We start from the raw sequence: 72089 nt of genomic DNA, 5'->3' as shown, positions 1-72089 counted from the left end.
TGTTGTGTATTTTTTTGTAGAGATGGGGTTTCAACACATTGCCCAGGCTGGTCTCGAATTCAAGGGCTCAAGCAATCCACCTGCCTTGGCCTTCCAAAGTGCTGCAATTGCAGGCATGAATCACCGCACCTGGGTAGGGTGAGATTTGTAATAGGAACTTTTGTTGTAATGAACAAAGCCATTTGCACGCCACTGGAACCCCTGATCTCTTTCCTTCCATCAGCTACAGAACAGACCTACTTTCACTGCTTCTCCAGAATCCCCCTCAATCTCAACAGGGTGAAACTTGAGGTGATTGAGTTACTTGGCTTAACTTCCTACCTCCTTGCCAAGACATTCATCAGTTCCACATCCTCACCTTGCTCCTTCCCTCCCAGCTCAGGAGAATAAACGTCTGCTCCTCTCCAAGGCCAGTCCCTGACCCCGGCTTCAGCCTCCCCAAGCCTGACTCTGCCCCACCCACCCCATCTTTCCTCAACCTTCAGTCTTTCCCCCTCTGCTGCTGCTTTTGTCTCCAATGCAGCCCTTAATGGGACTGGTTTAAAAAATTATCCACAACTTAGACACATTCAGCTGTTTGCCCTTTTAATGTATTTTTAGCGATCAACTCTGAACTGTGAAGTTGATCTCCAATCCAACAGACAGGGAGGGGCCCTAAGAGGAAAGAAAGAGGTGAGGGAGATATTTTAAGTAAAAAAAAAAAATTTATATATATAATGTCTATTATAGTATATATATTAGATATCATATATGTGATATATAGTATTTAACTGTGTGTGTATATGTGTGTGTGTGTGTGTATATATGGGTTTTTTTTTTTTTACAGCCTATTTTTTTTTTTGTCTTTTTTTTGAGTTTAAGACTGAGTCTTGCTCTGTCACCCAAGCCAGAGTGCAGTGGTGCAATCTTGGCTCACTGCAATCTCTGCCTCCTGGGTTCAATAAATTCTTGTGCCTCAGCCTCCCAAGAAGCTGGGATTACAGGCATGTGCCACCACACCTGGCTAATTTTTGTATTTTTAGTAAAGACAGGGTTTTGCCATGTTGCCCAGTCTTGTCTTGTACTCCTGGCTTCAAGCAATCCACCCACCTCAGCCTCCCAAAGAGCTGGGATTACAGGCATGAGCCACTGCACCCAACCTACAACCTATTTTCTTCCAAAAGGTCTTAAAAAAGAGAAACTTTTAAAAAAAATTTATCAAAATATGAGTCCTAGTACTTTTTATTATTGTAACCATAAAGAAAAGGGCTGTCAGTGATGAACAAGTCTAGTGGTTTACAGGTTTTTAGAACACATTCCTAGATATTCTAACATTAGCGAGATAGGATCGAGAAGAATCTCCAGAAATCTTGTTGGCTGTATTCCTACGTTTGGATAATCTTCTGGAAACTCAGATGATTTATCCTCAAAGGAAAACTGTATTTATTGCTTCTGGGGAAATGTCCTTATTGTCCATCTCAGTGACAAAAAATCCGGGAGTCATTCCAAAATGGAACAGAAGAAGCAAAAGAAATGGGAGAGAGTCTCATGGAAAACAAAGCCCTCCAGCTCCAGTTCTCGCCCATCCAGGCTGCTGGCAGTGTCCAGCCACAGGAAACCCCTTAATGTCTGCACTTACTGTTGGGCTGGGCCAAGGCTGAGCAGGCACTAAGGTTAGGTGTGCCCCAGCTGGCTCTAGGCAGAATGACAAATCGGGTGAACAGCAACAAGATGCGTGGGTCAAAAAGGGTTACGTGCTGCCAGGCAACTTGCACCTCCTAACCATACCCACCCTCCATCATCCCTTGAGGACTCTCTGACAGACAATTAGAGCTTTTGATGTATTGGTGACCACAGTCATGGATCAGGTCCCTAAAGGAAAATGATGACAGGCCCTCCTGGTGGACAAGCTTCTGTTTCTCAGCAGTGAGCAGAGCACACGGAGCTTTGCACCCCAAGGCTCTGACATCTGCAAAGTCCCCGAACCTTAGGGTAAACACCTACCTTATCAGGGCCTGGAGCAAATTTGCACGCAGCGCAGTGACTGGTGCCTATCACTTGCTGCAAGACTGTCCGCCGGAAGAACTGCCGTGGGACTCTGTGGAGTGAAAGCATGCCGAAGGAATGTAAGCCATTCCTGTTTACGAATCCTTGCTTTCCATATCACATTGTGGCTCAAAGCACCAGAGAAGGTACACTAGTGGCCGCTCTCATTTGGTTCCCCCTCCTTGAGCTGACAGCAACTAGCTGTGGGACCTCAGCCAATCCTTAACTCCTCCGAGCTTCATTTTCTCCGTCTGAGAAAATTGGAATGGACCCGAAAGATCCTGCTTGACATCCAAATTCTATTTTATTTCAACTTGAATAGGATGCATGGAATGAGTCCTAGATATTATTATGTGCTAGGTGCTGTGCAAAAGTCATCCACTGTATTCTAGACTCTTTCCAATAACCCTCTGGGGTGGGTTTGAGGTGCTACTGTCATCCCTGACTTTACATACAAGGAAACTGAGCCACAGAGAAGTTAAAGCCTTTTCCTAATGTTACACAGCCCATAAGTAGTAGAACCAGAATTCAGACAGCAGCTGCCTGCAGAGGCTTAACTTTCAGCCACGCTGCTATATACCATGAGACCCAGGAGGGTCGATGTCAGTCTTGTTTTTCCCCCGAGGACCTGTCTAGGGCTACACAGCTGACAAGTGGTGTGGCCCCAGACAAAAAAAGCTGGTTTCTGTCTGAATGTAAAGTCAATCCTCTTCACCACTGTAGTATCACTGATGTCAGACTCCCAGAAGCATAAATGGAAATGTTCAATAGCAAGACATTTGTTAAACAGCAGCACAGCCGTACAAAAGAATGTGCCTTCAGATTATAGGGAAGGAATCTGATTATAGTGGCTCACGCCTGTAATCCCAGCACTTTGGGAGGCCAAGATGAGTGGATCACCTGAGGTCAAGAGTTTGAGACCAGCCTGGCCAACGTGGCGAAATACCATCTCTACTAAAAATACAAAAATTAGTCTGGTGTGGTGGCACGCACCTATAGTCCCAGCCACTTGGGAGGCTGAGGCAGGAGAATCGCTTGAACCTGGGAGGTGGAGGTTGCAGTGAACTGAGATCATGCCACTGTACTCCAGCCTGGGCAACAGAGTGAGACTCTGTCTTAAAAAAAAATTATAGGGAAGAATATTTATTTGTGTGAGAAGACATCCAAAACACACTGTGGAAAGAAGTTACAAAACAGTGTGGCTTAAACCCATATGTAACCATGGAAAAGGTAATGAAAAAGAAGTGAAATACAATTTCTTACCTATTTGGTTGATAAACGTGAGCAGTCCAACAATACCAAGGGATGATGAAGATATGTGGAAGTGGGAATCTTTTCTTTTTCTTTCTTTCTTTCTTTTTTTTTTTTTTTTTTTTGAGATGGAGTCTCACTCTATCACCAGGCTGGAGTGCAGTGGCACAATCTCAGCTCACTGCAACCTCTGCCTCCCAAGTTGAAGCAATTCTTCTGCCTCAGCCTCCCGGGTAGCTGAGATTACAGGCACATGCCACCATGCCCTGCTAATTTTTGTGTTTTTAGTAGAGACAGGGTTTCACCATATTGGCCAGGTTGGTCTCGATCTTTTGACCTTGTGATCCACCTGCCTTGGCCTCCCAAAGTGCTGAGATTACAGGCGTGAGCCACTGGGCCCGGCCGGAAATGGGAACTTTTAGATGCTGCTGGAGTGAGTGTATATGGGCAAAAACCACTTCAGAAGTCAACTTGTCAGTCTTGAAATGTGTATACCCTGCCACCCAGCAATTCCAGTTCTAAATACATATCTTGAAAAGCCCTCAAGTGCATAAGGAAACTGGTAGAGGAGTTTCTTTGCAGCATTGCTTATAATAGTAAAATATTGGAAACTATCAACATTTTAACAATAGAAGAAGAAATCAAATTGTATATATTGGCACAACAGAATGCCACACAGCTATTTAAACCAGTCAGTCCGTGCTACATATATCAACATGAAGAGATCACAGACATGTAGAGTAGAAGTAAAATCAGTGGGCCCAGCGTGGTGGCTCATGCCTGTAATCCCAGCACTTTGGGAGACCAAAGTGGGTGGATCACCTAAGGTCAGGAGTTTGAGACCAGCCTGACCAATATGGTGAAATCCATCTCTACTCAAAATACAAAAATTAGCCAGGCGTGGTTGTGTTCGACTGTAATCCCAGCTACTGGGGAGGCAGAGGCAGGAAAATCACTTGAATCTGGGAGGCGGAGGTTGCAGTGAGCAGAAATCACACCACGGCACTCTAGCCTGGGCAACAGGGTGAGACTTCATCTCAAAAAAAACAAAAAACCAAGAAGTAAAATCAGCGGCTGCAAATCAGTATGCATAGTAATTACCATTGTGTCAATTATATAAACATGCACACTGCACATGTGCACACGCACGCACACATGCACGCATACAGGGCCTGGAAGGATATATATCAATTCATGTTATTGGTTGCTCCTGGCGAAGGAGGAAGGAGACTGGAACGTCAGAGAGAGGAACCAAGGAGATGCCAACTTCCCCTGCAGCATTTCATTCACACACATACAGAAGAACACATACACACCCACGTATTTTTACCAGATGCTCACATTGATTCATTCTGCTGGTGAATAGTACAGATGTGTTTGCTAGATTACTCTGTACTAATTTTCTTCAACTCTGCCAAGTATTTCATTTTTATATAATAAAAAGTATGTATTTACCTGGGAGGAAATGATCTCCAAAGACTCACAGTGGCTATTTTTAGAGGTTGGAATTATGTTAATGTAGATTTTCCCCTCTCCAAGTATCGGTATTTTCCACATTTTTCACTTTTGTAATAAGACAAAAAGTGAGTTATATGCAAATTTTTGTTGAATCTAGGAGCAAAGTGGGGAAGGAATTTAGACCCCTGAGTGAGGTATTTTCATCACCGCCCTCTGTGGTGTTCAGTGTTCCCACTCAGGACTTAAGGGAAGAAAATGGAATTGTGACGAAGTCTCTTCTTCTGCAAAAAGAGAAGTTGAGTCAGTACTGACCTTCATAAAATGCATGGGGCAGCGGCAGGCTGGTGACAGACAACTTTCTGCAGACAAGAGAAAAAAAATTATATTTTTGTTTCTAGCTTAGAGCATAGGTCTAAAACACCTGCTGCCTGGACAGTATAAAAATTGGTTAAAAATATGGATACCTTGAAGTGATTTTAATTTCTTCATTAAGATGTTTTTATTTAATAGGAAGAAGAATTGGAATTGGCAGATACTTCTACTAGCGCATCCAAATCACTTGTCATCTAAGCTAGGACATTCTCGAGAGAGAAAGGATAGCTAAAATGGATCAGGACTCTCCTAGGCATGGGACATAAGGTCATCCAAACTATGACAGTCAGAAGTACTTTGTGCAGTAGAGCACCAAGGCTGCCATGCATCCAACATGCATTCAATCATCCAATGAGCGTCTAGTGAGTGTCTACCATGAACCTGGCACTATGCACGTCCTGGGAAAGCAGCAGTGACCAAGACAGACTTGGGTGGCCTCCACTGAGCTCATCACCTCCACGGAGAGGACCAGCCCTGCTTTCAGAGACTTCGGAGCCCAATCACTCTGAGGCAGAGCCAGGTCAGACCTGGGCTTTTGAAGTTACACCTGAGACATGCTATTCAAACCTGCACTGATTCCTGCATAGGTGGTGGCAGGAGCCGAGCGGCGGGGAGCGTCACTAAGGAGAAGCTGGGAAACTGTATTGGGACACTTGCAGCCCATCATCTAGTGGGGAATAATGCTGTTAAGCAAGTAACTACATAATTCACGAATTGCACGTGTACTGCGTGATTTGAGAGCCCAGAGTGTGTAACAGGAATATCTGACCTGGTTTAGGAGCTCAGAGTTTTTCCCAAGGAAGTGGTGTCAAGCCAAAACCTAAAGAGTGATAGGATTTAACTGGATAAGAGGGAAGGGGCTTTGTGTAGAGTCCCTGCATACTTAAAAGCAAGAGAGAACACAGTGCATTTATGGATCCAAAAGAGGCCAATGTGGCTAGAGAACAAAGAAGAGAAGTTCATATGCTTGGTTTATTTCTCTAGTTTCGTGTGTGTGTGTGTGTGCGTATGTGTGTGTGTGTATGTTTATATATTTAAAATATATCCTGTTCTGAAAAACCACACTTCACTCTGAGCATTTTACCCAGCAATGAAAGCCTTTCTGGAGGTTTCGAGTGAAGCTATGTACAGACACACTTTGTTTCCTGGGAAGTGCACAGGAAGTGGTATGGCTGACGGGAGTAACAGAAGCCCTTCCCAGTGCTGGTGCAGAGGTGAGAACCCACTTCTGCCCCAGCCAGGTAAGACCTGGCACAGTTCCACAGTAGCCCAGGCCAAGGAGCTGCGTGCGGTCAGGGACCCTCTGTGCACTCTTAGGAGCTTGCTGGTCTTTACGTCCCAAACTCCCTCTTCCTGCTTCCTGGGTTACGGTTTTATCTTTCAAGTGGCCTAGAAATCCTGCGTCCCTGGGCCAGCACAGCGATAGCTGCCAGCTCAGGAGAAAAACGGCTGATCACAGTGACAGAGGCAAATCTGGTGCTGAGAAAGGCAGGCTTCTTGCCTTGGTGTGGCTGGCTCTGTCATTTTTTTCTGAGACAGCAGTTTCCCTCCATTGAGTAGGTACGGCTGGAACTGAAGCAGTATCAACCTGGGATGTTTGATTCCATGACATATAACTGGATGGGGGCAAAGGGTCCATCAGAACAATGAGTGGAGCTCTGGGAGCTGGGACCAGCATCCTGGGGTCAGCACAATGGCTGACACCCATGTTCTTGCAGAGTGCGCTGAAACCAGGCTCTATCAGCAGCCGCTTCCCACCAAGCCGCTCGGCAAAAGGACTGGTTACAGGATGGGTGTGGCTGCCAACTTCATCAGGCTGTCTCTCTAATGGTCTCTCTGTGGCTTCCATAGGGGAAAATTACAATAGTAGTGCTAAAGAATTATGATAGTTGGCTGGGCGTGGTGGTTCATGCCTGTAATCCCAGCACTTTGGGAGGTGGAGGCAGGAGGATCACCCTAGGTCAGCAGTTCAAGACTAGCCTGGCCAACATGGCAAAACCCCGTCTCTACTAAAAAAAAAAAAAAAATTATATATATATATATATATATATAACTTGTATATATATGTATAATTTGTATATATATATATAATTTGTGTATATATAATTTATATATGTATAATTTGTATATATATAATTTATATATATAAATAAAATTTGTATATGTGTGTATATATACACACAAAAATTAGCTGGGCGTGGTGGCGTGCACCTGTAATCCCAGCTACTCTGGAGGCTGAGGCAGGAGAATCACTTGAACCCGGGAGGCGGAGGTTGTAGTGAGTCCAAATCACGTCACTGTACTCCAGCCTGGGCGACAGAGCAAGACTCCATCTAAAACAAAAAGACTTATAATAGTTAAGTAGTGCTAAAAAAGAAGCCCCACAAATTTTGGAGTCAGAAAAATCTGGGTTTGAGGCTGGTCCTGGTGCCTCATGCTTATAATCCCCGCACTTTGAGAGGCCTAGGTGGGAGGATCGCTTGAGGCCAGGAATTGAAGACCAACCTGGGCAAAATAGTGAGATCCCATTTCTACAAAAATAAAAATAAATTAGCCAGGCATGGTGGTGCATGCCTGTAGTCCTAGCTACTTGGGAGATTAAGGCAGGAGGATCCCTTGAGCCCAGGAGTTTGAGGTTTCAGCGAGCTATGATCAAGCCATGGCATTCCAGCCTGAGTGACAGAGCAAAACCCTATGAAAAAAAAAAAAAAAAAAAAAAAGGAAGGAAGAAAGAAAGGAAAAGAAAAACAAAAATCTGGGTTGAAATCTTAACTTTGACCCTGCTAGCTGGGTAACCTTGGGCAAGTCATTGAACTCTTTAACTGTAAAATGGGAGTATCAATATCTATCTCATAGGGTGGTTGTAGGGATTATATGAGATCATGTATATCAAATATTTAGCATAGTGCCTGACAGGTAGTATGTTCTCAGTAACTGCCTGAGCTAGGGAGAAAATTGTTTTTCTCCCTTATTATTCTTAGCAGAACTCTGTTGGAGGTCACCGGCTTGAAGACTGAACCAGGGACAGTGGGGCTGTGATGGCAAAATACAGCCAAAGGCTTTCATATTCTACCTGTTACAATCCATGGGCTTTTAGAACTCTGATTTAGGCTGGGCACAGTAGTTCACACCTGTAATCCCAGCACTTTGGGAGGCCAGGGCAGGTGGATCACTTGAGCTGGGTTCAAGACCAGCCTGGGAAACATGGCAAAACGTTGTCTCTGCAAAAAAACAAAATTGGCCAAGCATGGTGGTACATGCCTGTAGTCTCAGCTACTTGGGAGTCTGAGGTGGGAGCATTGCTTGAGCCCAGGAGGTAGAGGCTGCAGTGAGCCATGATGGCACCACTGCACTCCAGCCTGTGAGACACAGCGAGAACTTGTCTCAAAACAAACAACAACAACAACAACAAAACCCACTGATTTAGGGAACTTTCAGGAGTTGGTCTCCTCAAACCCCAAATCAGTGGACTGCCACTTCCTTCCGTCTCGTTTGATCAGGTCTTCCAAATGACAAAAAGCAAACAAAACTTCCCTGTCCCAGCCAGGTTATTGAGGTGAGATGTGAAGTAAAAATGAAAAGAGGTGGTCATCTAGATGTTATAACATTTGGAGAATCTTGTAAATTTCTTATTACCTCAAAAATAATTGTTTAAAAAGCTCCACCCAAACTCAGTTATTATGATATGCATCCACTTGGTGGTCTCGGCCTCTGGTGACCAGAGCTAGGTGTATGGGCTGAGTCCCATGGTCTGCATGGAAATGTGCAGAGTGAGGTCACGGAAGGTGGACCCTGGTTGCCATCTGCAAGAGAAACAAGCCATTGGAACCCCCTGGCTTTCAGCCTAGGTCTCAGTTATTTGTCTCACAGGGTGCAGACGATTTTAAAAGTTATAGAAGTACCCAGGGGTGATGCTCACATGGAATCAGAACCTTAGGACTGTAAAATAAAGATCAATAAAAAATATTTTATGGATCTATTAGCAACTTTCTGTGGGATGTGTTCTGGTCTTCATTCTTTTTGACTGGGCCAGCTGCATTCAAGCCCTCCTGTGGGGGTGGATAGATGGTGAGACATTTTCTTAAACACAGAAAGCAGGATTTTCCTGGCATGAACAAAGAGTGATCTCAAAAAAATAACTCACCTTGGTGTTAAGTACTGCCAACTAAAAGGGCTACAAAGGCAGTGCCCTAAAATGCAAGGCATCATTTTTGAAATTTTACTGGCTTTAGCTGGTAACTCTATGTAGTCATCTAATTTATTCACATTTAATCTATGTGCATATTAAAAATTATTACAAAATTAATATATTTGATGAAGAAAAATGAAAAAAAGAACTAAATAGTGCAAAGTGAAAAACTCTTATTATGTCACCATCCAGAGGCTATGGCTGTTCATAATGTGATGTATATCCTCTCCGTGTTTTTCTATGCCCTTACCCAGAGCTTTCATTATTTGGTGGTGTACAAAAGTTGAAGCTACAGCAAACATGCTGGCTTGCATCCCATCCCCCTCCTTATTTTAACTTCACAGTTTCCCTTGAACATTTTCCTATATCGTCATATCATTCATCTGCAACTCTAAAAGCTGACGGACGTAACACCGTTTTACTTAGCCTATCCTCTATTGCTGGACTGGCATGCTTTTCCCAATATTTTACTATTATATACAACAGTAGCTATATAAGTTATCTACATATATATCTCTGCATATATTTCAGATTATTCCTTCAAGGAATTACTGGCAAAGATATGCTATATATGAAAGGAATTGACAAATATTGCCAGGGGCTGGTTCCCTATGGGGTACTTCTTGTCTACACCGGGCCTATACTATTGCACTCACTTTTAAAAATCCTTGCAGTTTGATGTATAATGCTGAGGTCTGGGGAGCAATTGAACCTGTCATCCAGGTAGTGAACATAGTACCCAATAGGCACTTTTTCTACCCTTGCCTCCCTCCCTCTCTCCTTCCTCCTGTGTCCAGTATCTGTTATTCCCATCTTCCTGTCCATGAGTACCCACTATTTATTTCTCACTTATAAGTGAGAACACACAATATTTGATTTTCTGTTTCTGCATTAATTCGCTTAGCAAATGGCCTGCAGCTCCAGAGGACGTGACTTTGTTCTTTTCTATGGCTGTGCAGCATTCCATGGTATATATGTACCATGTTTTCTTTATTCATTCCACTGTTGATGGGAACTTGGGTTGATTCCACATTGTTGCTACTGTGAATAGTGCTGCAATGAACATGCAAATCCGTGTCTTTTTGGTAGAGTGATTTATTTCCCTTTGGGTATATACCCAGTAATGGGATTACTGGGTTGAATGGCAATTCTATTTTAAGTTTATTGAGAAATCTCCAAACTGCTATCCACAGTGGCTGAATTTACCTTCTTACCAGCAGTGTATAAATATTCCCATTCTTCTGTAGCCTCGCCAATATCTGTTTTTTTTTTTTTTGACTTTTTAATAATAGCTGGTACACGAACACGATGCTATCTCGTTGTGGTTTTGATTTGCATTTCTCTGATGATTAGTGATGAACCAAAGGACACTGCTGTTAATCACTCACTTGCAGGTCTTTTTTTGAGACGTGTCTGTTTATGTCTTTTGCTCATTTTTAATGGGGTCCTTTGGTTTTTGGTTGTTGAATTAAGTGCCATATAGATTCTGGATATTAGACCTTTATCGGGTACATTGCTTGTGAATATTTTCTCCCACTCTGTAGGTTGTCTGTTTACTCTGTTGATAGTTTCTTTTGCTGTACAGAAGTTTTTTAGTTTAATTAGCTCTCACTTGTCAATTTTTGTTTTTGTTGCAATTGTTTTTAAGAACTTAGTTATAAATTCTTTGCCAAGGCTGATGTCCAGAGGGTATTTCTGGGTTTTCTTCTAGTGTTTTTATAGTTTGAGGTCTCATATTTAATTCTTTACTCCATCTTGAGTTAATTTTTGTATATGGCGAGAGGTAGGCATCCAGATTTATTCTTGTGTGTATGGTTAGCCAGTATCCCAGCACAATTTATTGAATAGGGAGGCCTTTCTCCATTGCCTATTTTTGTCAATTTTGTCAAAGATCAGTTGGTTGTAGATGTATGGCTTCATTTCTGGATTCTTTATGTGTCTGTTTTTGTACCATTACCATGCTGTTTTGGTCACTGTAGCCTTGTAATATAGTTTGAAGTCTGGTAGTGTGATACCTCTGGCTTTTATTTTTAAAATAGGATTGCTTTGGCTATGTGGGCTTTTTTTTGTTCCATATAAATTTTAGAATAGTTTTTTCTAATTCTGTGAAAAATGACATTGGTAGTTTGTTAGGAATAGCATTGAATCTGTAGATTGCTTGGGGTAGTGTGGCCATTTTAAAGATATTGGTTCTTCCAATCCATGAGTAGGGAATGTTTTTTCATTTGTTTGTGTCATCTGTGATTCTTCCATCAGTGTTTTGTAGTTATCCTTGTAGAGATCTTTCACCTCCTTAGTTAGATGTATTCCTAGAAAATGTTTCTTGTATGGCTATTGTAAATGGGATTGAGGCAGTATTGTTTCAATTAGCATTTCATTATTGGTAATGAGTCTGCAGCTATTTTCTAATATATTTTGGTCATTTTTAATTTCTGTTTTTGAAAATTGCTTGTCAATGTCTGTTGTCCATTTCTCCATAGAATTTGTCTTTTTATTACTAAATTATAAGAGCTCCTTATTTATACCACAAAAGTGTCCCCCATTTTGTCTTTTTCCTTTCAATTGTGCTGAATAAAAACAGAAGTTGCCAAGTAAATGCAGCAGGCATTTCTGATCTCTTCCTCTGATCTCTCCATAGCATTTCACAGAATTGACCATTTATGGCCTCTCTGGTCATTCTTTTATCCTTGGCTTTCATGACATCACACTCTTCTGCTTTTTCTCCTCCTTCTTTGGCTGGTCCTTCTTATTCTCCTTGTGGGATGCCCCCCTCTGCCCATGATCTTCAGGCTTTTGTCATTGGTCTTACCTCTTCTCACACTGCACACCCTCCCTAGGCAATCCACATCCCCTCCCTTAATTCAGCTATTCAGTTACAACTATAGGCTGATGATTCCCATGTCTAGACCATCAGCTTGGATCTGCCTCCTGAGTGTCAGACCCATATATTCAAGTGTTTCTTGGATATCTTCCCTTAGGTGTCTCCCAAGAACCTCAAACATAATAGAAATCACCATCTTCCCCTCGTAGTAATACTCCTTCTCCTCTGTTCCTTATCTTCTTAAATGGCTCCACCACCTATCTGGTTGCCTAATTCAGAAGTCTGGGTATCAACTGTGACTTCTCCCTTGTCCCCTTCCACACATTCAGACAATCAACAGGAATTGAAGATTTGACATCCTCAGTTTTTCTCAATTCCACATTCTCCATCCCATACTTGCAACGCTAGTCCGGAAGATAATCATGTCCCTCTGGATTACTCCAAAAACCTCTTAAATCTTCTCCTCATGCTCTCTTCAGTTCCATCCTTCCCATTATGGATAGAGTTACTGTCTTAGTCTGTTTGCATTGCTATAAATTACCTGATCCTGGGTAATTTATAAAGAAAAAAGGTTTATTTGGCTCACAGTTCTACAGGATGCATAAGCAGCATGGTGCTGGCATCTGCTTCTGGCAAGGACTTTAGGAAACTTCCATTCATGGTGGAAAGCAAAGGGGAGCAGGCATCCCATGGCATGAAAGAAAGAAAGAGAGAGAGGGAAGGGGTGCCAGGCTCTTTGAGACAACCAGATCTTCCAGGAACTCATAGAGCAAGAACTCATTCATTACTACAGGGATGACGTGAAGCCATTCATGAGGAATCCACCCCCATGACCCAAACACCTCTCACTAGGCCCCACCTCCAAATTGGGGATGGATTTCCTTGTTGTTGTTGTTGTTTTCTCCATTGCACTTTTATTTGAATATAATACTTGGAACAGTTATCCAAAAGGGCCAATATTTCCCAATTTAATCTGAGATCATAATAAAACAAGCAACAAAACAGTGTTTGGGATTTCAGTTTCTCACCCTTATCAAGACTCACTGCCTCCCATCATCAATATTTATTGAGCATTTACAGTGTACTAGGCACAACAGAACATACAGAAAACACTGTCCCTGCTCTTGAGGAGCTTACATTCTAAAAGAAAAAATACATCTATTTTAAAATGGCATTTTTGGTGTTTTCTGCAAAGTACTGAGGAAATATTTTGTAAAGTGAGCTTTGGGTATAACTTAGCTCCATCATTATTTAGAGAATGGAGGAAGAGAAAGAGGAAGGATTTTAAAGGCAGACAATGACAAATCATTCAGGATAGGTAGGGTTTTAAAGGGAGATAAACACAATCTCATCAACTAAGGAGAGATTTGCTGCAAGTAAATAGGATGAGGGAAACAGTCTGTGGGATGCAAGCAAAGGAAGCAGGGTGTCGTAGACATTGAGTGGAGCTAAACAGACCATGAGGCCTTTTTCCAAGTACATGATCACCAAATAGGAATGGTTGGTGACAAGACAGAAGGCAAAAAAAGGAAGGTAATCTTGTGCACCTGACAAATAGAAAGAATAAAGGATCAAAGTTGAAGGCAGGCTGTAAGAGTATCAAGAAATTATTAAAAACTGAAAAGTGATTTGGAAGCACAAAACTTATAGTCAATGCTACCCAATGTCATGATGGGCCAAGAATATTGAGGCTTCCTAAGTTAGAAAATGCCATATACAGGCCGGGCGCGGTGGCTCAAGCCTGTAATCCCAGCACTTTGGGAGGCCGAGACGGGCGGATCACGAGGTCAGGAGATCGATACCATCCTGGCTAATACGGTGAAACCCCGTCTCTACTTAAAAATACAAAAAACTAGCCGGGCGACGAGGCGGGCGCCTGTAGTCCCAGCTACTCGGGAGGCTGAGGCAGGAGAATGGCGTAAACCCGGGAGGCGGAGCTTGCAGTGAGCTGAGATCCGGCCACTGCACTCCAGCCTGGGTGGCAGAGCAAGACTCCGTCTCAAAAAAAAAAAAAAAAAAAAAAAAAAAAAGAAAATGCCATATACCAAAATTTTATTTTATTTTAAGCTAGAAACTATTATTTTATTTATTGATTTTTTATTATACTTTAAGATTTAGGGTACATGTGCACAACATGCAGGTTTGTTATATATGTATACATGTGCCATGTTGTTGTGCTGCACCCATTAATTCATCATTTACATAAGGTATATCTCCTGATGCTATCCCTCCCCACTCCCCCCATCTCACGACATGCCCCGGTGTGTGATGTTCCCCACCCTGTGTCCAAGTGTTCTCATTGTTCCCACCTATGAGTGAGAACATGCAGTGTTTGGTTTTCTGTCTTTGTGATACTTTGCTGAGAATGATGGTTCTAGTACAAAGAACATGAACTCATCCTTTTTTATGGCTGCATAGTATTCCATGGTATATATGTGCCACATTTTCTTAATCCAGTCTATCATTGATGGGCATTTGGGTTAGTTCCAAGTCTTTGCTATTGTGAATAGTGCTGCAATAAACATACGTGTGCATGTGTCTTTATAGCAGCATGATTTATAATCCTTTGTGTATATACCTAATAATGGGATGGCTGGGTCAAATGGTATTTCTAGTTCTAGATCCTTGAGGAATCGCCACAATGTCTTCCACAATGGTTGAACCAGTTTACAGTCCCACCAACAGTGTAAAAGTATTCCTATTTCTCCACATCCTCTCCAGCACCTGTTGTTTCCTGACTTTTTCTAACTGGTGTGAGATGGTATCTCATTGTGGTTTTGATTTGCATTTCTCTGATGACCAGTGATGATGAGCATTTTTTTCATGTATCTGTTGGCTGCATAAATGTCTTCTTTTGAGAAAATGTCTGTTCATATCCTTTGCCCACTTTTTGATGGGGTTGTTTGAATTTTTTTTCTTGTAAATTTGTTTAAGTTCTTTGTTGATTCTGGATATTAGCCCTTTGTCAGATGGGTAGATTGTAAAAATTTTCTCCCGTTGTGTAGATTGCCTGTTCACTCTGATGGTAGTTTCTTTTGCTGTGTGGAAGCTCTTTAGTTTAATTGGATCCCATTTGTGAATTTTTGCTGTTGTTGCCATTGCTTTTGGTGTTTTAGTCATGAAGTCCTTGCCCATGCCTATGTCCTGAATAGTATGGCCTAGGTTTTCTTCTAGGGTTTTTATGGCTTTAGGTCTAACATTTAAGTCTTTAATCGATCTTGAATTAATTTTTGTATAAGGTGTAAGGAAAGGATCCAGTTTCAGCTTTCTACTTATGGCTAGTCAGTTTTCCCAGCACCATTTATTAAATAGGGAATCCTTTCCCCATTTCTTATTTCTATCAGGTTTGTCAAAGATCAGATAGTTGTAGATGTGTAGTATTATTTCTGAGGACTTTGTTCATTTTGACATTGGTCATTTTGGTATCAGTACCATGCTGTTTTGGCTACTGTAGCCTTGTAGTATAGTTTGAAGTCAGGTAGCATGATGCCTCCAGCATTGTTCTTTTGGCTTAGGATTGTCTTGGCAATGCAGGCTCTTTTTTGGTTCCACATGAACTTTAAAGTAGTTTTTTCCAATTATGTGAAGAAAGTCATTGGTAGCTTGGTGGGGATGGCATTGAATCTGTAGATTACCTCGGGCAGTATGGCCATTTTCACGATATTGATTCTTCCTATCCATGAGCATGGAACGTTCTTCCATTTGTTTGTGTCCTCTTTTATTTCGTTGAGCAGTGGTTTGTAGTTCTCCTTGAAGTGGTCCTTCACATCCCTTTTAAGTTGGATTCCTAGATATTTTATTCTCTTTGTAGCAATTGTGAATGGGTGTTCACTCATGATTTGGCTCTCTGTTTGTCTGTTATTGGTGTATAGGAATGCTTATGATTTTTGCACATTGATTTTGTATCCTGAGACTTTGCTGAAGTTGCTTATCAGCTTAAGGAGATTTTGGGCTGAGACAATGGGGTTTTCTGAATACACAGTCATATCATCTGCAAACAGGGACAATTTGACTTCTTCTTTTCCTAGTTAAGTACCCTTTATTTCTTTCTCCTGCCTGATTGCCCTGACCAGAACTTCCAACACTATGTGGAATAGGAGTGGTGAGAGAGGGCATCCCTGTCTTGTGGCAGTTTTCAAAGGGAATGCTTCCAGTTTTTGCCCATTCAGTATGATATTGGCTGTGGGTTTGTCATAAATAGCTCTTATTATTTTGAGATCCATCTCATCGATACCTAGTTTATTGAGAGTTTTTAGCATGAAGGGCTGCTGAATTTTGTCAAAGGCCTTTTCTGCATCTATTGAGATAATCATGTGGTTTTTCTCGTTGGTTCTGTTTATGTGATGGATTATGTTTATTGATTTGTGTATGTTGAACCAGCCTTGCCTCCAAGGGATTAAGCCAACTTGATCATGGTGTATGAGCTTTTTGATGTGCTGCTGGATTCAGTTTGCCAGTATTTTATTGAGGACTTTTGCGTCCATGTTCATTAGGGATTTTGGTCTACAATTCTCTTTTTTTGTTGTGTCTCTGCTAGGTTTTGGTATCAGGATGATGCTGGCTTCATATAAGGAATTAGGGAGGATTCTCTCTCTTTCTATTGATTGGAATAGTTTCAGAAGGAAGGGTACCAGCTCTTCTTTGTACCTCTGGTAGAATTCGGCTGTGAATCCGTCTGGTCCTGGACTTTTTTTGGTTGGTAGGCTATTAATTATTGCCTCAATTTCAGAGGCTGTTATTGATCTATTCAGGGATTCAACTTTTTCCTGGTTTAGTCTTGGGAGGGTGTATGTGTCCAGGAATTTATCCATTTCTTTTAGATTTTCTAGTTTATTTGTGTAGAGGTGTTTATAGTATTCTCTGATGGTAGTTTGTATTTCTGTGGTGTCAGTGGTGATGTCCCCTTTATCATTTTTTATTGCGTCTATTTGATTCTTCTCTCTTTTCTTCTTTAATAGTCTTGCTAGTGGTCTATCAATTTTGTCGATCTTTTCAAAAAATCAGCTCCTGGATTCACTGATTTTTTGAGGGGCTTTTTGTGTCTCTATCTCCTTCAGTTCTGCTCTGATCTTAAGTTATTTCTTGACTTCTGCTGGCTTTTGAATGTGTTTGCTCTTGCTTCTCTAGTTCCTTTAATTGTGATGTTAGGGTGCCAACTTTAGATCTTTCCTGCTTTCTCTTGTGGGCATTTAGTGCTATAAATTTCCTGCTACACACTGCTTTAAATATGTCCCAGAGATTCTGGTATATTGTGTCTTTGTTCTCATTGGTTTCAAAGAACATCTTTATTTTTGCCTTCATTTTGTTATGTACCCAGTAGTTATTCAGGAGCAGGTTGTTCAGTTTCCATATAGTTGAGCTGTTTTCAGTGAGTTTCTTAATCCTGAGTTCTAGTGTGATTGCACTGTGGTCTGAGAGACAGTTTGTTTAATTTCTGTTCTTTTACATTTGCTGAGGAGTGCTTTATTTCCAACTATGTGATCAATTTTGGAATAAGTGTGATGTGGTGCTGAGAAGAATGTATTTTCTGTTGATTTGGGGTGGAGAGTTCTGTGGATGTCTATTAGGTCCGCTTGGTGCAGAGCTGAGTTCAATTCCTGGATATCCTTGTTAACTTTCTTTCTCATTGATCTGTCTAATGTTGACAGTGAGGTGTTAAAGTCTCCTATTATTATTGCATGGGAGTCTAAGTCTCTTTGTAAGTCTCTAAGGACTTGCTTTATGAATCTGGGTCCTCCTGTATTGGGTGCATATATATTTAGGATAGTTAACTCTTCTTGTTGAATTGATCCCTTTACCATTATGTAATGGCCCTGTTTGTCTCTTTTAATCTTTGTTGGTTTAAAGTCTGTTTTATCAGATACTAGGATTGCAACCCCTGCTTTTTTTCTGTTTTCCATTTGCATGGTAGATCTTCCTCCATCCCTTTATTTTGAGCCTATGTGTGTCTCTGCACGTGAAATGGGTCTCCTGAATACAGCACACTGATGGGTCTTGACTCTATCCAATTTGCCAGTCTGTGTCTTTTAATTGGAGCATTTAACCCATTTACATTTAAGGTTAATATTGTTTTGTGTGAATTTGATCCTGTCATTATGATGTTAGCTGGTTATTTTGCTCATTAGTTGATGCAGTTTCTTCCTAGCATCAATGGTTTTTACATTTTGGCATGTTTTTGCAGTGGCTGGTATCAGTTGTTCCTTTCCATGTTTAGTGCTTTCTTCAGGAGCTCTGGTAAGGCAGGCCTGGTGGTGACAAAATCTCTAAGCATTTGCTTGTCTGTAAAGGATTTTATTTCTCCTTCACTTATGAAGCTTAGTTTGGCTGGATATGAAATTCTGGGTTGAAAATTCTTTTCTTTAAGAATGTTGAATATTGGCCCCCACTCTCTTCTGGCTTGTAGAGTTTCTGTTGAGAGATCTGCTGTTAGTCTGATGGGCTTCCCTTTGTGAGTAACCCTACCCTTCTCTCTGGGTGCCCTTAATATTTTTCCTTCATTTCAACTTTGGTGAATCTGACAATTATGTGTGTCGGAGTTGCTCTTCTCGAGGAGTATCTTTGTGGTGTTCTCTGTATTTCCTGACTTTGAATGTTGGCCTGCCTTGCTAAGTTGTGGAAGTTCTCCTGGATAATATCCTGAAGAGTGTTTTCCCACTTGATTCCATTCTCCCTATCACTTTCAGGTACTCCAATCAGACATAGATTTGGTCTTTTCAGGTCCCATATTTCTTGGAGGCTTTGTTCATTTCTTTTTACTCTTTTTTCTCTAAACTTCTCTTCTCACTTCATTTCATTCATTTGATCTTCAATCGCTGATACCCTTTGTTCCACTTGATGGAATTGGTTACTGAAGCTTGTGCATGTATCAGGTAGTTCTTGTGCCATGGTTTGCGGCTCCATCAGGTCATTTAAGGTCTTCTCTATGCTGTTTATTCTAGTTAGCCATTTGTCTAATCTTTTCCCAAGGTTTTCAGCTTCTTTGTGATGAGTTTGAACGTCCTCCTTTAGCTCGGAGAAGTTTGTTATTACCGATCATCTGAAGCCTTCTTATCTCAACTCATTAAAGTCATTCTTCATCCAGTTTTGTTCTGTTGCTGGTGAGGAGCTGCATTCCTTTGGAGAAGAAGATGTGTTCTGATTTTTAGAATTTTCAGCTTTTCTGCTCTGGTTTCTTCCCATCTTTGTGGTTTTATCTACCTTTGGTCTTTGATGATGGTGACATACAGATGGGGTTTTGGTGTGGATGTCCTTTCTGTTTGTTAGTTTTCCTTCTAACAGTCAGGAGCCTCAGCTGCAGGTCTGTTGGAGTTTGCTGGAGGTGCACTCCAGACCCTGTCTGCCTACGTATCACCACCAGAGGCTGCAGAACAGCAAATATTGCAGAACGGCAGATGTTGCTGCCTGATCCTTCCTCTGGAAGCTTCATCTCAGAGGGGCATCTGGATGTATGAGGTGTTATGAGGTGTCAGTCGGCCCCCTCTGGGAGGTGTCTCCCAGTTAGGCTACTCGGGGGTCAGGGACCCACTTGAGGAGGCAGTCTGTCCATTCTCAGATCTCAAACTCTGTGCTGGGAGAACCACTCCTCTCTTCAAAGCTGTCAGATAGGGACGTTTAAGTCTGCAGAAATTTCCACTGCCTTTTGTTCAGCTATGCCCTGCCCCCAGAGGTGGAGTCTACAGAGGCAGGCAGGCCTCCTTGAGCTGCAGTCGGCTCCACCCAGTTAAAGCTTCCCTGCTGCTTTGTTTACCTACTCTAGCCTCAGCAGTGGTGGACGCCCCTCCCCCAGCCTTGCTGCTGCCTTGCAGTTGGATCTCAGACTGCTCTGCTAGCAGTGAGTGAGGCTTTGTGGGCGTGGGACCCTCTGAGCCAGGCGCGGGATATAATCTCCTGATGTGCTGTTTGCTAAGACCATTGGAAAAGCACAGTATTAGGGTGGGAGTGTCCTGATTTTCCAGGTACTGTCTGTCACAACTTCTCTTGGCTAGGAAAGGGAATTCCCCGACCCCTTGCACTTCCCAGGTAAGGCAATGCCCTGCCCTGCTTCGGCTGACACCCTGTGGGCTGCACCCACTGTCCAACAAGCCCCAGTGAGATGAACCTGGTACCTCAGTTGGAAATGCAGAAATCACCCATCTTCTGTGTCACTCACGCTGAGAGCTGTAGACTGGAGCTGTTCCTATTCAGCTGTCTTGGAACCTCTCACCATACACCAACATTTAAAATGGAACATATTACAAATTTTTTCCAATCAATCTCCCCCCTCCCAAAAAAAATAGGAACTTATTTCTTTTTCAGGGTGGGGAGGAAGAAAGGGGATCATAGGACATGGAAACAGTAGTTATATTAGTAGTATTTTTCTTGTTATGATAAATTTTCTGTTTAAACTTGGTAAGAGACCATTAGCTGCCAAGAGGGAATAAGGAATAAATTTCAAAAAATGTAAAATTTCCTTTAGAGAAGTTTCAGAACCAAAAGACTAATTTACATGAAAAGCTGTAGAGAAAGTAGTTGAAAACTTCATTCATAAAACTTTTATTCCACTTACATGAATTTAATACACCTGTTCTTAACAATTATGCTTAGATTGTTCATGAAAATTCCATAAGACATTAAACAAAGCTAGCCATCATCTCAAGTTATTTCTCTGTTAACTGTTTTTACAGCACATGTGTGTTAGGCAAGTACCAAAAAAAAAAAATCACAAAAGCAAAAAACCTAAAAAAAAGTTAAATACATGGTTTTTTTTTGTTTTTTACTGCTGTGCTTGATATATATGAAGTAATGAATACCAAGCAATTCATTTTTACTGCATCTTTACTTTTACATTTGTTCTTAGGTTGCCTAACACATTTAAATACAAATAAAATGAGTGAAGCAAAAATAATGAAAGCTAACAGCTGGTAACTTTACAAATAATGCAATGTGAACTGTTTCTGCCCTTATCCAGAGTAAAATACGTTACAACTTTGTCTAAAGGAAGACTTCTGCAGTTGTAGTCAAAGGTTGTGAGATTGAGTATTCCACAGATATACATGGTTTAACATGTGGTACCCATGGGGTATCTGTTTCTACCACAGCCTTGTAAGTGCTCCATACCTTAAAGTACCCACAATTACTACACCTGTGACTGGAACCAATGTTCCCTTTTATTCCCCACCAGGACAAACCAATATGTAGGCAGTTTTCTTTGCTTTGACATGGAAGCAGTTTTAACACTGGCCCTTGTGAAGCCACAATGTACCAAAAGTACTATACCAAACATTTATAACTTGTATAAAAATTCCATATCCCCATATTGGCCACCTCAAGATGAAAACAGATAACTCCCTAAATGTTAAGTGGCTCTACTCCCCTAATATTAAACATAGAGACCATATGGGAAATATAGAAATTCAAATAGAAGTAACATAAACCTGTCATAAGTTGTAAACAAAAAACTATTTGTGGGACCGCATGGATGACAACGGGAATGGTCTACTGTGTAAATTTTAGAATAAGGCAGACAAAAGTTGGAAGGCCAATTAATCTTCCCTGCCTTCTCCTGCTTCAGCTTCGTCTCCTAGGTATCTGATGTCCACAGTGTCAAGTTATCTCTCAGTAATTGCATTAGTGTGCTGTCTTTGTATGACTCTTCACTTAATGTATCAAGTTCAGCAATGGCTTCATCAAAAGCTGTCTTTGCAAGAGAGCAGGCTTTCTCTGGGGAGTTCAGAATCTCATAATAGAACACAGAGAAGTTAAGGGCCAGACCCAGTCTGATAGGATGTGTTGGTTGCATTTCCTTTTTGCTGATTTCAAAAGCTTCTTGGTATGCTTCTTGTGACTGATCCACAGTCTCTTTCTTGTCATCAGCGGCAACCTCAGCCAAGTAACGGTAGTAATCTCCTTTCGTTTTCAAATAGAAGACTTTGTTCTGCTTGTGAAACATTGGGGATCAAGAACTTTTCCGAAAGAGACAGTACATCATTGCAGACATCTCTTAGCTACGTCTCAATTTTCTCTCTGTATTCACAAGACATCTGCTGTTTTTTCTCAGCCCCTTCCGTCTTTTTGGTTCAATACTTGAGACGACCCTCCAAGATGACCTATGGGATCCTACAACATTTTTATAAGCAACTGAGAGAAGATTCTCTCCTCATTGGATAATTCAGCTCCTTGCTCAGTTACAGACTTCATGCAGCTGTCATGTCATCATATTGGTCAGCCTGCTTGGCCAGTTTGACCTTCTGAACCAGCTCATTTTTATCCATGACTGGATGTTCTGTGTCCGGAGTGGGTGGTGGCGGTGGAGGGACAGGGGCTCAGCAGTCTTTGGGCAGCGGCAAGGCTGAGACTCTGGGGATGGAATTTCGACATGAGATTTGGAGGGGACAGCTATCCAAACTGTATCAGTTATTTTCCAAAATATACAAATCTGATCAAGCTAGTCCACTATTAAAATCCTTTAATGGCTTCTCATTACACTTGGGAAAAAATTCAACTCCTTTCATACTAGATGCATGGTGTGCCCATCTGTTGAGTTCTTCAGCCTTTTTTCCTGTAAGTTCTTAACTTATGCTTTTTCTCGAGTCTAACACGACTACCATATTTCAGTAAATCTGAAATATCAACCATAAGATGCACCATTGTTTTATGTGACATTAAGAAAAAACAATTCTGCCAACTAAAATGGTAAAATAACTTACATTGCGAAGGATGTCCAATTTCAGAGATGTGAAAACGAGAGAAAATCTGGGTTTGGTACCAGTGAAACATTTCTTTTCTTAGCTCTGTGGTACCAGCTTCCATCATGTCTGGGCTTCCCCATGTGCTATTTCCTCTTCCTCCTTCCTCACACTCGCCCTTCTCCTCATTACATCCCCCACATCCATCTTCAGCAAAACTAAACATTAGGTAAAATTGGTCCAGTGCACCCATTCTCCTTTTGTTCTCTTTTTTACTAAAATCGCATTTCCTTCCCCAACTGAGCTTAAGTTTGGAAGAGATGTTGGGGCTTGACTTAGGCTTTGACAGGGCGTGTCCTTATTCTTTTTTTTTTTTGAGACGGAGTTTTGCTCTGTCACCCAGGCTAGAGTGCAGTGGCGTGATCTCGGCTCACTGCAAGCTCTGCATCCCAGATTCACACCATTCTCCTGCCTCAGCCTCTGGAGTAGCTAGGACTATAGGCACCCGCCATCTTGCCCGGCTAATTTTTTGTATTTTTTTTTAGTACAGACGGGGTTTCACTGTGTTAGCCAGGATGGTCTCCATCTCCTGACCTCGCAATCCACCCGTCTCAGCCTCCCAAAGTGCTGGGATTACAGGCGTGAGCCACCGCACCTGGTCGGTGTGTCCTTATTCTTAAAACCTATCTGGGATCTCACCTGGGTGCCAGATACATTAATGAGAGGTAATGAAATTTCTCAGACAGGGCATTCCAGAATACCCCAGGACTGCTAACCCTCTGCTATGGGCATCACCTTCAATCCTGAAGAAGTTGCTGTCTGGTAAGTACACTGTTGCTTCTACCATGGGGAGCTGTATCCTGTGCATGTACCATCTAGCCATGCCACATATTCCCAGAAGGCACCCACCTGAACTCCCAAGAGTCTCATCTACACAGCTCCCTCCTTTCTGATGCCTCTTCATCCAGATTCCAAACATTTCAGCTGATCCAACTTCTAGTTTCTGATCTCTGCCTCCTCAGCTCAGCAAGGCCACTATGCTCTACTTGGAGTCTGGCTCTCTGGGTCATCCCCAGGCAGAGAGTTGGGTGACTGTGGCTCACTTGTGAAATTTCCCTTCTCTTGCTGCTAGTGTAATGAACTCTTCTGACCTATGTATCACCCAGCTTCAAAATTATCAACATTTGGCCAGTCTTCTTCAATCTATATCACTAGATCTAGATTACTACCTCTAATATAGACACTATCTCTGATCTCTAATCTAAATCACTGTGCAAATTACTTAGAGCAAATCCTAGACAGGTCATTTCATTTATAACTATTTAGCATGCATCTCTAAACAGTAAGAATTCTTGAACAAAACCCCATAAAACACTATTTTACACAACATAATAACAATATTTTCTTAATATCATTATATATGGTAATATCCAAATTTCTTCAGTTCTTTCATAAATTCTTTATAGTTTTTTCAAATACTGATCCAAGTAAGGTCCCATACATTGCCATTGGTTGCTGTGTTTCCTAACACTTTTAAAAATCTTTGGGTTGTTTCTCTCTCCTCCTTACAAATTGCTTATGAAGGAAATCAGTCTACATTTTCCTAACTGCAGCCCTGTTGTATTATTTAACATGTTCCTCTGTCCCCTGTATTTGTTCTGATAGACCAGCAGCTCTAGCTAGAACTTGATTAGATTGATGCTGGAATATTTTGGTAAGACTACTTGCCTCTCTTTTTGTGATGATCATTGCCTAGATCCATTATTTCAGTAGGGATTGTGAAATGGTGATATAGAATGATAGATCAAACCATTTATTATGTGTATTACTTCTATAAAGAGAAATTGCTTCCATTTTTCCCTTTATTTACCACAATTTTTCTCTTCCTTTCTCTTTCTTTTTCTTTCTTTCTCTTTCTTTCTCTCTCTTCCTTTCCTTTCCCTTCCCCTCCCTTCCCCTCCCCTCCCCTCCCCTCCCCTCCCCTCCCCTCCCCTTCCCTTCCCTTCCCTTCCCTTCCCTTCTCTTTTTCAAGGCAAGGTCTTGCTCTGTTGCCCAGGCTGAAAGGCAGTGACGTGATCATGACTTAGTGCAGCCTCAACCTCCCAGACTCAAGCTACCCCCCTGCTTCAACCTCCCAAAGAGCTGGTATGGCAGGCAAGCTTTTTTTTTTTTTTTTTTTAGGTTTTTAGCAATGGGGTCTCACTATGTTGCCCAGGCTGATCTCAAACTCCTGGCCTCAAATGATCCTCCTGTCTCATACTCCCAAAGTGCTGGGTTTACAAGTATGAGTCACTGCACCCAGCCCCAATTTTCAAAATAATCATTTGGTTATCTAATAGCCACAAAAGTGAGCCAATAAAGGTTTTCTTTCTATTAAGAACTAACGGACTTTAACATATTTAAAGTGATTCACTATATTGTTGATACTATTCCTATTGATCCCCAAATTGTCCCATTTTTAGCATTTTTAGTCACTGTGAGCCCTTGCAAATTGGATCCTGAATTCTTTTGACATGTTTCTAGTTAAGTGGTTGTTTTGTTTGAGACAGGGTCTCACTCTTGCCCAGGCTGGAGTGCAATGGTACAATAGCTCACTGCAGCCTTGAACTCCTGGGCTCGTGCAGTCCTCTTACGTAGCTGGAACTACAGGCATGGGCTGCCATGCCCACTATTTTTTTTTTTTAATTTTGTAAACACGGGGTCCTGCTACATCGCCCAGACTGGTTTCACACTTCTGACCTCAAGCAATCTGCCCTCCTCAGACTGTAACTCTTTTTTTTTTTTTTTGAGACGGAGTCTCGCTCTGTCACCCAAACTGGAGTGCAGTGGCCAGATCTCAGCTCACTGCAAGCTCCACCTTTCGGGTTCACGCCATTCTCCTGCCTCAGCCTCCCGAGTAGCTGGAACTATAGGCGCCCGCCACCTCGCCTGGCTAGTTTTTTGTATTTTTTAGTAGAGACGGAGTTTCACCAGGTTAGCCAGGATGGTCTCGATCTCCTGACCTTGTGATCCGCCCGTCTCGGCCTCCCAAAGTACTGGGATTACAGGCTTGAGCCACCGCGCCCGGCCGTCAGCCTGTAACTCTTAAAGCACTGGGATTACAGGCATGAACCACCCCAACTGGCCCTAGTGAAGTGTTTGCTAGCTACCTTGCTTTCTGGTAATAAGCCTAGATGACCCAGGCTCATCTTACACATTTCCCATCCCCGATCTGGAGAAACCCATTTCTTCAACAAGCCCTGGTTCCTTTCATGGGGAAATATTTAGGGATCACAAACTGCTCACTGTCCCTGGGTTGCTCTTTGATTTAAGGTCTTTTCATGGGCAGAGTTAGGAAATAATTTTGAAAGATAAAACATAAAATGTGTTTTATATTATTACATACTAGTATTTCCAACTCAAATGGAAAATTGTAAGGTTTTTAAATTAACTTTTTGAAATCTTCCATCCGTTTCCCCTTTCTTACAGAAAAACCCATACTGCAAGTCCCAGTTCCCAATGATGTTAACATAATTACTTATTTACCAAAAGTAAAAGATAGTGAAAACAGTTGAATTTTTTTCTTCTTTTACAGTTCTTTTTGTCCGAGGTAACAGCCCATTATGAATATACAGTGGAATTACCATGTTTTTAAATTACTTAAAATTCCTCCTCTGTGTGTGGTCATGCCACTAACATGATGTAGAATTGGGTTCACTGTCTCATTATGCTTTTGGTTGTTTGGGGATTGGTTTTTCAAATTTAACTTTTGTTTTAAAGTTCTGTGAAATATTTCCATAGTTTCAAAGGCAAATCTACAAAAGAAAGTTTATTTGGAGAAAGCTCCTCTTTATTAGAAGACTATCAAGGTAGGCTTCATTTCTTTTCATAATTGGATAGTACTACATTATGTGGCTGTACTATATTTAACCAGTACCCTACTGATGGATATTTGGATTATTTCCTTCTTTTGCTCTTACAAACAGTGCTGTGATGAATATCCTTGCACTTCTCTTTTGCTTATTTTTGCCAGTATTATCTTTGGGATTGATTCCTAGAAATAAAATGGCTGGGTCCAAGTGTAAATGTATATTTTTTGGTAGGTATTGCCAGATTGCCCTGGATAAGGACTATGCCATTGTACATGCTGATTAGCAATGTATAAGAGCATCTATTTCTCTATAATTTGACCAAGGGAGTATGTTGGCAAACTTTTGAACTTTTGGCAATCTCATAGGTAAGAAATAATATCTCTATGAAGTTTTAATTTGCTAAATGCAATTTTCTGTTTATCACTGAAATTAGAATAAAGAGGTATAAATTGTTTTATCTTGATAATTTTCTCTTTAATTTAGCATGACCATCATCATAGGTATACAAGCTACATCCAGGCTTGATAAGCCTGTGGCTACAACACAAAGTCCCATTACCTTTTTTTTTTTTTTTTTTTTAATGACAGAGTCTTGCTCTGTTGCCCAGACTGGAGTGCAGTGCTGTGATTATGGCTCACTGCAGCCTTGACCTCCTGGACTCAAGTGATTCTCTCACTTCAGTCACCCAAGTAGACAGGACAATAGGCACAAACCACCACTCCTGGCTAATTTTTTATTTCTTTGTACAGATGGGGGTCTTACTGTGTTGCCCAGGTAAGAACTCCTGAGCTAAAGTGATCCTCCCACCTTAGCCTCCCAAAGTGCTGGGATTATGGGGGTAAGCCGCCTCTATGGGCTTACTAACTTTCAATGCCCAAACTATAGTAGACATGCCTGAAAAGGGACATAGCCTTTCTTATGTCTCCTAGTTATTTTGGGAAGTCTCCAAAAACTGGAAGCTCAGTCAGCCTTCTTCCAGTTTCTGATCCTTATCCAGTATCTCATAGAGAATTTCATAAATAGTTCCTTCCTTGGGTGGTTCAAATCCCATCTAAGGGGCTAGAAGGAGATTTGAGGCCTTCTTTCACTCTATCAAACAAAACATGGGTATCCATGAAGCAAGCAGACACAGGAACATGATACATCATGCTGGCATCTTAGCTGCACTCACGGCATCCCCTGAGCACTGAGTGTCCTGCTAGCACACGGGTATGCATATACAATCAGCTGACTGTAGGACAGGAAACATTGATTGAAAATGACGTAAAAGTCACAAGCCTGTAGTCCCAGCTACGTGGGATACTCAGCAGGCTGAGGCGAGAGGATCACTTGAGCCCCAGGAGTTAGAGCTCAGCCTGAACAACATAGAGAGACCTCGTCTCTAAAAAAAAAAAAAAGACCAAGAAAATGACCTTAAACCAGTGTTTTATTGTTTTAACTTTTATTTTAAGTTCTGAAGTACACATGGAGGTTTGTTATATAGGTAAACTTGAGTCATGGGTGTTTTTTTTACAGATTATTTTGTCACCCAGCTATTAAGCCTAGTGCCCATTAGTTATTTTTCCTAATCCTCTCCCTCCTCCCACCCTCTGCCCTCCAACAGGCCCCAGTGTGTGTTGTTCCTCTCTATGTGTCCATGTGTTCTCATCATTTAACTCCCACTTATAAGTGAGAACATGTGATATTTGGTTTTCTGTTCCTGCATTAGTTTGCTAAGGGGAGATGGCCTCCAACTCCATCCATGTTCCTGCCAAGTACATGATCTCATTCCTTTTGATGGTTGCATAGTATTGCATGGTGTACTTGTACCATTTTCTTTATCCAGTCTACTACTGATGGGCATTTAGGTTGGTTCCATGTCTTGGCTAGTGTGAATAGTGTTCAGTGAACATACGTGTGCATGTGTCTTTATGATAGAACGATTGTATGCCTTTGGGTATATCCCCAGTAATGGGATTGCTGGGTCCAATGGTAGTTCTGTTTTGAGTTATTTGAGGAATTGCCATGCTGCTCTCCACAATAGCTGAACTAATTTACACTCCTACCAACAGTATATAGGTGTTTCTTTTTTTCCACAACCTCATCAACATTTGTTATTTTTTGACTTTTTAGTGACATCCATTCTGACTGGTGTGAGATGGTATCTCATCATGGTTTTGTTAATTCAGTGTAACAGGCAAAATAATGGAAAAAGTGGACAAAATTACTTGAAAATACATTTTAATAGAAAATCATCCTGGAGTGTAAATGTAAGTGATACAAATACGAAGGATTTGAAAGATTCATTTTTAATAAGTATTCTTTTAGAGATTTACTTGGAAACAAAAAGCAAATTAAAAATTCATGGAAGGCTCATGCCTGTAATCCCAGAGCTTTGGGAAGCCAAGGTGGGCAGATCACTTGAACCCAGGAGTTTGAGACCAGGCTAGGCAATGCAGTGAAAACCTGTCTCTACAAAAAATACAAAAAAAAAAAAAAAAAAAGTAGTTGGGCTTGGAGCCGTGCGCCTGTAGTTTCAATTACTCAGGAGGCTGAGGTGGGAGCATCACCTGAGCCTAGGAGGGCAAGGCTGCAGTGACCAGAGATCACACCACTGCACGCCAGCCTGGGCACAGAGTGAGAACCAGTCTGAAATAAAAAAAGATGCACTAATGACCATCAAGAGCTGCTTCACAACACTTCAGATGCCTCCAGTGTGTCTAAGAGCTGTGGAATTAGGAAAGATGGGACTCCCCAGCAGCGCAATACCTTAGACTGTGAAATCAATCAAGCAGCCGTGTTTATATAGTAAAAGGTAGAAAATAGATTATTTTAATTGCTAATTGTTCTTGAGACCTTTACCAAGATATATTTTAAAACGTGACCTAAATGCTCCCCTTGACAGGCATAGTGAAGGAATTACAGTTTATTGAGAGGCTGACATGCTGCTGATTAAAGTACAAAGAAGAGTAATCAAGAGAGTGTTTTTTTTTTATATGGCTTTTAACATTTACAAAGAAAATGATTTCAAGGGGTACATGCTAGAAAGAAACAAGTCTATAAACAGTTACCAATCAGCCAAATACACCAATTGCTAGGAATATTCCCTCAACCCTCATCTCTTACCAACTCCCATGCTCCATAATCAGCATCTAAATGTCACATGCATTATTCTTTTGTTCATAACTCTGAGGGAAGGGAATGAAGAGTCAGGTCGTGCTCAGAGATCCCAGAACCACATCTTAGATAACTTTATAGACACAAATCTACCACCATGATAGTGCTGGGGAGGCAGCCACGCGGGATGCTTCCATTTAGTACAAAATGAGCAGAGACCAGGAAGCAGAAGGCTGCACAGACCAAGCCTTGCACTGGGTCTGCTGTGGAGGCTGCCCCCTGTCCTCTCTTCAGAACTAGACTCAGGGGCCTCGGACAGTGAGTTTTAATTGGAGAAAAGGCTAGAGACTGTGAGGGGAGGAAATAAGACACACATACATACAAAGCAAGCCTGTGTGGACCACCCATTCTTACGGAATTCCTCACTCCTGGGTGTCTTGAGAAAAAGGCCTTTTCTGGCGTCCCAAAGCCCCTTTGGTGTTTCATGGGACATCTTGTGGTGTCAGTGGGTTAAGAGACTTGAGAATTTCTAAGTCACTGGCCATGTCAGGTGTTCAAATCCTTCTTGCATCATGGGGAATGGATCATGCTGTTAAGGCCCATGCAGAGGCAGAATCCAGCCATGATGACCCTGGAGACCCGTCTTGGGATATTATTAGACAGGCTTCTTAAAATCCCACAGACTGTGATGGGTTCTAACATGCCTGTGAATTATAGGAAGAACACCTTACAGAACCATCAATCAGCCTATAGGCTGAGGTAGGCACTTTTTAATTTTATGGTTTTTGTTTTGTTTTGTTTTGTTTTTTTTGAGACAGAGTCTCGCTCTGTTGCCCAGGCTGGAGTGCAGTGGTGAGAACTCGGCTCACTGCAAGCTCCGCTTCCTAGATTCACACGGTTCTCCTGCTTTAGCCTCCTGAGTAGCTGGTATTACAGGTGCCCGCCATCACGCTCATCTTTTTTTTTTTTTTTTTTGTATTTTTTAATAGAGACGGGGTTTCACTGTGTTAGCCAGGATGGTCTCGATCTCCTGACCTCATGATCCGCCCACCTTGGCCTCCCAAAGTGCTGGGATTACAGGTGTGAGCCACTGCGCCTGGCCTAATTTTTTATTTTTTAAGAGTCCTGCTATGTTGCCCAGGCTGGACTTGAACTCCCAGGCTCAAGTGATCCTCCTGCTTTGCAGCTATGAGTAGCTGGAACTACAGGTGTGAGCCACCATTCCCAGCTTAGGTATGCAGCTTTTTAAGTGCCTACTGGGTCAAATTTTAAACTTAGTTTTAAAGCCAAGCATAACTTTGTGACTCAGGACAAGAAAAGCAGTGGTGTCCCCTTGGCTTCACTATTTCATTTTTTTATCCTAATTAACTTTTTCCAAATTTAATCTCTGCCGTTCCCAGTGGGATATCATATATCTGGTTTACTCTCTTGGCTGAGGCAGCACAGTTTTAGGGGTTTCCACTTGATCCTTCTTATCACAGTTGTCCTTACTCCACAGTCAGGTAAACCATGTGAGATCTGCCCATCTTGGAAGTCTATCCATCCCAATAATGTCCTCAGGGACCAGCAAAATGACCACAGGGTGAGTCCCATGAACTCAATGGCTCTCTTATGGGATGAATCTGGGGGAGGCGTATGTGCCTCTGTGCACTGTACTAGGACAGAGGGGCCATGATGCTTTTTAGGTTCCACTTGTAGGAGCAATGACTGAGACCCTTCCAGAGGACTATGCTCCTCGGAAAACAACTGCAAAACCTGGACTCAATACAAAAGTAACTCTGAAGTACTAACAGAAGCAGACCGTTTCTTGTGAAGAGTGTGAGCTGGCGTGAAGAAGGGACGATGGGGAGCCGAACAAATCAGTTCTCAGCTGTCCAGACGTTAGCCTGAGGCTAAGTGAATTCCATGTGGTGCACACAGTGGAAATGGGAGTGTGGACACGAAAAAAACCTGCAGCATTTTTGGTCTGAGAAGCCAGAAAAGTGAAGCCAAGAAATTGTGAATATTGAAAAGAGAGGGGTGAAGTTTACAAGGGAAAGGCAAGAGAGGGGATCCCCACATTTTGTGTGTCCCTCTTTCTGACTGACTGCTGAACTATGTACCATGGAACAGACAAGCCTTCACCAGATGCCAAAATAGCCAGTGCCTCAATCATGGACTTTCCAGCCTCCAGAACAGTGAGAAAATATATTTTGTTCTTTATGAGTTCCTTGGTCTTTGTTATTTTGTTATAGCAGCACAACAACAAAAGATAAAACCAGAGATAGCAAGCAAAACTTGCAATCAGCAAGAGAAAAATGACAGATTGTACAGAGGAGCAATAATCCTAGTAACAGCCAACTTTTTTTCAAAAATCATGGAAGCCAGAAGAGAGTGGAGCAAAAAACCTGTCAACCCAAGATTCTATATCCAGTGAAAATAATATTCAAGAATAGGCCAAGCATGGTAGCTCATGCCTGTAATCCCAGAACTTTGGGAGGCCAAGGCAGATGGATTGCCTGAATCCAGGAGTTTGAGATGAACCTGGGCAACATAGAAAGATCCCATATCTACAAAAAATAGAAAATGTAGCCAGCTGTGGTGGTGCATATCTGTAGTCCCGGCTACCTGGGAAGCTGAAGTGGGAGAAGATCACTTGACTTTGGGAGGTCGAGGCTGCAGTGAGCTGTGATCAGACCACGCACTCCAGCCTGGGTGACAGAGTAAGACTCTGTCTCAAAACAACAACAACAACAACAAAAAACAAAAACAAAAAACGGACATTTTCATTTGAAAGAAACGTTACAGAATTAGTTACCAGCAAACTTGCACTATAAGAAATACTAAAGAAAGTGGTTCAGTCTGGAGAAAAATCATATAGAAACTTGGATTCTCTGAAAATAATAAAAAGCATGAGTAATGGCAAGTACCTGGCTAAACACAAGTTTATTTTTTTTTCCTTTTTGCTTTTTACCTCTTAATTATTTTAATAAGCCACATTTTAAAAATTATAACATGGTCTTGTGGGGTTTGTAATGTTATAGATGACTACATATAAAAACTATAAAAAGGAATATGGACTAATAGGGTTGCAAAATTTCTATATTTTATGTGAAGTAGTGAAGTAATCATTATAAGCACCCAGTGAAAAGTTAAGTGTACGTGTGTGTGTGTGTATTCCTTCCACAACCACTAAAAAAAGAAAAAAAATTAAGAAGTCTAGCTGAATGACAACAGGAAAATTAAAAAGGAATTCTGAAAAATATCCAAAGAATTCAAAAAGAAAAATCACAAAAGAAGGAACAAAGGAAAAACAACAGCAGAGACAAAAATAAAAAATAAAACAGATCCCAAATGCAAGCATATGAATGATTGCATTAAGTGTTAATCAACTAAACAATTCAATTAAAAGGCAGAGATTGTCAAAATGGACAAAAAAACCCCAAAAAACGAAAAACACCAAGACCCAACTATATAATGTTTATTAGAGAAGAACCTGCAAATATGTACACAAATAGGTTGAAAGAAAATGGATGGAAAAATACGCCATGCAAATGGCAGACATCAAAAGGCTAGCCTGGCTATACTGTTATCAGATAAGATATACTTAAGACAAAACGTACACTGCATATTTTTAAATGGAGAATTTTATATTATATGAAATTTTATGTTATGTCAATTATATCACAATAAGAAATGTATTATCATATAATTTCATTACTCCATAATGATAAAAGTCTTATTGTCAAGGACAACACAACAATCAAAATCTGCATGCACCCAGTATATGAAACAAAAATACATGAAGCAAATAATTGACAGAATGAAAGGGCAAAAGAGACAGTTCCACAAACATCACTGGAGATATTAACATCTCTACCTAGCAACTACTAGAACAATTAGACCAGAAAATCAGTAAAGACATAGAAGTTTCAAACAATATTACCAACTTGACTGGATATTTATAGAACACTTCACCAAAACTGGCAGAATACACATTATTTTCAAGTGCACCTGGTGTGTTTGTCAAGACATGCCATATTTTGGACACAAAACACATCTCAATAAATTTGAATAGTTTAAAATCACACAGGCTACATTCTCTGTCCACAAAGGAATAAACTGGAATTCAATAATAATGAGATAACCAGGAAAATTTCAAATATCTGTACTTTGACATACTTCTAAGTAATCACTAGATCAAAGAAGAGTCATATTAGAAAATATGTTGATAATATATCATATACACATGATAATGAAAGCATATCAAAATTTGTGGGACGTAGGGTAAAACAGAGCATATAGGGAAAAGTGTAGCTTTAAATCCCTATGTGGGAAAATAAGCAAAGTCTAAAGCTCAGTGATCTAAGCTTTCACCTTAAGAAATTACAAAAATAAGTGCAAGTTATGCTCAAAGTAAACAAAAGGAAGGAAAGGATAAAGGGTAAAAATCAATAAAATAGAAAAGATAAATGGCGTGAACTGGGGAGGCAGAGCTTGCAGTGAGCCGAGATCATGCCACTGCACTCCAGCCTGGGCGACAGAGTGACACTCCGTCTCAAAAAAATAAAAATAAAAAAAGAGAAAAATCAATAAAACCAAAAGCCATGTTTTGGAAATAAATTCAATAAAACTGACCAGCTGTAGCCAGACTAGTGAAGAAAACAGAAGAGACAAATCCCCAATATTAGGAATGAAAAAAGGGGTTTTTCTGCATGTACTTCAGACATGAAAAGAACAATAAGGGCATACCGTGAACAATTAAATTCCATGCTGATAAGCTTGACAATCTGGATACAATAAAATATTACTTAAAAAGCAAAATTTACCAAAACTGCTTCAGGAAAATTTGGCAGCCCTATATAAATTAAGGAAATTAAATTAATAATAAAAACTTTCCCAAATAGAAAACTCCAGATCTAAATCACTTCACTGGGGAATTCCACCAGTTATTTAAGGAAGAAATGACACCAATCTCACACCAACGTTTTCAAAATATAAAAGAGGAGGGAGCATTTCCCACATCGTTTTATGGGGCTAACATTACCTTTATTATAAAATCAAATACATCACAAGATAATAGAACTACAGAGCAATATTACTCATGAGCATAGAAACAAAAAGTTCCTAACAAAATACTAGCAAATAAAAACTAATAACATGTAAAAAGAATATTATCTATCATATCCAAGTGGGGTTCATCTCAGAATGGAAGGTTGGCTTAACAGAAAATCAACCAATATAATCTACCATATTAATAGAGAACAGAAAAAGAACCATATAATTATTTAAATGGATGCAGAAAAAAATTTGATAAAAATCAACACTTTTTCATGACTAAATCTCTCAGCACCTAGGAATAGAAGTCTTCATCATCTAATTAAGGTTATAAAAAAAAAATCTACAGCTAACATCAAACTCAATGGTAAAGATTTAATATTTTCTAACTAAAATCACAAGCAAAGCAAAGCAAGGATATCCACTCTCACTATTTGCATTTGAATTTGTATTGTAAGACCCAGACAGTGAATAAGGCAAGAAAAAGAAGAAGGCAAATTGCAAAGAAGAGGTAAAACTGTCCTATTTGCCGATATGATTTTGTATGTACAAAGCTCTAAGAAATCCAGAAAAAAGTTACAAGGATTAATATAGGTCAGTTTAGTAAAGTTGCAGGATACATGTTCAAAACACAAAAATTAATTGTATTTCTATATATAGTGAAAAAATAGAAAAATGTAAATAACAATTCAATTTATGACAGTATTAAGAAAATGAAAATATTTTGGCATTAATTTAACAAACAATGTGCAAGGCACACATACTAAAAACTACAAAATATTTAAAGAAAAACTAAAGAATACTTAAATAAACAGAGAAACATACCAGGCTCATGGACTGGGACATTCAATATTTTTAAGATGCCAGTTCTCCCCAGATTGATATATCAATGCAATACCAATCAATTTCCCAGCAAGACGTTTTGTAGAAATTTCCAAGCAAATTCTAAAATTTATATGGAAATGCACATGTTTTGGTTATGTTTTCCAACTGTGTTCTTTTTTCAAAATTGTTTTAGCATAAAACAACTAGCCAAGACTTGCTATAAACCTATAATTTCAGTACAGTGTGGTATAAATGCCATAAGATTTTCACGACTTGCCATAAACCTATAATAATTTCAAGACTTGCTATGAACATATAATAATCAATACAGTGTGGTATCAATGCCGTAGGAATAGATAAATCAATGGAACAGAGTAGAGAGTCCAGAAATAGACCCATGCTAATATGGAAATTAATTTTTTGAAAAATGTCAAGTCTTCAGTAAAAGATGCTGGGATAATTGGCTATCTGTAGAGGAAAAAATTCTAATTCCCCAAATTAGAACTCTATACTCAGGGAAAATATTCCTCAGAATGAAAGGAGAATAAATACGTTTCTCACCGACAAAAACTGAAAAAAAATCATCACTAGGAAATATGAACTAATGGGAAAAATAAAAGAAGTTTGGCTGGGCACGATGACTCATGCCTGTAATCCCAGCACTTTGGGAGGTCAAGGTGGGTGGATCACAAGGTCAGGAGTTCAAGACCAGCCTGGCCAAGATGGTGAAACCCCGTCTCTACGAAAACTACAAAAATTAGCCAGGTGTGGTGGCAGGTGTCTGTAATCCCAGCTTCTCAGGAGGCTGAGGCGGGAGAATCTTTTGAACCGGGGGTGGCAGAAGTTGCAGTGAGCCGAGATCGCGCCACTGCACTCCAGCCTGGGCGACAGAGTAAGACTCCATTTCAAAAAAAACAAAAAAAAGTTCTTCAGGCCAAAGAAAAATAATCACACCAGGAAACACAGAATGATAGGAAGAAATAAAAGAGTAACAAAAGGGGCAAACATGTAGGTAAATATAAATGAGTGTCAACCGTATATACTAATAACGTATTAAATGTTAGTATGCGATATATATTAGTATATATTAGTATACATATTCGTGTATATTATATATTTTATACTAATGTATTATATACTAATTATTTATTAGTATAAGTACATATTTTAGTATATTATTATAATGGTTTTTGGGGCTTTAAAATGTGTGTGAAATGAAATACATGAGAATAGTAAAACAAAGTATGAGAGAATGTAAATAAAGTGTTCTAAGGCTAACATTCCTGGAGAATTCAAAATAAGCAATAATTCATATGATGGTAACAAGTAAGGAAGCATGTTGTAATTTCCATGGTAGCTACTAAAACAAATGTAAAAGAATGTATAACAACTTCAGAAAGAGAAAAATAGTATAAATAAGTTTCCTTTTTGCCCATAAAGTCACAAAGAGAATGATTTATATACTTTCAGTAACAAATGATTCAAGACTCTTGATTTGTGAAATACTTGAGTAGATATTAGTTTTGGTATAACCACATGCCTGCTACCATGTGAGCCAATTCTTATTTGTCATTTTTAATTTAGAGGTTTTCTGTTTTGTTTTGTTTTGTTTTTGACGGAGTTTTGCTCTTGTTGCCCAGGCTGGAGTGCAATGGCGTGATCTTGACTCCGCGTCCCGGGTTCAAGCGATTCTCCTGCCTCAGCCTCCTGAGCAGCTGGGATTACAGGCATGTGCCACCATGCCCAGCTAATTTTGTATTTTTAGTGGAGACAGGGCTTCTCCATTTTGGTCATGCTGGTCTCAAACTCCTGACCTCAGGTGATCCACCTGCCGCGGCCTCCCAAAGTGCTGGGATTACGGGTGTGAGCCACTGGGCCTAGCTAGAGTCTCTTTTATAAAAGAGCATATTCATTGACTTAGCCAAAAAGCAAACATAAATTTTAGTGAATATTTTATTTGCACATTTTAAAGTTTAGCTTTGTAACCAGAAGGTATGAAGGTGAACATTTATTGATAATGATTGAAATCTAACCAAGTCCTATTGCAGTTTATTTGTGGGTAGAATGGTTGGAAGTAGCATGCTCAACACATTTAAAATTTTGAAAAAAAGTCATGCATCTGATCGATCACCATCTACATTCCCAGAGCACAGCTCCTCCACAATCCTGCTTTTCAGTGCTAGCATTGTTGATTCCTTGGATCCTGTATTTTCCTTCGTCTTCTCACTTGATCCCTCACTTACGTCTATCAAGGACTGAACTGCAGTAGAAGGTGCAGGGAATTTTTGTAGGAATTGTTTGGCTTAGTAGTCCAGTCAGCCTCCAGATGTTCCCAGAGTCACGCCCTTGTCTCAGGCGAAGCTGTGGAAGTGTTTGATGGAAACAGCTGTCCCTCTGTCATTCTGTGAAGTTCTACTCCAAGTGGCAGTTGGAGTGATACGGTTTGGATGTTTCCCCTCTCCAAATCTCATGTTGAAGTATAATTCCTAGTGCTGGAATTGGGCGCTGGTGGGAGGTAATTGGCTCATGAGGGTGGATCCCTACCGAGACCAGCTCAGTCAGGGAGACCCTAACCCAGTGGTGCTAGAGGAATTAAAGACACACACACAGAAATATAGAGGTGTGAAGTGGGAAATCAGGGGTCTCACAGCCTTCAGAGCTGACAGCCCCAAACAGAGATTTACCCACATATTTATTAACAGCAAACCAGTCATTAGTATTGTTTCTATAGATATTAAATTAACTAAAAGTATCCCTTAAGGGAAACGAAGGGATGGGCCAAATTAATTACAGCAGGAACATGACCTTAAGACACAGATTGCTCATGCTAATTGTTTGTGACTTAACAATGCCTTTAGCGGTCTTCCGCCCTGGGAGCGCCAGGTGTTCCTTGCCCTCATTCCCGTAAACCCACAACCTTCCAGCTTGGGCGTTATGGCCATTATGGACATGTTACATTGCTGCAGATATTTATTTATGGCCACTTTTGGGGGGGCTTGCTCCCAACAGGTCCCTCGTGGCTTGATGCTGTCCTGGTGACAGTGAGTGAGTTCTTGAGAAATCTGGCTGTTTAAAAGTACGTGGCACCTCCCTGCCACTCTGTCTTGCTCCTGCTCTGCCATGTGAGATGCCGGCTCCCCCTTCAGCTTCTGCCATGAGTAAAAGCTCCCTCAGGTCTCCCCAGAATCTGAGCAGATGCCAGCACCATGCTTCCTGTACACCCTGCAGAACCGTGAGTCAATTAAACCTCTTTTCTTTATAAGTTACCCAATCTCAGTTATTTCTTTTCTTTTTTTCTTTTTAATTTTGTTTCTTTTTCTAGTTTTTTTTTTTTTTTTTTCTTTTTCCAAATTCTCCCAGATCCTGATCAGGTACTTCTTTATAGCAACACAAGAACAGCCTAACACGCAGGATTAAGTTGATTCCAGGTAAGTCAATTAAGAGAAGCAGTGACTTGCTGGAGACAGCAACAAACTCAGGCCAGTATTATTGCAAACAAAGCAAGTCATTCAAGTGAATTATGGAAACTGAGAGTGCACATGAAGGGGTGGCAAGGGAACAGGACTCTTGAAGATGGTCAGTGTTTCCTTGGTTTGAACTTCAGAGCCACACTGTTGATGCAAAACCTCTGACCATTGGGCCCAGGTCCATCAGGAAACACGTGACCTAGATGAGCTTCACACTGCAAAGGACAGAAGCCTCTGTCATCTCCAAATGCAAACAAAGCTCTTTATGTAAAACCAGACAGACGAACCCCCCCAAAATCACTCCACTCCGGAGTCTGACATCTGTATTAGGAGAAAAAGTCTATTGCATCTGAATTCAATTAAGAAATGAAAGAAAGCAGAACACAGTCACAGTAAATAGTTTTACTTTATCAATAGGATGTGAGCAAGTTAGTAAATTTGGGCCTTTAGAGTTACTCATCTAAAAATGGGGATAATTATCATACCTACATAAGAGAGTGGTGGGGACAATTAATTGATATATTGCATGCAAAGCATTAACATAATTTCTGGGTAAGTACTGAATAATATCGTAGTACCCAGTGTATTATTATTATTTATCACTTAAGGCAAAACCATGCTATCTTAATCAGCTTGCCTCTAGTGTTTTACAAAACCCATGAGTCAGAAAACGTGAGCAGCTAAGGATATCAAAATGAATTTGTGATCCGGATTTAAGCCACTCTCTCCTACTGGGCTCACAGAAGGCACAGATGCTGACGTCACGCGCAGCATTGCTCTGCAGGCCAGTGACATGCTGCAGGGTGCAAAAGGAGGTTGGGGAGACGGAGGTGCCAGCCACACTGGGTAAGTCAAAGATGAGATGCCAGCCACTATTGCAGGATAAGGGCTTCCTGCTCCTTATCCCTGCTCAAAAGAAGGTGAAGATCCTACCTCTGTTCTCATCTCTGTGGAAGGCTAGAACCAGGAAAAGCCACATTAGAGAGAAGCTGGAGAAGTCTTTTCTCTTTTTTGCAGTGCCCAGAAGGGAGAGAGTGATCATTACTGGCATGTGTAGAAACCCCATGTGTTCTGGGCTGGGTGCGGTGGCCCAGGTCTGTAATCCCAGCACTTTGGGAGGCCGAGGCAGGTGGATCACTTGAGGTCAGGAGTTTGAGACCAGCCTGGCCAATATGGCGAAACCCCGTCTCTACTGAAAATACAAAAATGTACTGGGTGTGGTGGCAGGCACCTGTAATCCCAACTACTTGGGAGGCTGAGGCACTTGAACTCAGGAGGTAGAGGCTGCAGTGAGCTGAGATCGTGCCACTGCACTGCAGCCTGGAAAACAGAGCGAGACTCTGTCTTAAAACAACACAAAACAAAAAGGGAATCCCATGTGTTCTGAAGACAAAAGTACCACTAGAAAAGGACACCAGATTTGCCAGGACCAAGAGAGCTGTTTGTGGCACTTGGGGCAGCATCAGGGAAAGTAAAACAAAATAAGAAATCTCACCTGCTTGCAGATGACCTCTGTGCGAGCTGATCCTAACGAGGTGTCCAGACGTCTCAGGATCCCTGTGTGGCTTTCATCAGAGCCAGACGTACCATGGGCCTCGGAAAATGAAGGCCACCCAGTTCCGGAGCAGTACTTTTTCTCAGAACTGTGGAAGACATAAATGATACTACAGCTGCTAATGACACTGTTGTTAACATGCCAAGAGGGTTTCATGCCCCAACGCATTGTTCCAGGGAACAGGATGTGTTTCCACTCTCCTCTGCCAGATCCCACACCCGGTTATGTGACAGTCAGTCCCCGGGGAATCGTCCTCACTGCACCTTCACTAGCGAAGCCATTGCCTCTCGAAGTGAAAGGACTTCTTGATCCTTTGATGCTAAAGCCTTCTTTCTGGATGTCCAACAAGGATCTAAAAACACATGGTGCTTTGTGAACTGTGTTGCATATTAGGTAACACAGATCAAAACCATGTGTTGAAAATGTCAAAAAAGGAGGAATCAAAACGAAATACTAATGGTCGGAGGAAGTCATCGTCATCTTAGTGCAACATGGAAGTGTAAGGTCTGATGAGAAAGTCATGCTTAGCAACAGGAATTTCAGGTTATCTAAACACAGAAGCCTGACCAGGGATTCAAAAGCTGCCTCTGGCAACTTCTTAGCTGTGTGAAACCACAGCTCTTGAAGCTTCAGTTTGCTCACCTAGCAAATGGGAATAATATCTACACTACAGGTCTGTTTTGAGGATTTGAGGGGAACTCTGTGAAGTGTGATACAAAGCTTAGCACAGGGCTGAGCACATGGTAAGTACCCTGAATTCTTGCTGTGATGATGATGATGATGATTATTGATTAATATGCCTGGGTACCTGGCATCAATAACTGCAGTGAAACCTAGCCCTCCAGAAGTCTCCCAGGGACTCATGATGCTGCCACAAGGAGAAGAAGGACAGCAGGTAAATCCACCGACCAAACACCCACCCTCTAAGTGCTCTGATGGATAAGCTCCCTTAAATGGCACTGGGAAAATAGACTTCAAAAATTGCTGTGGCAAAGAAATGGCTCTCTCTAAGGAATAAAGAGAAGAACTGAATGTTAGACCCAGCCAAAAAACAAACAAACAAACAAAACAAACTAATCTAAGAAGGAAAAGTGGTAAAGAATCAAATCCCTAGACTATGAACGCAGAAGGATGTAGGGTCCAGCCCCACAGGGTCAGCGGGTTTTTCTCCCCATGTGCGGAGATGAGAGATTGTAGGAATAAACACACAAGACAAAGAGATAAAAGAAAAGGCAGCCGGGCCTGGGGGACCACCACCACCAAGACGCGGAGACCGGTAGTGGCCCCGAATGCCAGGCTGCACTCATATTTATTGGATACAAGACAAAGGGGCAGGGTAAGGAGTGTGAGCCATCTCCAATGATAGGTAAGGTCACGTGGGTCACGTGTCCACTGGACAGGGAGCCCTTCCCTGCCTGGCAGCTAAGGCAGAGAGAAAGAGAGGAGAGAGAGACAGCTTACGCCATTATTTCTGCATATCAGAGACTTTTAGTACTTTCACTAATTTGCTACTGCTATCTAAAAGGCAGAGCCAGGTGTACAGGATGGAGCATGAAGGTGGACTAGGAGTGTGACCACTGAAGCACAGCATCACAGGGAGATACGCCTCCGGATAACTGCGGGCGGGCCTGACTGATGTCAGACCCTCCACAAGAGGTGGAGGAGTAGAGTCTTCTCTAAACTCCCCCGGGGAGAGGGAGACTCCCTTTCCCCATCTGCTAAGTAGCGGGTGTTTTTCCTTGACACTGACGCTCCTGCTAGACCACTGTCCGCTTGGCTACTGGCGTCTTCCCAGATGCTGGCATTACCGCTAGACCAAGGAGCCCTCTGGTGGCCCTGCCCAGGCATAACAGAAGGCTTGCACTCTTGTCTTCTGGTCACTTCTCATTATGTCCCCTCAGCTCCTATCTCTGTATGACCTGGTTGCTCCTAGGTTATGATTGTAGAGCAAGGATTATTGTAACATTGGAATGAAGAGTAATTGCTACAAACTAATGATTAATGACATTCATATATAATCATATCTATTATCTATATCTAGTATAACTATGCTTATTTTATATATTTTATTATACTGGAACAGCTCGTGCCCTCAGTCTCTTGCCTCGGCACCTGGGTGACTTGCCACCCACAGAAGGAAGCCTAGCTGACAGCACAAACTCCCACAGAAACAACTGTATAATGCAGCAATTCTCAAACATTTTGGTGTCAGCACCCCTCACGTCCCCTCTGTGTCCCCAAAATTAATAGGGATTGCTGAGAGCTTTTGTCTATAAGTTTCATATGCCAACATTTAACAAGTTATAATTTATAACTGAGAATTTAAAAACATGTGCATTAATTTTTTTTTAATATAGGTTGAGTGTCCCTTATCTGAAATGCTTAGGACCAGAAAAGTGTTTTGGATTTCAGATATTTTTGGATTTTGCATTTTACTTGATGGTTAGGCATCCTTAATCTGAAATACTCCAATGAGCATTTCCTTTGAGTCTAATGTTGGTTCTCAAAAAGTTTCGGATTTTGCTGGGCATGGTGGCTCACACCTATAATCCCAGCTTTTTGGGAGGTGGAAGCGGGTGGATCATTTGAGCTCAGGAGTTTTTTTTTTTTTTTTGAGATGGAGTCTCGCTCTGTCGCCCAGGCTGGAGTGCAGTGGCATAATCTCGGCTCACTGCAAGCTCTGCCTCCCAGGTTCACGCCATTCTCCTGCCTCAGCCTCCCGAGTAGCTGGACTACAGGTGCCTGCCACTACACCTGGCTAATTTTTTGTATTTTTTAGTAGAGACGGGGTTTCACCGTGTTAGCCAGGATGGTCTCGATCTCCTGACCTCATGATCCGCCCGCCTCGGCCTCCCAGAGTGCTGGGATTACAGGCGTGATCCACCGCGCCCGGCCGAGCTCAGGAGTTTGAGATCAGCCTCGCCAACATGGTGAAACCCCCTCTCTACTAAAAATAGAAAAACTAGCTGGGCATGGTGGTGCATGCCTGTAGTCCTAGCTACTCGGGAGGCTGAGGCAGGAGAATAACTTGACCCCATGAAGCGGTGGTTGCAGTGAGTGGAGATCAGGCAACAGAGCGAGACTCGTCTCAAAAAATAAAAAAGTTTCAGATTTGAGTGCATTTCAGATTTTGAATTTTCAGAGTAGAGATGCTCAATCTGAAATAAATTTATTACATGTTAACATAACATATATTTATGACAAATACTTATACTTTTCAAAATGAAACAAACGTTTCATGAGAAGAGGTGGACTGTTTTACAATTTTGCAAGGCTCTTTAACGTCTGGCTTAAAAAAAGACAACTGAATCTTCCTCTGGATTCAGTCTGTTGCTATGTTGTTTTGATTGAGGTATAAGAGGATGTGGCCTCAAGTGCGGTTGGAAAAGCCCCTAGAAAACTCCCCCCCAGGAATCTCTGGGGTCCTCAGACTAGGCTTTGAGAACCACAAGTATAGCCATTTGGAGGAAAGGCTTTGATTTCTGAAAGATTTGGGTGTGAATCTGGGATCTGTCTGTTACATCTGTATCACCTTGGCAAGTCATTTAATTTTTTGAAGACTCAGCGTCCTAATCTATAGATAAGTATAAACTAAAAAAAAGTTCTAAGCCACCTACTGACTAAATAGAGCCCTTCTTAGCCAAGGGGACTCCAGAAAAACCTTTAAACCGAGTTTCCAGTCATGATGGGACAGGAGGTCCGACACACCTCATTATACCCCCTCCCTCTCGTGGTTTAGACACAACAAATGACCAGCACTAATGTTTAAATAGAGATCACAAGACTGGCAGAACAGACTCTTTGTGGCAATAATATACCACATTATAAACAGGACCTAAGGCCATGCCAGGCGAGGGTGAAGTCACACACCCCTACACTTAAAGAATCAACTCTGTTATAACTGCCACAAGGGTTTTCTTTTTCTCTAGCAACTAAACAATCACTGGCCTTGAGATAAGCAGTGTTGAAGCAATTGCAACTCATCTACCATCAGACACTGACTAGCTGAGACCCTCTGTTCCACCAGCCATAACTACAGCTTTGATTGCACAAGAGACTGATTTTAGTAACTTTCTCCTGATTAAAAGACCATGAACTGGTTCTGGATGGTTTACAGAGGCTGTGCACTTGCGGGCCTTCATATCCTGAAAGACTTTTGATGTACAGGGTCTAATTGTAATACATTTAAATGTTAAGTTTCTACCCCCAAATAGACAGGTCATATGTTACATGCATGTCTGTTCAATATGCGTATGTCAGGACCATCTTCACGAATTTTCATAGCCCCTCCTGTGATCTGTTAAATAAGTATATTTAGCCAACCCCTTCAGCATAAAGCTCCTACCCCAGGAGCTCCCCCTTCCAAGTGCCTGCATCTGCTCTTGGCTGGGAGTTCGCTTTCCAGCCTGTGGGATGGCCACCCTGAAGACTGTAACCCTTTAGAAGAAATAAAGTCTCCTTTTCTACATTTATAGATTGTATGATTTTTTTAAAGCTAACAATAGCAATGGCATTATCACCTCACTTTCTGTATGTATGCTTAGCATAGTACCTGACACATGGCACATAAGTCAGTAGCTATTTTTAATTTTTTATTATTAATACCAGAAATCTATGAAATGTGAGCAGTTGTGGGTCCAACTAGAAGTGTTTGCATATTCAGGTCAGGTTCTTTGCAATCCTCTTCCAAGGGTTCGAAAACATTCATCTGACCACTCTGCTCAGGGAAAAACATCATTAAGTATCTTTTAATCCCAGTCTTTCCATCTTCAACATTATATATAAACTAGTGATCATTAAATGAATTTTGATGGAGAATTATGACTAAAATAAAATTTTTTAAATAAATGAACCTAAGACTAATAAAAACTCATTAAAGCATTTTATGGGAAACAATAAACCTTTATTGTTACAATTAGCAGAATCTGGAGATTTTACCAAGTAATATGAGAGGCTTAACATATATAAGTTAAGACTGGGAACCGAAATATTAAAGCCAATCAGAAATTCCAATATACATATTTAAGTGATTAGCAGATTGTAAGGTTTGCCCTTGAAGAGCTAAAACCATTCTGAATCATATACTCTAAGGGATTTTTACTTTGTTTCATTTTATTTGCTTTGGTTTTCCTTGATTTCTGGAAGTTCTACAGTTCCCAAACCAACAGCACAGGCACTTGGTGATAACTGACAGCCCTAACCTCTTAGAAGAATTTCTATTCCTTTGAGGGAATGGGGCACACAAAGGGTTTTTAACTTTTTAAAGACATCTCTATTTAACCATTACTTGGTTACCCATGGTGCATAAGACATCAGGACGTTACGTAAAAGGTGAACTAGTATCAGGCTCTATTTCCTCTTATTTTAAGAAGATTTATGATCGTGAAATATGTGATCCCACAGTAGATTTTAATAAACACTTTCCCAACAGGCTTATGTGGAAGAAGAAAGGGAGAAGGAAGGAGAGAAGGAGGAGAGGAAGTGGCAGTGGGGGACAATGTCACTTCATTCCAAGTTAGCGAAATGAGAGTCTGGAGTCCCTAGGAGTGTGGTACCACATTCTGGAAAGTGTTCTTGACCCAGATACCTTTGATTAAAGGTCTCTGATTTGGAGAGGCAGAAGCTCTCAAAAACTGTGCACCAAACTCATTCCAACAACTATAGGATGATGAGGAGAATGACGGTAAGTCTGGCAGATGAGGCTGGCAACAAGGCTCTGGAAAGGGAACTCATGAGTTACACTGGCCGGGATGACCATCAGAGACTGGTTATGTCTTCTGAGAAACTTACACCTGTAATTCAGAAAGCTGGCACCAGAAGGCGATGGCACCTATGTCAACGGTGCTGCCCACGTGGCTTAATGGAAGCTCAGCCAGTGAAGAGTGTGGGCTCTGGAGTCCAAAACTGTGGGTTCATATTTTGGCTGGCTACCTACAAGCTGCAGAATCCTGGACAAGTTATTTCATCTTCCTCTCAGTTTCCTCACATGAAACGAGAATAATAATAACACTATGGGGAGCTGCCAAGAGGTCTGATGAAATGATGCACATGAAGAGCCTGGGCATGGCACCTGCCACATGCCCAGAGGGCTTCTTCATTGCTGGGGTGCTTTCCACTCTCAAGAAGAGTACACTGTACAGGCTCCAGTGGAACCCAAATCCCTGCACTATCGCTTACTAGATAAGTGACCTTGCGCAAGTTAGTTAAATTCTTTAAGCCTCAGTTTTCACATCTGTTAAATGGGGGTTTTAATAGCTCCTTATCGGAGGGTGGAGCCCAGTGTCTGGCATGTAAGTGCTCAAGAAGTTGCAGCCACTTCCCTTACATTTCCACAGTGATTTCATAATCACAGCTGCTTTTTTTTTTTTTTTTTTTTGAGATGGAGTCTCACTCTGTCACTTAGGCTGGAGTGTAGTGGCTCAATGAAACCTCCACCTCCTGGGTTCAAGCTCTTCTCCTGCCTCAGCCTCCCTAGTAGCTGGGATTACAGGCGTGTGCTACCACGCTCAGCTAATTTTTGTATTTTTAGAAGAGCCAGTATTTCGCTATACTGGTCAGACTGGTCTCGAACTCCTGACCTCCAGTGATCCACCCACCTTGGCCTCCCAAAGTGCTGGGATTACAGGCGTGAGCCACCATGCCCAGCCCAAAACCACAGCTTCTGATAGTCCCAACACTGCTATGGCTTCCAAGCAGCAGGACGGATATCATTAATCAACCCATCAAGAAGTACTTACGGAGCATCTAAGTATTCGTTTCCAAGGTGGCTACAACAAAATACCACAAAATGGGTGGGACTCTCTCACAATCTAGAGGATAGAAGTCCAAAGTCAAGGTGTCCGCAGGGCTCTGAAGCGTCTAGGGAATCCTTCCTTGCCTCTTCCTACCTTCTAAGGTAGGCAATCTTTGGTTTATAGCTGCGGATCACCAATCTCTGCCTCCATTTTCACATGGCTGTTTCCTCTCTGTCTGGACGGCTTCTCTTCTTAGAAGGACAGCAGTGATTTTGGAACTAGGGCTCACCCCACTCCAACATGATCTTATCTAAACTAATTATACCTGCAGCCACCCTATTTCCAAATAAGGTCACATTCCCAGCTTCCAGAGATTAAGACTTCAACATGTCTTTTTGGGAGACAAAATTCAACCCGTAGCAACTTCCATGAGGCTTGTCCAAGAAGGATAAGATGGCCAAGGGGCTTGAGAGCTAATCAAGTTTCTCTCCTTAACTAAATAAAATACTTGAACCAATAGGAGAATAATTAGGTCCTAAATTGTATGATACTGATAAATAGGAATTTGAAGCAGATTAAAAAAAAAAAACCCCACAGTGTGTGCTATCAGAGGAGGTTTCAGGATAAATCTGGGATCCAAAAATAAGTGGAATTTCAATTAGCATTAGTGGGGCTGAGCAGATCCCAGCAGGCCAGCACAGCACGAAGGGGGTCCCAGGCAGGAAGCAGCCGAGCTGGAGCAGGCAGCTCAAAGGAGCGGGCCCTGCATTTACTTGTTAAAAGAACTACTTAGTTTTGGTTGACCAACTTTCCCTTCACTTTCATTCTACACAAGCATTTGAAGGAATTTTTTTTTTCTGTACCTCTGCTTCCTACTATAGAAACTGGAGACCAGAGACAGAAAGAGAAGGAAAATGAGAGGCAAAACAAGAATATATTTCTAAAACGCCTCTTGAACAGGAAGAAGGCTCAGGAATATAGTCTGCATTTGTATATTCTCATTAATTAGAATATATCTTCCAGAATTCCTCAGGATCAAAAGCACATTCATGTATACAGCCCTAAGAGGGGTCTATTGCTTAAGAACACGTCATTATGGCCGGGTGCGGGGGCCCACGCCTGTAATCCCAGCACTATGGGAGGCCAAAGCGGGCGGATCACCTGAGATCAGGAGATGGAGGCCATCCTGGCTAACATGGTGAAACCCCATCTCTACTAATAATACAAAAAATTAGCTGGGCGTGGTGGCACACGCCTGTAATCCCAGCCACTCAGGAGGCAGGGGAATCGCTTGAACCCGGGAGGCCGAGGTTGTAGTGAGCCGAGATCACGCCACTGTACTCCAGCCTGGACGACAGAGCGAGACTCCATCTCAAAAGAAAAAAATCATTACTAACTTGCATCAACTGCCTGGCCTGAGTCAGTGAGTCAGGCATGGCAGGCATTGCTCTATGCTTTTCCATGTATTAACTCATGACTCAGATCGTCCTCCCAGCAACCTTATGAATTAGTTACTATTATCTTCATTTTACAGGTGAGGAAATCAGACACAGAAAGGTTAAGAAATTTGCTCCAGGTCACACAGCAATGGAGCCAGGATATATACCTTGGCAATCTTAACCATTCTACTGCCTCTCCCATAAATGAGTGCATCTTTAAGAATAGTATATTCTGGAACATAAATAATCTTCAGGAATATATTATTTCCTTCAGCTGCAGTAGCAGTAACAAGAAAGAGGAACAGAAACAAACTCAGACGTCTTTAAGAATGCAAAATGGAAACTTTTCAACTGAAACTAAATGGTTACACAAAAACAAATAAGGTTGATGAATTGGCAGTCCCTTAAACTGGCCACTTGGTCAGTGGGCTTTTGGAGAATCGGCTGGTTTTCCTATTAGTCTTGGCTGTTTCACAACCTCTAGGACCTGGGGTTGGTCACTTAACTTCCTTAATTTGAACTAGCATTGTGCTAATATAGTAGCCTCTGGCCACATGTGACCTTCTAAGTTTAAATTAATTAAAATTAAATTTAAGTTTAAATTAACATTAAATTTAAGTTTAAATTAATTAAAATTAAATTGAAAAAGTCAGCTTCTCAGCCATGCTAGCCACATCTTGAGTGCTTAACAAGCATATGTGATGAGCAGCTACCACATGGCCAGATACAGACATCTCCATCACCACAGGAAGTTCTACTGGAGAGAGGTTTGTGCTCTGGACTCAGGACTCTCCTGGTTCCAGTATTCTGACACTACAACTAAGTCTGCAAGGTGAAAGGAAGGGAAGAAGGCCCCTTCTTTTTCAGATGCAGAAACCGGAACATCAAGGAAGGGGAAGAATGAAGACTATGATTTAGGACAATGCTCTTGCAAGGATGATTTATCTTCTGTATTCACAGTGTGAAGAGGGAGACAGAGCACTGCCTGGTGCCTGCAGTAACAAGGGAGCCTTTGACACGCTGGCAGCATGGTTCTATGGCTTAAAGTTCATGGGCCATCTCAAAGCCCTACCTCTCCTCTTTAACAGAACCAAACGTCAAGAAATAACTATTGTCTCAGAAACCTGAGTCCCACATTTTATTGTGTCAAAATTAACCTCCTTCTAGTTTCCCCCATGCCAATGTGAATGCGTCTGGGCAAAGGCCTGCCCATCTGTGAGCATGGAGGAAAATTGATGCTAATCGCTCCTCATCCTTGCAGGCGGGTCCGGCTTCCTAACGCAGCCCACATTAGCAGCCAGTCGGGCAGGAAGGCCCAGACTGCTCAAAGCCCAGAGGACAGAAGGAAGCACTGCCTAATGGGTGATGCACAGAGCGGCTTGATTTATATTTTATTCTAAACTAATTTAGGGTTGATGCAAAAGAAAGGAAAACATCTTTGAAGTTCTGAAAAATAGGACTTCAAAGATATTTTCCTTTCTTCTCCATCGAATCTACTTTTTTTAAAGACTGTTTCCTGCACGTCTAAACAAAAAAGCCTTTGTTGAGAGATTTCAGATCCTGATTGACTTAAAAGAGGCTTTGAAATCAAGGGACAATTAAATTTACTTTTAGCTATATAGAAGAGGGTATGGTATTCACTACTGTCAAGCATTGTGGGGAATCTATCCTCATAAAATTCTACATTTCCTAAATTAAATTATAAACCCATTTTCCCTGGGAGAGAGAGCGTTTTAATCACATGGCCCAGCAAATATAATCACGGTTTAGATTTCTTTAAATACTTTCCCTCTAAAAAAAAACTCTAATAGTTTCATCATAAGGTGCCCACCAAGTTTTATTTCCTTGCTATTTCTTGAGGATAGAGGAAGGAAGAATATAAGCTAAGAAGTCTTGTTAATGGCTCTAAATGCTAGAAATAAAAGTCAAGACAGACAAGTATCTCATATGAATAGCGCTCCTTACAGCAACAATGCAAAATGAGAAGGGCAATTTAAAAAACAAAATGGGTATTATGGGTGTTTGTTTATCCAAGATCTCAAATGAAACAGAGCAGTAAGAACCTGGAGGTTTGCTCTCCTTCCGTAGCTCTCAATTCTTTATCTTACCTGAAGAGTGGACTATCGCAGCACACGCAATGATACATTCCTGCTTCCTTGTTATTCAGGTAGATCCCACTGAAAGGCTGAAAGTAAATTAGATATGTCACGTTCAGATTTCTCATACTACTGGCAGGAGATGATACAGCAGATTTAAATCCTGGGTAAGTCCCCAAATCAAGGAATTTCTGTACTAATTTGACGAAGTGCAAATAACACCAGAGAGAAAATTATAATGCACCCAATGAAGCAGGCTGCAGATGTATTTACAGCCGGGGCTTTATTGCACCCAATATTCAAATTATGACATTGATAATCTTTGTATTCATACAGGACTTTTCATCCAAAAGCATCAAAGTCGGTGAAAAAGCAAGAGAACAGAGTCTTGTCCTCTGTGATTGTGTGAGATTTCGTTCTCCCTTTTAAAAGAGTTAATACAACAGGAATCTAGTCCACTGTCTAACATACTTTGAAATCTCCAGTTAAAGACAGAATATAAATACATAAAAAGCATAGTTCAGTGAGATCAGGGACTTTGCCTTTAATATGCTTCACATAATGTTTAGGTCATGGTGTACTTAATAAATGTTACATAATGAGCTAGATTCTCCCCCCACCAACCCAGGTTACTACTTAGATGAAATTACTACGTTCATTGTGAGTTACAGGGTTTGCAAGTTTTCAGAGGTATTCTGAGAGGAGAACAGGAGACAAGTCAATGAATGAGCCAAGTCAATTTTTTTTAAATGTTATTTCTCAAACTTAATTTTTTTTTTTTTTGAAATGAAGTCTCCCTCTGTTGCCCAGGCCGGGGTACAATGGCACGATCTCAGCTGACTGGAACCTCCGCCTCCCGGGTTCAGGTGATTCTCCTATCTCAGCCTCCCGAATAGCTGGAACTACAGGTGCATGCCACCGCGCCTCGCTAATTTTTGTACTTTCACGGGGTTTCACCGTGTTAACCAGGCTGGTCTCGAACTCCTGACCTCGAGTGATCTGCATGCCTCAGCCTCCCAAAGTGCTGGGATTACAGGCACTTGCTATGAGCCACTGCACCCGGCTGATGACTTTTTTTTAAAGACCATTTTTGCCCAATTTCTTTTGTCATCTCCTCTGTCAAAGAAAATTAAAGAAAAATCAACCCTTGCACAAGCTGACTACGAAGATCCAGTATCACAGTGCCTGGCAGCAGGCACTATCCCCTCCTATGGGCCGGAGGAAAGCCAAAACACAGAACAGCTCATCAAGTGACAAAGCTGACTCAGGAAATCTTCAGACCCCTCCAGGCTTCCCAACTCAAAAAATTCACAGGTCAAACATCCAAGTTCCCTGGTGTAGTTTAACAGCACATTTTCAGTGAGCTGCATAACAGACAATTTCAAATTAACCTACTGAGCCTACCATCTGGGCACACTTGGATGTTTTCCTTCTTTAAAACCCTACACTTAGCTGCAGAAATCCGAATGGCAGTGAGCTGGTCCTTTATGGCCAGTCCCCTCAAATGCCTGCTCCCAACACTGGCACTAGCTGGCAGCTGTAAAGAAGAGGAAGTTGGCCTGGTGTGGTAGCTCATGCCTGTAATCCCAGCACTTTGGGGGGCTGAAGCGGGTGGATCACCTGAAGTCAGGAGTTCAAGACCAGCCTGGCCAACATGGTGAAACCCCATCTCTACTAAAAACACAAAAATTAGCCAGATGTGGTGGCACATGCCTGTAATCCCAGATATTCGGGAGGCAGAGGCAGAAGAATTGCTTGAACCTGGGAAGCAGAGGTTGCAGTAAGCTGAGATTGTGCCACTGCACTCTAGCCTAGGTGACAGAGCGAGACTCCATCTCAAAAAAAAAAAAAAGAAGAGGAAGTTTCCCATCCTTCCCACCTGGGCTGAAGATGCATGCATGCAAAACAGGACTGCCAGTTCCAAGGCTGCTCTAGAAAAGCCTTTTCATAGGATCCAGACAGCCTGGGCTGAAGATGCATGCATGCAAAACAGGACTGCCAGTTCCAAGGCTCCTCTAGAAAAGCCTTTTCATAGGATCCAGACAGCCTGGGCTGAAGATGCATGCATGCAAAACAGGACTGCCAGTTCCAAGGCTGCTCTAGAAAAGCCTTTTCATAGGATCCAGACAGCCTGGGCTGAAGATGCATGCATGCAAAACAGGACTGCCAGTTCCAAGGCTGCTCTAGAAAAGCCTTTTCATAGGATCCAGGCAGCCTGGGCTGAAGATGCATGCATGCAAAACAGGACTGCCAGTTCCAAGGCTGCTCTAGAAAAGCCTTTTCATAGGATCCAGACAGCCTGGGAAGACTCAAAACATCATTTCGTTATTGCAGGCGGGCAGCTGGACAGAGGAAGCGACAGATAACTGCTATCACAGTAAGCAAAATAAAAATTAAAAAATCAGTGAAGGCCAGGTGCAGTGGCTCACGCCCGTAATCCCAGCACTTTGGGAGGCCGAAGCGGGTGGATCACCTGAGGTCAGGAGTTCAAGACCAGCCTGGCCAACATGGTGAAACCCCATCTCTACTAAAAATACAAAATATTAGCCGGGTGTAGTGGCAGGCACCTGTAATCCCAGCTACTCGGGAGGCTGAGGCAGAATTGTTTGAACCCAGGAGGCGGAGGTTGCAGTGAGTCAAGATCGTACCATTGCACTCCAGCCTGGGCAACAAGAGCAAAACACCATCTCAAGGAAAAAAGAAATCAATGAAAAGGAATACTCAGCCAACATAGTTTCTGAAATGACATCTACCCACTCTCTCCTTGCCTAGCTTCCTGATGTGCCCTCCCTCTCCAATTTTATACAAGTCCTGTAACTTATTTAGGGTTAAACTCAGCTTCTATCTCATTTCTAGTATTTACCTGATAATCTAATATAAACCCAGGTTGAGCTGGGTGCTAATGTTGCAGAGGTGGGCAGCAAAACAGTTTCTGCACTCAAAGAATTTGCTACTTAAGTTGGAGGAAGACACACGTGAGCTGACAATTTATACCATGTGGTGACAGCTATGATAAAGATGGCATGGAGCAGCTATGATAAAGATGGCATGGAGTTTGGGTAGCGCTGTACCCTTCACTATGAAGGGAGTTTCCACAAAGGCTGTCTGTATCAGATATTATCTGAGATTGTTGGGGGGAGTCTTTTTATTTCTTAACCTTTTATTATTATTCTAAATTGCACAACTGATTGTTGTTTATTATAGAAAAATGCCAACACTAAGCTGACTTTTGAATGAGGAAATGGAAGAGTATTTCTGGCAGGCAGAACACCTTGGGCAAGGCCCACATGAGAGAAGAGGGCAAAGAGGAGGATGGAGAGAGATGATGCCGGAAGGTGGGTGAGACCAGGCCAGCTGGGGTTGGTTAGATCGTGACAAAGAGCTTAAACTGTGTCCTACTGGAAACGTGAAGCTACTGGAAACTTGTAAACTGGGTGGACGCCTGATTGGAGTTGGTTTTTAGAAAGATCACTTGACATTCAGGTAAAGAATGAGCTGGAATGGGGCAAGATGCCACCAAAGGCAGAGAGCAATCCAATGTCCCTCACACATGCAGGCGTGGAGTGTGCTCCTGCTCAGGCAGAGCAGTGGAAATAAAAGAAAGAGATTCAAGAATACTTAGAAGAGAGAACTGAAATGCCTGGCTGCACAGGGAGGGGCCAGGGTCAGAGAGAGAATGACGTTCCAGATTCCCCTGAGATTGCAAGGTCTGCTGGACCAACGGCAGTTTGCCATTCCATCTTGTCAATACAACACACCTGCTGGAAACAGGTGACACACTCAAGAGGGATGACTGCGGATAACTTCACACAGGACTGTTTACAAAGGTGCAGACAGGGCCAGTGGAAATCCACTAGTGAGGGCAAAGCATCCTAGGCTAATGACTTTGAGAAGCCATGGCCTCCACTAGGCCTGTGGGACAGAGGAAGAGGGAGTGGCCAGAACCTGGTGAGGCTGCACCTGCAGGGGAGGGCTGCCTGCAAGAGCTGCCACCTGCAATACAGGAACATAGCCACTGCCAACCTGCAGCCCTACAGAGAGAATGCTGGGCCCTAGTGATTTCTCCATCCCACCTTTAGATCTCACTGGTGTCTCCCACTGGCTAAACTGAATCAATAGCTGCAGGGAAGAGGAACTGCTCACTCTTCCTAGAGCTCAGAGCAGGGGAATCCCATGGAGAGTGGATCTGGAGAGTAGACAGAGAATGACCTGCACAAAACCTCCCTTCTATTGATACTTGACTTTCAGTTATTGCTCAGCCAGCCTGTAAATTTATTCATTGGTCTAGCAGAGTGCTAGCATATTACTGTTGCCCAAGAAAAAACATGCAGGACTAAATTTTAATTTAGAGTCACCAAAGAGACACCTTCAGTGTTTTATTTATCTTCTCTTAGGTGAACAAAGCTAATGAAGGCTTACATTTCTGCAATATTCTAAAAAGTTAAACATGGAAATGGATCCATGGAAAGGGATTTATAACATTAGTTAAAATAATGAATGATGCTCATTTTGTCAAATGGCCAAATACAGAGAGTATATTGCACCATCTGTTGAGAAGCCACAGATTTATTTTCCTAAACATCTGGCAGCTCATCTCTAGGTTCTCTCTACGTACCAAGCCCTGCCTGGCTCTGCACCTGAGAATTAGGGTTGGCTTAGAGTACTCTGGGAATACATACAACTGCTCACAGAGTATCATGTGGTTCCCTTGTGCAATCTACACAAATGGCTAATGTAGTCTCTTTCCCAACGAGGGCTTTAGTAAAATCCCACCTACAGGAAGTTTTCAAAAATACCAGCATTTCAGGAGACTCTATTGGGATGTGCTGGTCCTTCTGATGACTTTAGCACTGGAGAAACTGAGGGTGACACCGTGATTACAATGGCAGTGCATGTGGGTAGTGAGATGAGTTTTGCAGGTGCTGACAAAGGAAATAACATTCATACTCTACTATGCTTGAAGCCACAGGGCTGGGGTCCACTCTGTGGGATCTGCTTCACTAGTAAAAATATCTAATAACAAAGTTCAATTCAGAAAAGCTACATTCCAGCAGCTATATTTGGGTCTAAGGACACTGGTTAAGAAAGGCGGCACTATGCTCTCATTTATATGTGAGAGCTAAAGAATTTGAACACATGGAGGTAGCGAGTGGAAAAATGGATAACAGAGCCTGGGAAGGGTGAGCCGAGGGTAGGGGGAGGATGAAGAGAAGTGGCTTAAAGGCCACAAACATACAGTAAGAGAAAAGGAATATTCTCAGTGTCTGACAGCAGAGTAGGTGGATGACACTTAACAAAAATGCATTGTATTCGGGTGACAGACACCCTGAATACCCTGACTCAATTACTATGCATTATATATGTGTGACAAATTTTCTCATGTACCCCAGAAACTTGTACACACACACACACAGACACACAGATAAATGCAGTGCTGTAAAAAGTGATGTTATAATGAGGAACCACTGAGGGTTGTTTTCTCAGAAAATGAATGAAAGCTGAGATTGCCGAATGCAGTTTAAATAATGTTTGCACCTCTTACCTGGCAGTCATTCAACATTCACAAAAGTTGATTTATTGGATGCCTACTATGGCCAGCCACCACGTTAGGTGCCAGGGGTTATAGCAGCGATGGCAAATGCTATGAAGGAAGAGTTCTGCTAGAAGCAAGCCTAGCTGGGGGCTAAGAGAAGGTTTCCCAGAGAAAGTGAGATTTGGGCTGAGAGCTACAAGGTAGGTCTGAATGAATGGGTGGAGGGTATGGGGAGGGATGATGGGAGAGAAGAAGGAATGTTGGGTGCAAAGGCCCTAAGAGACAAGGGAGCCCAGGGTGTGTGAGAGCTCAAGGGTGGTGTGGCCAAAGTACCGGGTCAAGAGGGAAGATGGCTGGATTTGAGGATAGGGGTGGGAGCCAGGGACCGTTAGGACCTTATTAGTCATCTCATACTTTTCTTTTTCCTTGAAAGCACTGGGCAGCCACCGAAGGTTTTGAGCTGGGGAGTGATATGGTCAGATTTGTGTTTTCCAAAGAACTCTTTGGCTGCAGTACGGAGAATGGGTTGGCTGGAGCAAGAATGGCCATGCGCAGAGAAGGTGACAGTGACTTGGCTCCGAGGGGAGGTGATAGCGGTGCACAGAATTGAAATGACAGGAAGGTTATTTAGGAGTCAGAATAGAGATGATGTGTCCAGGGAAAAGTTTCAGGTTTCTACCTGATGGATATCAACACTCCGAGAAGGGGACAATGGAAGAGGAGTGTTGCTGGGCAGTTGGGTTTCATAGCTGGACCTATTCCAACTGCCCCCTCACTGCCAACACACGCAATCAGAAAACTGTAAACTAGTTCAGCTTACCGGTTCTGTTCCCTTTTCTCTCGTGACGTAGAACTGCTCTGGGGTTAGTTTCTTTTGCCACTCACTCTTGGCAAGAGGCAGCTCACACGTTGCAAGAGACCCTGTATTGTTAAACAGGAGTTTTAAAAATTAAAACAAAAACACCTGATGGACCTTTCTTCCTTGGCTTTTTTCCCTAAGTGCACTGTCACCCAGCAGAATAATCCAGTCCCTTTCTCTCTCTCCCACGAGTTTATTCTTCATGGGGACCAGAAGGCTAATGCCTTCATTGACTATTTAATTTAATAAGAAATTAATAAGAAGTAGAGAGCCAGTTTTCTAGTCCTCCTGGGGCATAGAAGTGAAAGAGGCAGCTGAAATATGAAAGAATGTGGAATACATTCCCTTCGGGTACCTAAGGGTAGAAACTGATCCTCTCTTCTCTGATGACTTTCAGAGGAGCAGTTGCTGTCGGGATCTAGCTGGAAGTAGTTGAGGCATTGGACAGAAAAGAACCGTGAGCTAGTAGGTTATTAAACTCTTCTCCCTTGCTGGTTTATAAGGATAGCTCTGATTTTCTTTGTCAAGGGAGGTCTCTATTTTAAAAATCTTCTTGCATGGAACAAAAGAAGAAACTCCCATAGCATATAGTCCTGAAAGGGAAACAGACCTACAATAATCTATTATGATGCTTCATGGTTTTTGTCCATATTTTGTTTTCCTCTTTCCTACTCGCCTTGGCATCTATATTACTACATTGATTCACATGAGCGTAAACCAAGTAACTAGAGCAATACTCTCTTTAGCCAAAGGGAGTAGGAAGTCCAACTCCTATAATAAATGTTTTTAATCATCCAACATTAAGAATTGGAAAGGATTTTGTAATGTGTCCAACTCTTCAGTTTACAGATGAGAAACAGAGGCCCAAAGGGTTAGTAATCTGACTATGGCACTGAAGATGAAATGTTAAATGCCCGTGATGCCAGCATCTATATATCAAACATGTCAGAAGTTACAGTTGAAATTCATTTTAGGTTACAAAAAAAGTCCTAAATTGTCCTTTGGCAAGAAAAGACTTATCTTCTCTCCAGTTTATAATACCGAACAATACTGCATTTCCAGTGATGCATATAGCTGATTGCTTACATTTTGCTAAAAGGTTTTTAAACTATTTAATATATTAAAAGTTTTTTTCTTTCTTTTTATTACTGTTATTATTTTTACACAAGGGCTCCCCTAGGAGGTATCTTTTATTAAATATACTGTTTATAAGACTACAGGGGTTTCTTTTTACTATGGAAATATATATCTGAAATTCCTATGGAATATACCTCAGTTAACACGTGATTTTTGGGGTATTTGACACTTTGGGGACAAAACAAAATGTATTTATGTGATAATTACTATTGCTCAATGGCCTTCAGAGTTATCCTGCAGAATGTCAAGTAATAAATGAAGAAGGAATTATAGAATTTTTTAAATCACCATTTTGTAAAAATCATCAGAGGATTCCAAAACCCCTTTCGACTGCTGGGGAACAGAATAGTCACATCTTCCCAAAATACAACCCCAGAGTTCATTAATTACAAAGAAGAAAAATGCCACTACTTTAACCAAGTAGGCTAAGCTAGCATCACCAACAGCGGGACAGGTGACATTTTGTCTTCCTGATGTGATGCTCTGGAAAGGACACAACATCACCAGTAAAGTTTTCCTGCTGAAAACATTCAATCTATGTTTCATGAAGAAACAATCACATAAGTGAAAATTGAGAGAAATTTTCACTTTCCTGTGGAAAGCAAGGACTCTCCACAACTGAAACCAATGTGTGACCCTTTATTAAATTCTAGATCCCAGAAAAAAAATAAGAGCTATAAAATACATTGTTGGTATATGGTGGAAAATTTGAATATCAACTATGTATTAGACAAGGGTGCTCCATTTCCTGAGAGGAAAACCGTCTTGCGGTTTTGTAGGAAAACATCTTTGGTCTTAGGAAACGTGCTGAAATATTTAGCAGTAAAGTGTCATGATGTCTGTAACTCTCAAATGGTTTAGCAAGAGAAATATAAATAAGTAAGTGTGAGTGCGTGAGTGTATGTTTGTGTGTGTGTGTCTCAGTGTTGGGGGGAGAGATGGGGAAGAGCACATGAATCTAAAAAGAAACTCCATCTCCATGAGATTTTTCCCAATAGCCCATAATCCCAGTTTAATTGTGAGGAGAACCATCAAACAATCCCAGACTGAGGGACATTCTACAAGGAACCCCACCAGTACTCCTCAAAACTGTCAAGGTCGTGAAAAACAAGGAAAGGCAGAGACAGTAGACAGTTTGGACAAATGTACTATGATGGTGTCAGTAGATAACCAGGGGGACCTGGGTGAGGGGTTTTGAGAACTCTGCACTATTTTTATAGTCTATAAATCTAAAATTATTCCAAAATAGAAAAGCTTATTTTTATAAAACTATCTTCTCCATGGCTACCCCTGTACCATCAAGCACTACGGGAGAAAATCCCCCACCTGGGGAGAGAGTTGTCCTTATAAACTCAAAGTTACTCATCTCACTGGGGTTTCAGTGAACCATGGTGAGTATTATCTTTCCCCAGTCAGCTCTCTTCCCATTTCTCTGCAATGGGTGTTTTAAACCTTTTCCACTCTCAGAAATGTAAACTAGTACAACCACTATGGAAAACAGTGTGGAGATTCCTTAAAGAACTAAAAGTAGAACTACAATTTAATCCAGCAATCCCACTACTGGGTATCTACCCAGAGGAAAAGAAGTCATTATATGAAAAAAGATACTTGCACACACATTTATAGTAGCACAATTTGCAATTGCAAAAATATGGAGCCAACACAAATGCCCATCAATCAACTAGTGGATGAAGAAATGATGGTATATATATACCAAGGAATACCACTCAAAATAATGGCATTCACAGCAACCTGGATGGAATTGGAGACTATTCTAAGTGAAGTAAGTCAGAAATGAAAAACCAAATATTGTACATTCTCATTTATAAGTGGGAGCTGAGCTATGAGGATGCAAAGGCGTAAGAATGATACAATAGAATTTGGGGACTCGGAGGGGAAAGGATGTGAGGGGGGATGGGGAATAAAAGAGTACACATTGGGTACCATGTACACTGCTCGGGTGATGAATACACCAAAATCTGATAAATAACCATTACAGAAATAACTTATTCATGTAACGAAACACCACGTGTTCCCCAAAAACCTATTGATATTTAAAAAAAAAAACAAAAAAACCTTTTCCATTCTCCTCAAACCATGGTCTCTACTACATCTCCCCTTCCTCTCAACAGATTCCACTTTTGCAAAATCAAAAGCTACAAACCTTCTTGCTACCAAACCATCACACTTAACAATACCTACATCTACCCTTTTTCCATCTTGTCACAATGGAACAAGTGACTGCCTCTGATATGGTTTGGCTCTGTGTCCCCACACAAATCTCATGTGAAATTGTAATCCTCAGTGTTGGAGGTGGGGCCTGATGAGAGGTGATTAAATCATGGGGGCCCTTTGGTGCTGTTCTCGTGATAGTGAGTTATTGAGAGATCTAGTTGTTTAAAAGTTCACCTCCCCCTCTCTCTCTTCCTCCTGCTCTGACCATGTAAGATGTGCTTGCTTCCTCTTCACTTTATACCATGATTGTAAGTTTCCTGAGGCCTCCCCAGCCATGCTTCCCATACAGCCTGTGGAACCGTGAGCCAATTAAACTTCTTTCCTTCATAAATTACCCAGTCTCTGGTATTTCTTTATAGCACTTTGAAAGCAAACTAATACAAGCCTCCTCCTGTCTGTTTTTTTGCCACTTCTGTTCAGGATCCTATCTCTTTTTGGCCACCCCAAATGATGAAAAAAGGGAATGCTTTAGCCAGAGGCACTAAAAATAGCAAGAACAGGCTTTGCTAGTAAGAGTGAATGTCCTGGGGTCCTCCTCCCATATTTAAACCCTGGTCCTGTGGGGGAATTTGTGAGACCTAATCTCCGGCTATCACTGACATTTGTCAAGGAAAGGAGTAAACAGCATCATGATAAAACACCCTCCTCTTGGCTGTGGCAAAGATCTTGCATTTTTCCTGTGGATAGGTAAGAGGACCAACTTTAGGTATTAAGGTTGGAATTTACAGTCTGTGAAGCTGGCTTTATCTTTCTATCTCCTTTCAGGGAGGAAGTGGAATGGGCTTAGAAAAAAACCCTATTGTCTCCTGGAAGCACTGTCCTTAATGTGACTCAACAGGCAGTACAATATAGTAGCTGACACCGGAAAGTGGGAATTAGAGAAGGGCTAAAAGTCAGTGGGGCTGTCATGAATTTGAGAGTGGGACTCTCAAGTACCTGTTTTAAAGCAGGTACCTTCTTCGCTTTGAACCTAAGGCTTGAGTTTGTCTGGGTTCCCAGCTCCCTCTCCCACACCTCTATATTTTGTTACACCTATTAGAGAGTGACTATCTTCAGACACCACCTTCTCCCTCTGCCCTAATTTTTTAAAGAGACCGGGTGTCACTGTATTGCCCAGAATGGAGCACAATGACTATTCATATGCATGATCAAAGCACACTACAGCCTTGAACGCCCAGGCTCAAGTGATTTTACTTCCTCAGCCTCCCAAGTAGCTGAGACTACAGGTTCACGACACAGTGCCACGCTGTAATGTTTTCTTTTTAAGTTTAAAATATATAACTAGTATTTAAATTGCTAACTGAAAGAATTAAGCCTTCATCTAAGTACAATATGAAAGAACATTTTTAACGGTTCTTTTAATCCTTATCAACGTGGACCTTTTACACTATTTGTAATGTGTGTGAAAGCTTTAGTGGGTAGGCAATAATGTTTAGACTAGTTCTTGTTCAAGCACCAATTATGCAACATTTAGCTGCAGATTTGTCAACCTAGAAGGCTCAGTCAAGGGCACACAGACTTTGCTTTGATAGCGCAATGACAAACGCTCAGTTGGGTATACCCAGGTCGGGATATATGTGTGCTGTATCACTTTAAGAGGTTTCTTTGACCCGGATGTTAAGAGCTGAATTATGGCATTCCCTGCCCCCCAACTTCCAAATTCGTATGTTGAAGTCCTAATCCCCAGTACTTTAAAATGTGACTGCATTTAGAGACAGGGCCTTTAAAGGGCAATCATGTTAAAATAAGGCCATTAAGAGGGAGACCTGGTCCAATAAGACTGGTATCCTCATAAGAGGAAGGGACAGCAGGGAAAAGGCCACCTAAGGACACAGCAAGAAGGTGGCTGTCCCCAAGCTAAGGAACGAGGTCTCAGGACAAATCTCAGGACAAGTCTTGGTCTTGGACTTCCAGCCTCCAGAACCATATGAAAATAAATTCCATCGTTTAAGTTGCCCAGCCTGTGGTATTTTGTTATGGCATCCCTAGCAAATGAACACACTGGGGTTTTAGAAAACAACCAAAGTTTAAATAAAAATTGCAGTATGAGTAAATTCTGAGCAGTTTTATCAAACAGCAATTTAGGCACGTGTGCATTAGAGACACAAGTTCTCTCACTTGGGAATAAGTCTTCTGGCCACCATGGCTAGAGAGAGGTTTCCACACTGGTTGTGTCCTTTTGTGTGTGTGTGCAGGTATTTTCTGTCCTCTGCACCACGTGCTCATCCTTTGGGGGCTACATATTTTCCAGATTCCCTCTACATTCTCTTGCTATCTTCACTATGAAAACATTTATTGGTTGCTGCTATTGCATGAGATAGCTACACAACTTTACTTTGAATTATGCCTTAATAAACTCAAATTCTTTGGAGTTCCCTTCTCTCTGTGTGCTGTGATTTGCACAGGTCATATTGTTGGCCAGAAGTTCCACGGGGTGGGCCTCAACTTTTTCATCCCTAAGGAAATCCACTATTGGTCCTATCGTTACCTACTGGGTGCCTTCTTCAGGTTTTGCTAACCTTCCTGGCCACAGTTGCTATACTGCCAATTGTCACACATAAGCCCACTTCATTTCAATAAATAATGTGGTGAATCTAATGGAACTCATCAGAAACTGGTATTAAAAGAATCCCCAGCCCATTCTGAGCTGCAGAACTAGTCTCTCCCATCACAGTGCCTGGACTATTTTAACCCTATGCCCAGGATGGTTTCCTAGCATAGTTATCTCTAGAAAGAATATTTTCCTGAAGCAACAGATTTTTTGCTCCAGAATATTTCTTACTTTCCTTTTTCAGTTTGCTGTTTGTCAACCTGGATTAAAAAAAAAAAAAAAAATCACTCTGAGCATATGAGAAATTGCAGCACTGGAGAAAAATACTATCATTTCAGTATCTTCTCATTTCCCCCCTACCAATTTCTCTCTCTCTCAACACTCCCTAAGCCCACGATTTAACTTAAATGTAGCTATGTTTTTGTCCTTTCCACTTATTTATGTAATCATAACTAACATTTATTGTGTGCCTGCTAAGTGTCAAACATTGTAACAAAATATTTAATTAAAAAGTTATTCTGTACAACAACCCTACCATTATCATTAGCCTTATTTGATAGAAGGAAAAAAAATCTGAAGTTTAAACTTACCAAATTCAAGAAACATGTCCAAAGACATTGTTACAAACTGAATGTTATGTGTTCTCCCTGCTCCTCTCCCCACTCCCATATGCTGAAGCCCTAACTCCCAGTGAGATGGTATTTGGAGATGGGGCTTGGGAGGTTATTCGTTTTAGATTAGATCATAAAGGTGAGGCTCCCTTGAGGCATTAGTGGTCCTTCCTGAGACAGTCACGTGAATGCAGTGTGAGAAGGCAGTCAACTGCAAGCCAGGAAGCAGGTCTGCATCAGGAACCAAGTCCGTTCCCACCTTGGTCTTGGACTTCCCAGCCTCCAGAACTGTGAGAAAATGTCGGTTAAGTCACCCAGTCCACGGTGTTTTGCAATAGCAGCCTGAGCTCAGACACAGAGCCAGGAAGTAACAGAGAGCCAAGACTCAAAATCTGCATCTATTCATGCCCAAGCCCTTCACCGCAGAACTACTCCCTGTTTATCATTTTTAATGACTGCCTAAACGTTTGTTGAATTTAATTTTTATGATGTACGTAAGTATTTCTTAACTGATTTGGGTTACAGCCAGTTTCCATTTTATAAGAGACTAGTGTTTAAAGCATCTTTGCATATATCTTCTTGTTCTTCTTTTGAACTATTTCCGTCGAATAAATTCCCAGGAGGGATATCTGATAAGGTACACAGCTCCTGTTACCTACTGGTATCTGGCCAAATTTTAATGTTGGTGGAGAACTTCAGATCCCAGGGCAATTCATTAGGCTGCTTCTGACAGCAGCAATTATAGCCATGAAGTAGTTACCGCTATAACCACCATCCTGTATCAAGGGGTTTTAGAGAGCTCGTCCGTAACTGTGATCTGTTTCTATTACCTGTGGTTCTCAGCAAAACAATGCTTGGCATACAGTGGGCTCACAAAGGTCATCAGACTGACTGACCAGAGACACCAGTGGTTAGAAAGGCCATAGCTGGAAGTCATGTTGGATCAGCTAACATTTCACAACGCCAACGCTTTTATTTAGTTAAGTATTCTTTTAATACTGCAGTTTGAAAACTTCAGGGGCTAAAAAGAGCCCAGAATGAGTTGGTACATTTTCATCAGTTGGGTATCTCTGAATGTCTTCAATGAACATATATAAAATTGGATTCAGAGTGGGTCAGTCTGGCAACCACCCAGGAAGCCAATCCCCTGGGGCACTAAGAAATAGACCTGAAATACAGGGGTAGCTGGCACAGGTCTCCCGAGGTGACTCCTTCCTGCTTGGTGAAGTGTGCAGGTACCCACATCCAAGATCCAAAGGCATTTAGCAGAAAACACACACACACACTCTCGCGCGCGCGCCCTAGTCTCTGTCTCAGTCATTAACAATGGCTGTCACCTTAAAGAAGGAACAAATGATCAAACCAGGCTCCCTGGCTCTTAGACACACTTATGGGAAGACAGCAGGGCAGGAAACACCCCAGGAATCTCTAGTCTGAACTGCCTGCTTCTCAGATGCTGGAAGGAAGCCCGCGGAACTACGAAGAGGGCTGCAGTGCAACATACTGGAGGCCTTCACAGGGGCGCGCGGGCCGGGCTGCTGCAGCCCCGACCGCGGGCCTTCGCCTGGACTGCCGGATAGGGGTCAGGAGCCCCCGAGCCCTACTGCCCCCACTCTCCGCGCCAAGAGAAAAAAAAAAAAATTACGCGCACATTTAGGGGGCTCATGTGTTCATTTCCTCGAATTCTCACAGGGGTCAGTCCCCACCCCGCCGCCACCAAGTTTACAATCCGCTGTCCCAGACCCTCGGGTCGGGGGAGGGGGGTCGGGGGGACAGGGGTGCCTGCCCGGGCAGCGCCCGGCCTGGACCGGCCTTAGGCTCCTGGGTGCAGCGGGTGAAATGACGCCGAAAGCCGTAGGCAGAGGTGGGGCCTGCGGGACCCGCGTCCTACCTGCCTCCCCCAGTACCGGCCCAGTGCAGAGCTCGCCGCCGCCCGCTCGGCCCCGCACCGCCCGCCGAGGCGCAGCTCCGAGGGTCAGGCCTCGGAACAACCAGAGGAGCCGCGCCATGACGCCCGCTCCGGCGCCGCTCGGCCCTCTGCCCTCTGCCCGTCTCTGCCCGTCTCTGCCCCCATCCTACCCCTCCCCCATTCTCTCCCCTCCGTCGGCGCTAGTCGGCCTCCCTCCCCACGCTCCGCCCACAACGCCCGCCACCTCTTCTCCCTCCCCTGCCCCTCCCTCCTTCCCTCCTTCCCACTTCCTCCTCTCACGCTGGGCCCTCACAGGTCCCCGCCCCCTTCCCTCCCACTCTCTCCCCATCCCTCTTCCCCTCCTTTCCCTCTCGCCTTTCCTCCCCCTTCCTCTCTCCCTTCCCTTCCCCGAGGACCTCCCCAACCCATCTCTGCATCTCCCAGCTCCTCCCACTCCTGCTCCTCCCTCGCCCTACTCCACCCCACCTATCCCCCATCCGCAGCCCAAAAACTAATCTGTTTTAGTTTGCATTTTCTAGAGTCGTCCATAAATGGAATCATCCCATATGTACTTGATTTTGTCCGGCTTCTTTCACTCAACAGTTACTTTGACATGCCTGCGTGTTTTTGCATGCAACAATCATTCATTCCTTCCTGAGCAGTATTCCATTTATGGATATACCACCGTGTGTTTATCTAGTCAGCACTTGATTTAGGCTGCTTTCAATTTTCCTGGTTAGAACTACAGCTGCTAGGAACATTCCTGTGCAAATCTTCGTACAGACATATACGGTTTTTCTTCTCTGGGGTAAATACCTGGAAGTGGAATGCCCAGGTCATAAGGTAGGTGTAACCATTTAAGAAACTACTATACTGTGTTCCCAAGTGGTTTTTTTCTTTACCTTCCCACTAGCAGTCTATGCGAGTTCCAGTTGTTCTTCATCCTTGTCAACACTTCAAAGTCCAGAGATTTTAATTGTAGATGTTTCGATCCTGCGTAGTGGTAGCTCATTGTGGCTTTATTATGCATTCTCTAGCCGTTAATGAGCATCTTTTCATGTGCTTATTTGCAGCAAGTGTATTTTTCTTGGTGAAGTGTCTGTTCAAATCTTTTGCCCATTTAATGTTGAGTTGTTTAATTATTGAGCTTAGGACACTTTATATATTTTGGATACAAATCTTTTATCAAACATATGCTTTAGAAAGATTTTTTTTCCCCAGTCTCTTGTTTGTCTTTTCTGTCTCCTAATAGTGTCTTGGGAAGAGCGGTTTTTGATTTTGATGAAGCCCAATTTATCAGTTTTTTAATGGATTGTTCTTTTTTTGGTATCATATTTAAGAAATCTTTGTCTAATCCAAGATCACAAAGATTCTCGCCTATGTTTTGTTCTAAATTTTTTATAGTTTTAGGTTTTACATTTAGGTTTCTGACCCATTTAAAATTGATTTTTACATACAGCCAAAATTTTTGTTTTGTTTGGTTTATCTGTTTTGTTTTTTGCATATCTATATCCAGTTGTTCTAGTACCATTTTTATTTTATTTGTTTATTTATTTATTTTATTTTATTTTATTTTATTTTTTTTTGAGACAGCGTCTCACTCTGTCAGCCAGGCTGGAGTGCAGTGGCACGATCTCGGCTCACTGCAACTTCTATCTTCCAGGCTCAAGCAACTCTTCTGCCTCAGCCACCCGAGTAGCTGGGATTACAGGCATGTGCCACCATGCCTGGCTAAGTTTTGTATTTTTAGTAGATACAGAGTTTTACCATGCTGGCCAGTCTGGTCTCAAACTCCTGACCTCAGGTAATCCACCTGCCTCGGCCTCCCAAAGTGCTGGGATTACAGATGTGAGCCACCACACCAGGCTCCTAGCACCAATTTTTAAAAGGCTGCTCTTTCACCACTGAACTGTTTTTGAATCTGTGTCAAAAATCAGTTTCCTATCAATGTGTTATGTCTATTTCTGGACTTCCTATTCTGTCCCATTAATTAATTTGTCCATTTTTACATCAATATTACAATATCCTGATGACTGGACTTGGAACTAGCTAGCATTGGTACTGTACCTCTGTTCTTTTTTAAGGTTGTTTGGGCTATTTTAGGTCTTTTGTCTTTCAACATAAATTTTAGATTCAGATTCTCAATTTCTACACACAAGCTTACTTAAATTTTGATAGGGATTGCATTGATTCTATCCATAAGTTTGGGGAAAATTAGTATCATAACAATATTGAGTATTTTGACCCATGAATAAAGATATGCCTCTCTATTTATTTAGGTCTTCCTTAACATCTACTAGTAGTATTTTGTAGTTTTCAGTGTATAGGTTTTGCACATCTTTTGATAGATTCATCCTAAATCATTTCATATTTTTGATGCTGTGGTATTGTTTTATCAATTTCAATTTCTGATTGCTAGTATGTAGATTTTGTAGATTGATCTTGTATTCTGTAATCTTGCTAAACTCATTTCTTAGTTCTAGTAACGTTTTATGGATTTTATCAGATTTTCTACATAGAAAAATCATGTCATCTGTGTAGAAAGAGTTTTACTCTTTCCTTTTTAATACAGATGTCTTTGATTTCTTTTTCTTGCCTTATTGCACTGGCTAGAGCCTGCACAATGTTGAATAGAAATGGTGAGAGTGAACATCCTTGTCTTGTTCCTGATCTTAGAGGAAAAGCATTCAGTCTTTTACCATTAAGTATGATGTTAGCTATAAGTTTTTCATAAGTTTTCTATCAGATTAAGGAAGTTTCTATTTGTAGTCTTCTGAGAGTTTTTATTAGGAAGGGATGTTGGATTTTTGTCAAATGCTGTTCTGCTGCTATTGATATAATAATACGTTTTTTCCTATTTTCTTTTTTTTAGTTTGTTACTTGATTTTCAAATGTTCAACCAACTTAGTATTTCTTCAATAAAGCCTGCTTTATCGGTTTATTTGTTTCATGTATTGTTGGATTATGTTCTATGCATCACGGATTAAAATTTTTAGAATTTTTGTGTCTGTGTTGATGAGGTATGTTGGACTGAAATGTTCTTCTCTTATGGTATCTGTCTAGTTTTGTATCTGAGTAATAAGTAAACAAATTCAAATCCAGAGAGGTTAAGTACCTTGTCTATGATCACACTGCTAGTTAGTTGAAGAGTTTGTAAAGTTGCCCTAAAGTTGAGAATTTAGAAAATATCAAGGAATACCAGTTTAACTCACCCACCTTCACCCCCAATCCCAAGTGAAGTTAATAAATTAACTTAACATTGTGACATTGTGGGAAAAAAACCATGGAGTCTGGTGTAAAACATACCCAAGTCAGACTATCTTAAATTTAAAAGATGCATGAGCTTGATCAAGTATTCAACCTGTGACAGATCAGTTTTCTTATCCCCAAAATGGGGTTATTGTAAGGATTAGACATAACATATGTTAAAACACCTAGCAAACCCTTTGGTACATACTTGGTTTTAATGAACGTTAGTTGTTACTGAAGATTTAATGAGGACAACAGTAACTGGTAAACAGAGCAGATAACCAATCTATCCTTGCATTTCTGCATATCCTCACACTCCCAGAAAGACATTCTAAGTGCAGAGGAAGTCCCTCCCTCCCTACCACCATTGTCCTTTACACCTGCTAGGAGGACCTTTATCTTATTTGTGCCCAGGCCCTTACTGGTCTTAAAATGTCCCCTCTTCTCACCACCATTTGTCTAAATCCAACTTAACCATCAAGGCCATGCATTAACCTCACATTCTGGGACACATGGTCTTAGCCTGAACAAAACTCTACTTTTATGTTTTCCCTTTTACTTTGTACACTGAGTGGTAGAGACTATCCGTTGCCTGGCCAGTATCCACTCTCTCTACTTACAAACAGATCTTTGATTTTATTAACAGTAGCAATATGCCTAGCTAAAATGTTACATCTGCCAGCTCCCTTGTAGTTGATGGCAATCATATGATGCTGTTATGGGCAATGATAGGAGCAGATATCACTGGGAGCTGCCAGGAAAACTAGTTAAAGAGGAGCTGGCTGAGCACTGGACTTGTGCTCTATCTTTTCTTTCTGCTTGGAAATTAGTCATGATGGCTGGAGCACTGGCAATCTTCTGGTATACATGAAGATGAGACCAACATCTTGATTTTAAAGAAGTAGAAGACATGAAGGAGCCCAGGTTTCTGAAGACAGTGTGGAGCCAATATGCTAGCCTTGGATTGCCTGTCTTCAGATTTCCAATTACATGAGAGACCAATAAATCTATATTTTGTTTAAATCACTATTATTGGGATTTTCTGTTTCATGAAGTTGATACAGTGTGTAACTGATGTCCTGAATTCGATTGTGAGAATCTTCAGGAAAGGCAAAGTTCTCTAACTTTGACTTTTGGATGTCCAACACACTTCCCTGCAAACTATAAGTTTGATAATAAAAGCCCTAAAAGATAAGATAGAATGACCAAAAACTGGGAGATCAGTGCAAAAGCCAATTTGATTTTCCCTACCAAAAAGCCATTTGGGAAACAATGAGGGACTGGAATAAGCTTTGCACAATTTCTCTGCACTGAAGAGACTTTATCTGCTTCCATCTGCCCAAAGTTCAACATCAATGCTCATTTTTGTTCTACCTCAATCTAGAGAATTCCTAGAAACTAACCAACTGGAATATCTAATATATATGAAATATAGTTTTAAAGCTCTAAAGGCAGTGAATGAAGACTTAAATAAATGGTTCGATAGAAAAAAAAATAGCATGATATACACTCTGGGTTCAATTTCTAGGTGTTCTCCTAAGCAGATACAGATGTTTTAGACAAACCAGTCTCTGGGCCTTGGTTTGATCATCTGGAAAATGACACTAATACAGGGGAGGGTGGCCTAGAACTAGACTATCTAAATTATATATCTAAACTCTCTTCAGTCTGTAATTATATGACGTGTGGTGAAAAATGGAAAGATACACTTGCTGACCAAAGAGCTGAAATTACGAAGTTTAAAATAATATTCAACTTAAATATTTAAGCCATGTCACTTACAATCCCAATGGATTACTTTATAGGAATTGAAAAAATAACAACTGAAATAGATGTGAATGAAAATATACTTTTATGTTAAAGATAATATTGGAGAAGTAGCCTCTCACATATTAAAAGTGCTTATCAAGGAAGAGTAGGTATGAAAACAGTGTTCTGACTGAAATAATAACCAAAAAATAGTCCAAGGAGATAAGAGGTTCCAGAAATTAATACATATTTAACCTATTAGAAACAAGGGGATATAAAATTATTCAGTATATATTTTGGGGAAAACTGACTATCAATACAGGGGAAATAACCTTGGAGTCTAAGGCTTACATTAACAATTCACTTCAACCAAAAGAATTATTTTTTGTGTTAAAAGTAGTGTGTGTATATGCGTATCATGTCAGAGCTCAGAGTACAATACCCCAAAGTATGGTGTTCTGGTATGCTGAGCATTTTTGAATTAAATGAAATAGGAAGGCTTTAGAAGCCACCTCAGAAATAAGGACTTTCTAACTTTTTATTTCTTCCCCACAAGTGAAGGGAAAGGTTTTCTCCCACTGAGTCTTCCAAAAGAAATGCAATTGTCTTAAGAGCTCTTTACTAGGAATCTTACCAGAAAACCAGGAAAGATTAACCACTGGAGAAGAGGAAAGACTAAAAGTCATCACTATGCCCTGAAACACTTTTTTCTGTTCTTCTGAGGGCACTTCTGAGGATTTCTTTATTATTTAAGATTTATTTAAGACGATTTAAATATTTACTATTTAAATAAAAATTAAATGCATAATAAGACAACCTTTGTTCACAGTACAGTTCTGCCCCTCACCTTCCCATAACTGTGGGTCCCATCCTTCTTCCAAAGAGAATAATTCAAAAACTACTGTCTGCTCTTTGGGCCTATTCAATTTCCCTGAAAATTATTTACAATCCCTCAAAATTGCCTACATTTCCGCCATCACCCTCTTTCCTATGAAGAAGATATATAAGTTTCAACAATTTGGCCTTTCTTTGAGTCTCATATTTATGGGGGTCCTATGACCATGTGCACTTTAACACATTTGTATGCTTTTTCTTCTGCTACTCTACCATCAGTTTATTTCAGCAGTCTTACTTCAGAGGGAAAGTTTAAACTTCCCTACCACACACACACAGACACACAAACACACGAAATAAAACAATGCTGCATATCCATTTTGAAATAAAAAGAATTTTCGGACAACAGAAGCAATAAAAGGAGTTAGCACTGAACAAATGATAAGGTTGACAGGTTCAAGTGAATGAAATTTAAGTACATACATACATACCACAAGATGAAGAACAAAAAATGATTAGTCTCAAATTAGAAAAATTAAAAT

At 41.5% G+C, this 72089-nt stretch overlaps 1 protein-coding gene and 1 pseudogene across 2 annotated transcripts; both read right to left on the bottom strand.

The window, feature by feature from the left end:
- Positions 1–20864: 20864 nt before the first annotated feature.
- On the bottom strand, positions 20865–22428 carry LOC117082462 (annotated as a pseudogene).
- Positions 22429–39051: 16623 nt separating this feature from the next.
- MSRB2 (methionine sulfoxide reductase B2) lies at positions 39052–65973 on the bottom strand. Of its 2 annotated transcripts, XM_033208922.1 has the most exons (5): positions 65698–65973; positions 57234–57334; positions 50893–50969; positions 40552–40699; positions 39052–39271 (listed from the first exon to the last, which is right to left on the bottom strand). In XM_033208922.1, exons 1-5 carry the CDS (start codon positions 65813–65815, stop codon positions 39167–39169), a joined length of 549 nt encoding a protein of 182 aa, XP_033064813.1. In that variant the 5' UTR covers positions 65816–65973; the 3' UTR covers positions 39052–39166. The 2 variants fall into 2 exon arrangements, with proteins under 2 accessions (XP_033064813.1, XP_033064812.1); XM_033208921.1 differs by lacking the exons at positions 39052–39271; positions 40552–40699 and adding an exon at positions 41747–42033 and having other exon boundaries at positions 65698–65888.
- Between the last annotated feature and the right edge of the window lie 6116 nt (positions 65974–72089).

The sequence above is a fragment of the Trachypithecus francoisi genome, unplaced genomic scaffold (assembly GCF_009764315.1).
Source record: "Trachypithecus francoisi isolate TF-2019V2 unplaced genomic scaffold, Tfra_2.0 Lachesis_group9, whole genome shotgun sequence".
In the NCBI taxonomy this organism is placed as follows: Eukaryota; Metazoa; Chordata; class Mammalia; order Primates; family Cercopithecidae; genus Trachypithecus; species Trachypithecus francoisi.
The sequence above is the reverse complement of the archived record's forward strand: the minus strand, read 5'-3'. Positions and strand labels throughout refer to the sequence as shown.

Excerpts from the sequence above, each read along its gene's own strand:
- MSRB2 (XM_033208921.1), bottom strand. The coding sequence starts at position 65,815 with ATGGCGCGGCTCCTCTGGTTGTTCCGAGGCCTGACCCTCGGAGCTGCG. Across the intron at positions 50,970-57,233 it reads GAGAAAAGGGAACAGAACCG|CCTTTCAGTGGGATCTACCT; the intron begins GTAAGCTGAACT and ends ATTTACTTTCAG. Across the intron at positions 42,034-50,892 it reads TGCGATAGTCCACTCTTCAG|CTGCCAGGCAGGGAAGGGCT; the intron begins GTAAGATAAAGA and ends TCTCTGCCTTAG.